This window comes from Abramis brama (genome assembly GCF_963993115.1).
Source record: "Abramis brama genome assembly, chromosome: 3".
NCBI lineage: Eukaryota > Metazoa > Chordata > Actinopteri > Cypriniformes > Leuciscidae > Abramis > Abramis brama.
The window spans coordinates 49112819-49184907 of NC_139965.1; the positions used below are offsets into that span (position 1 = coordinate 49112819).

Sequence of the window (72089 nt, forward strand, 5' to 3'; positions counted from 1 at the left end):
TGGAAAAATGATTTTTTTTTTTTTATTCACATTTATTTTTTTCTACAAAATGACAAAACAGTACATTCCATTTTAGAAATATAGGTGTGGAAAATAGTTAGTTTAATTATAATAATTAGGTTATTATAATGCTCTTCACCAAAGACTAGTCAAGTCAAGTCAAGTCATCTTCATTTATATAGCGCTTTTAACAATGTAGATTGTTTCAAAGCAGCTTTACAGAGATAAACGTATAATTTAAGGTAAGATTGTTTTGACTTTATAGCGGTTCTTAAAGTTATTTTCCAGATAAAGTTAGTTTTGATTGACTCGCTTCCGTCGCAATGATCATTTGTTATTAAATTAGGGGCCGCTAAGACGACACCATTCTCTCTACACAAACTTTAAACACGAACCTGTGAGAAACGCTGATGGCGTTCACATGCACATTAAGAATTGGTTCTATTCACCTTATTCCGGAAGTAGCACTGGGTGGCGCCATCCGCGTAATCTCACTTCCTGGTTTAGCTACTTAGCGCTTTGTTTGCCCTGGTCCAATCTGTTATCTGTCTTGATATAAGTAGATAGACTATAATATTATAGCCAAATGCGTTGGCCTATGGTTATTAACAACTGCTGCAACGTACTAAAGTACATTTCACTTGAAGCTTTTGAAACAATGCCACAATCAAATTATTTAATAGATGTGTCTTTCTAATAGCTATTACTTAGTTATGAAGATGTGCACAAACACTACTACATGTAAAGTTTGAAACATTATTACACCACAGTTTGTTTGCTTAATCACCAGATACATTTGCAGTGTATAGCCAACAGATGAGAAAAAAAATAGCCACGAACTGGTGTAGAAAGAAAGTAGAGCCTCAACTAGATGAACAAGAGGGTAACGTTAGCTTAGCTAACTGCTAGCTGCAATTTCTTATGGTTTGATCTCTAACACAAGTAATGGCTGTAAAATAAATCCAGCGACTGAATTCTAGAGGACCATAGCTTTCAAACAAGGTATAGCATGCGTATGTGTCCTGTAGTGAGACCATTACAACATTAGATGTTTGTGGCTAATGTAGGCTAAACACTACACATCGGCCGGGCTGCGATCAGACAGGCAGACGGGTCATATAAACACCTAAAAGTCGTTTAAAAATTACCCCGAGAAACAGTGCATTGCTGTGCTGTTGGTACACACGTACATAGCACATTTGGCACAAATTAGCTCATCTTTTTTGACATTTTATCAGTGAGACTTCTCTGCAGTTCTCCTCGAAATTGAATGAGGGTCCGCTAAACCGGAAGGTGGTTTACAACGGAAGTACTGGACAGAAGTAAAAGTGGGCGGGGCGGAATAAGGTGAATAGTTATGTGCGTTTGAATATATGTGCACAGGTTTGTAATTCCCTACAGACCAAGCCTAAACAAAGTACTGGTGTTTCCTTATAATTTTTGATACAGAATTTTATTTTATTTTATCAATTCGGGGTAGGTACACGAATTGAGTTTTTCCGACGACGCTTTATCTGTAGAGTGGTAAAGGGATCCTCCATAGGGAGAGACTAGTTGGCACTTCAGCACTGCGTTGACATCGGGTTCAGGCGAAGGTCCTTCGTCAGATCTGGATACGGCCTGGATGCGGCAGGCTGCGGGAAGACCTCGGGATAAACAAAGACACTAAAATTAGCGTAGATGCCATTCTTCTTATGATGTAACGAGTACATCAGGATTTATGGGAAGTGTTCCCGGTTCCAGCTGACCTAATCTATGCAGCCTAACATTGAATTATAGAAGTCTATAATGTATTATGTGAATGCTAGGTCAAAGAGATGTGTCTTTAATCTAGCTTTGAACTGACAGAGTGTGTCTGCTTCCCGGACAATGGTAGGAATATTGTTCCAAAGTTTTGGTGCTAAATAGGAAAAGGATCTACCGCCAGCAGTCGATTTTGATATTCTAGGTATTATCAACTGGCCGGAATTTTGAGATTGCAATAGACGTGAAGGACTATAATGCGTTAAGAGCTCACTCAAGTACTGTGGAGCTAAACCATTTAGTGCTTTGTAAGTAATCAGCAATATTTTAAAATTGATGCGATGTTTAATAGGGAGCCAATGCAGTTTTGACAGAAATGGGCTAATATGGTCATACTTCCTGGTTCTGGTAAGATCTCGAGCTGCTGCGTTTTGAACTAGCTGTAGTTTGTTTATTAAGCGTGCAGGGCAACCACCCAGTAGAGCATTACAATAATCTAGCCTTGAGGTCATGAACGCATGAACTAATTGTTCCGCATTTGTCAATGAGAGCATATGGCGTAATTTAGATATATTTTTAAGATGGAAAAATGCGGTTTTACAGATACTAGACACGTGACTTTCAAATGAAAGATTGGTATCAAAGAGCACACCCAGGTTCCTAACCGACGACGAAGACTTAACAGAGCAGCCATCAAGTGTTAGACAGTATTCTAGATTATTACGTGAGGAAGTTTTTTGTCCAATAATTAGAATCTCTGTTTTTTCAGAATTTAGAAGTAGGAAATTACGAGTCATCCATTTTTTTATATCAGCTATGCATTCCGTTAATTTTGTGAATTTGTAAGTTTCATTAGGTTTTGAAGAAATATAGAGCTGAGTATCGTCGGCATAACAGTGAAAGCTAATTCCATGTTTCCTAATGATATCTCCTAATGGTAGCATGTACAGAGTGAACACCAGCGGTCCTAGTACTGAGCCTTGAGGTACGCCATACTGAACTTGTGATCGATAAGACACCTATAGACTATAGATATAGAAAGACAGCTCACTCCTATTACTTGTGAGTGGGAGAAACTGCAAGGCGCATATGGAAGAAATAATGACAAATGTTTTTGAAACAAAAAAGCTTGTTGAATTGCACTAATTGAAAAAAATAGGCATTGCATTAACTGTGCTTGCATTTTAATGCATTGTATTTTTAGGGCTTGCATTTGTATGGGCTGAAATTCAACATGGTAGAATATTTAAGCTGTGGATATTTCAATTCAAAACATTTCACACATATTTTCATTATTAAAAATTCAATAATTCATATCTTTATCAATAAAATGTTCAATAATTAATGTCTTTATCAGCTTATACATATATAGATACTACTGGCCCTGATAAACATCACACATGCTGACCGCTTGCTCCATTTCGGTAAATCCGTTTACATGAATTAATGACTCTCTCACCTGTTGCTCTGGTCTTCGCCAACAGCCGATTGCACCTCCTGCTGGTGAGGTCAACTAACAGCTATGGAGATTATTAATCGGTTATCCACTGCTATTCCTGAATTTCACACTGAATTTGTGGAAGCGAATTTGTAAGGTGAAATAAATGGACTGAAAATTGCCTGTCGAATATTATAGGTTGTATTTTAAACAGAATGAACATTTTGGAAGTGAAATCTGAAAGGTGAATATGGATTTTAGAATTTTTAAAAATGGAAATGTGTGTGAAATGTTTTGAACTGAAATATTCACAACTTAAATATTCAACCATGTTGAATTTCAGCCCATAAAAATGCAAGCTCTAAAAATACAATGCATTAAAATGCAAGCACGGTTAATGCAATGCCTATTTTTTTCAATTGACCCTTCTCAGGAGTTTGATTGACAGGCAGTCTGACCAATCATAATCCGCCATCCGCGTCCGACAAATCAGTCAGGAGAGTTAGTAGATTAACGTTGGAGGATTTGAACTTGAAAAACGGAGTGCACTGACGTCTTTCTGCGGTTAAAACAACATTCCTTCTTATGTTCATTAATGTTTTTTTTTTGAGGCTATAAATTAACTAGAAGGAAGAGATGATCAGTTCACAAGATGCTTTAACTGAGGCGCCACAGCGATCTGTCATGACGCATTAAAGAGCCTCAAAAAATTATTTAAAAAAAATGACCAAATTTGAAAGTTGAGACTTTGTTTCATATCAAAAGTAACCCAAAAGTAGTGTCAGTGTCCTCTTTGCTCTGCCATGTATTTTTCACTGCGTGAGAACATGGTATGGTGTGAGAGCGGCATTGTTTGTCGGACATAGCAACAGTAACTAAAGGGGGCGGGTCTTTGCGAACGGTCAATTAGTGCAATTCAACATGTTTTTTTGTTTCAAAAACATTTGTCATTATTTTACTTCCATACACGCAATATTGTAGAATACACTATCCTTCTAAGTAAAAGAGCCAATCGCTGATTGGTAAAGTCATTGCGTCACTGCCGTTAGAAAACTCTTGCTTAGGACTGCACATGCTGGTCTAGCCTGAAAAATAAACTTTTTTAATACTATTTGAGCATAAGAAACAAAATTTACTGGATAGTTCATATCAGATTTTGTTGCTGATTTTATTCCCCTATTCAAATAGATAGGACTTGGATGCCCGAAATAGCCTCTCAGTGGCGTCGCAAATATGACCGCCGAGTGAACAGACTTTCCTTGAAAGGGGCTTTGTCTTCACTCTAAGAAAAAAAAAAAATAACAACTTTCTTTTAAGACCTGTTCCATTAAAGGTTCTTTGGGAAACCAAAAAATGGTTCTTCTATTGCATCACTGAGAAAACCCACTTTTGCAACCTTTATGTTTCAGTAATAATTCATATAGAGAAAAGTGAACATTTAGAACAGTATGCGTGTTTCGCACTTTAAAGGATAATATAAGTGAATAAGAACTCAACACCATTGCTTTGCTGTTAATGAAGCACATTGCAATTAACTCCGTCTACTCGAGCCTGCAAACTGTGACGATACACACTTGTACATGTTCAAAATAACCTTAAGTCTCATTTAAGGCAACATGCAGAAACATATATCTACAAATAATAACATAAAATGGTTCTCAAAATTGATCAGTTAAAACAAACACAACCCTTGGAGATCAAGAAAACTGTAATATAGGCTAAGTTATCCAGCATACAAAATAAGCTTCATAGCCTATCTATCTCGGTTGAATAAAAACTTTGGACTTATATTTCCTCATTTACTTTGATCATCTGTTTTTTTGCTGTATACCCTCACCACTTTGTGTGTGTGTGATATAATGAATGATGTAAAATGTACTGTAACATGAAGTGTACATTATAGGTCTTGACGATAAAAAGAATACTGAAGTACCTAATTGAATTCTCTTTCGAGTCTTCTTAAACTTGAATGGACAGTACACAGGAAATTCGTGGAATGTTCATCACACGGATCCCGGAAACGAATAAAAACGCTATATTATGCATGCCAGAGAAATAATTTGGCGATGTTACTTTGCAAAGAAATACTATGCGCCCGCGCTCCTACGTATTCAAGCATGCATGCCTATAGACTAAACACGTAATACGCATGTGCATGCCGTCACCGTTTTCACAGATTCACGTTTTTGAAGTTTACACGGAGATGATAACAGTATTGTTTTCAAAACTCATTTTCAAAAACTTGCACTTTGAAACTTATTTCAAAATTTCAGGGAATTCACCTGAGCTGTTCTGGTTGTTGCTTGGATCCTTTTCCACTCCTCCATAATGACATCACAGAGCTGCTGGATGTTAGACACATCTCGTTCGGTCCTGTTTCTGAAGGGAGGGCATCATGTTCTGCTTCAGAATGTCGCAGTACATGTTGGAATCCATGTTTTCCTCAATGAAGCTCAGCTCCCGGTTCCAGTAATTCATGCTCTTGGACAGGTTGCTTTCAGCAAACTGTTTGCGGGCTTTCTTGTGAGCAAGCTTCAGAAGAGGCTTCCTTCTGGGACAACGGCCATGCAAACCGACTTTTTGCAGTGTGCGGCGTATGGTCTGAGTACTAACAAGCTGACCTTCCGCTTCTGCAACCTCTAAAGCAATGCTGGCAGCACTCATGCGTCTGTTTTTTTAAGCCAGCTTCTGCACCTGACGCACAACATGAGGACTCAACTTCTTTGATTGACCCTTGTGAGGCCTGTTCAGAGTGGAACCTGTCTTTGAAAACCTCTGTATGACCCTGGCCTGTACTGTAACTCAGTTTCAGGGTGTTACCAATCTTCTTATAGCCTAGGCCATCTTTGTGGACAGCAACAATTATAATTCTCGAATCATTAGAGAGTTCTTTGCCATGAGGTGCCATGTTGAACATCCAGTGGTCAGTATGAGATAATACTCAAAGCACAAATTTTAACTGCTCTAATCCAAGATACACAAATTTGTATGGTCCTGTCAAGCAGACAAAAACATTAACATGATGAATAGGACATGTGGCTTTGCATGGTTAAACGACGTACGGCTATTATCACTTAGGGTGTACTCACTTTTGTTGCCAGCTATTTTGACAATAATGGCTGTATGTTGAGTTATTTTCAGAGGACAGTAAATATACAGTACTGTGCAAAAGTCTTAGGCATGTTAACAACAGCCAGGATGATCTGATCTCACCATCATCGAGTCCGTCTGTGATTACATGAAGAAACAGAAAAAACTTAGACTAAACTAAATCCAGAAGAACTGCGGGAACGTCTCCAAGATGCTTGAAGAAACCTTCCTGCAAAGCTACAGTACTGTGAAAAGTACTGGCACTTGTGTTAAAATGCTGTAAAGAATGCTTTCAAAAATAAAATCACAAACTGAATTTATTTATGATTTAACTTTTTTTTTAAAACGGCTTTTGTCCAGGTACACTTGCGCATAGTTTTTCAAGTAGCTTTGCAGGATGGTTTCTTCAAGCAACTTGGAGACGTTCCCGCAGTTCTTCTGGATTTAGTCTGTCTCAGTTTTTTTCTGTTTCTTCATGTAATCACAGACGGACTCGATGATGGTGAGATCAGATCATACCGTCTGTTGTCAGACTCCTTGTGCATACAGAAATCTCACTGGATTATTACAATTAATGGCAAAAAGAATGTTTGGAAATGTAAACTGATATTTCCTACTGACACAGTACAGCAAAATATATAAATAACTGACTTAAAACCATTTTTAAGGGGGGGGGGGATATTAACATGCCTAAGACTTTTGCACAGTACTGTATACTGCTATACAAGCAGCACATTGACTACTCTAAAATATATTCAAGTTTAATTTCTATAGTATTGTCCCTTGAGAAGATATACTAAAATGTTAGATGCTTTTGTTAGATGCTGTAGGTCTATGCAATTAAATGTGAATATTATAAAATAAAAGATAAATTTTGAAACATTTAAAAACAAGCTGGGTTTGCTGCACCGTCAGCAGCCACGCACCAATAAAAGGTCAGTAAAAAAGTTGACAGAACAAAACAGCCTGATCTCTGTCCTGCAAAACCTATTTATGAGCAAACATGAAACATTTCTTTGCACGTGTCTAGCTGATTTATTTGGTGAGATGGACCCTGTGCGACAGAAGCACAAAGCCCAGCATAACACATGATGGACTGCTTCACAGGCCCTTCATTAATTTCCCACCCTGCGTCTCCGGCCCTCATTTTGCTTTAGGCTTTGTTTTGTTCTTGGAGCCAATAGAAAAGGCGAAGAATAATTGATGCCCCGAGACTCCAGACAAGACAATAGGTCACAACAACAGCCACCGTTAGATCAAGCAGCCTAAGAAAAACTGGCCGAATATAATTCGGCCTTGTCGATCTCTGCGGACAAGAAGTGTTTCAGTAGCCCTTCTGAATGCAGCTCCCACCTGCTGCTGCTCAGAAAATACACACTTCACAGCCAGCAAAACACGTCCTGAGACGGCGGGCGTCGCGCTTTCATGTGAAACACGCCGTTTCCTTTTATGTGAAACTCAAGCTGTTTTATTCAAAATCTTTTGCATCGTGGCATTATTTCCATGACCATTAAGCACAAATCATCCATCAGATGTTCATTACTGTAATGCATCCAGATATTTCACTAAGAAATTTCACTGTAAACCTGAATAAGTTGGCAAAACTCAAAATAATGTAGGTAATCAGTTCCATCACAATTTTTAAGTTAAGAAATTCAAAGTTTAAGCGAACAGAACTTGCATATTTTTATTTTGTACTCATTTATTTTAATTGCTCTTAACTTGAAATATTGGTAACACTTTATAATAACGTTCAGTTGTAAGCCATTAATAAGTGGTTAGTTAATGATGAACTAATCATTTACAGAACATTCATAAATGATTAGCAAGTGATATACTAACATTTTATGTATGTTTTGTAAATTCCATTACAAGTCATTTACAAGTGATTAATAAATGATTAACTAATTATATATGAAACATGACTATGCGTTCATAAATGATTAATAAGTGATATGTTAATTATTGTATGTTTTGTAGATTCAGTTAAAAGTCATTTACAATTGATTAGTAAATGATTAACTAATCATTTACAAAACATGAATATGTGTTTCATAAATGTTTAATAAATAATGTTTTTTTTTTTTTGTATGTATGTAGCAATTAGAGGGTGCAGAAAGTGTTGTAAATGCCTTGAATACACGTACAGATCATTTGTAACAGGTAAGTATCATTTGTAACAGGTAAGTGTAACAGATTAGGGGATGTAGAAAGTGTTGTAAATGATTTATAACACTTTCTGCATCCTCTAATCTAAAGTGTAACTATTCATCACTTGTAAATGTGTTACATATACATTCGTAGATAACATTCGTAGATCTTATGCCTTTTTGATTCTTGAAGTGGTAATCTACAAATTAAGTGTAAGACATTTACAAGTGATGAATAGTTTACACTTTAGATTAGGGGATGCAGAAAGTGTTGTAAATGATTTATTCATGCGTTTACACATCTATAACAGGTGTTGAACACTGTAGTGTGTACTGCAGTGTAAGTGCTGACTGGTGAGGGTATAGACAGCTGTCTTCTCTGAAATACATGGAGTCTTTAACCACTGTGCACCTGATGTGAGCAAAACATACAAAAAAATTTAACATCATTTATTAAACCTTTATGAAACGCATAGTCATGTTTTGTAAATGATAAGTTAATCATTAACTAATCAATTGTAAATGACATAACTGAATCTACAAAACATACATGAAATAATGAACATAACACTTATTAATCATTTATGAATGCATAGTCATGTTTCATAAATGATTAGTAAATGACTTAACACAATTTACAAAACATACATAAAATGTTAGTATATCACTTGCTAATCATTTATGAATGTTTTGTAAATGATTAGTTCATCATTAACTAACCACTTATTAATGACTTACAACTGAACGTTATTATAAAGTGTTACCAAAATGTTTGAGCAAGCTAATTCATACATGTAATCTCAACCTAAATATTTTTTGTAGTGGAAAATTGGCTAGAGGCGCGGCAGCGGACGTGAGCTGAATTGTAGCGTTGCCAAGTCAAGACTAACCAATTCATGATTTAATTCATGCCAAATTCGGAAATGATCACTTTATATATATATGTAGGGTTGTTTATATAGGGTCCATCATCTCGCCAAATAAATGAGCGAGACACGTGCAAAGAAATGTTTCATGTTTGCTCATAAATAGGTTTTGCAGGACAGAGATCAGACTGTTTTGTTCTTTTTTTTTTTTTAAAGGCACCGGGCCAAATCATTTGCCAGGCCACTGGGAATTCTTCCGGTGCTCCCGTTGGCCAGTCCAGGCCTGTTCCTTATATTGTTGCTGTGGTCTGTTTTAATCTGTTAGTAAAAGTAAACACAAACACATTTAAAAGTAACCAAATTTAATTATTCAATTTCTCATTCATACATGCATACATATGTACACACACTCTAATGGCTAATATTCATATTATGTTACAGGCCAATGTGTATAAAACATCCAGACAGATGAATATTGTATCTTGACATTTCAAGTGATTCCTCACAATTGTAGGTTATTAAATCCATTTCAATCTGTTTGCAGAAAAGCAGGTGAGTAAAATGGGAAATGTTTGTTTCAGTTCGGGAAGATACTGAGTCCAGCGGTCGCTACCGTTCCAGTCCTGACAGAAACAAAACAAATGAAAAAACATCAATACTAGCACTGTGGCAGCATCTATGATAGAAACATTAAATACAACACGAAACACACTCGACTTCCATGCATTACAGAGCAAAAACAGTGGAGACTTAAAGGTGCTGTATGTAACTTTTTCACTCTACTAAAGCATAAAATACCATAATATGTTTGCAGATATTTAGGAAATATGCTGAGTTCACATTCTCGTTTCTCTGAAAAACACTTCTACAGCCAGTTATTTTACTTTGAAATGTGCATTCTGTCTTGGAATGTCTGATTTTGTTTTGGTCTGTGTGATCTCGCCCTAGCATGGAAATCCAGACCTAAATCTGAAAGATTAATGGTCTGGCATCGACTAATGAAAATCGGCCAGCTTGAGGGGCGGCACCAAGTATGCATTTGAAAATCTCACTGCACGCAATTGGATAACACTACGACCAATCACAAGTTGTGATTGGTCGTAGTGTTATCCAATTGCGTGCAGTGAGATTTTCAAATGCATACTTGGTGCCGCCCCTCAAGCTGGCCGATGTGTTTCTGGAACTGGAATCCTGGGGTATACTATTGGGTGAACTGGCAGTGGGCGAGATTACCCTGGAAATCCAGAGTTCTCGCGAGAGCACAAGTTGAATTTGCTTAGCGAGTTTACTCTGGCGTCAAGTAATGCTCATTAAATATGCCCTTGTATCCTAGCTGCACCAATCACATCGGGTTATCTGATATAGGCGGGCCAGAGGCGAGCTAAACAGATGACGACAGCGCTGTGACGTCTAAGTCATTTGTAAACATTGCAAGATGGCTATGGATGAACAACAGTTGTTTGAAATGGCTTTGGCCACTACAATGAACAAGTTAGACTTGGCTTTTTATCTAAAAGAGGAACAGAAGACGGCGCTCGAATCGTTCCTTTGCAAGAAGGGCGTTTTTGCTGTTTTTCCCGACCGGATATGGCAAGAGTTAGCTCCGGATATGGCAATATGCTTAGCTAACAGTTAGCTCCGCTGGTAGCTAAGCATATAAACCCCATATGCTTAGCTACCAGTGGAGCTAACTGGTAGATTAGACTCTTGTCATTTCCTGTTGTAATGTTTACACTAACATTGCACAACATACACCTGAGGAAAACCGTTGGTATGGTTCAAACGCAGATGCGAGGGAGAGCGAACGGAGCCGAATCAGTCGGTGCTGAAGACCGAAACAAACATCATTCCCAAGAGAAGAATCAACGTCACAATTTTCAAGATGGTCATGAAGTGTATTGAGAACAGAAACTATACTTGCTACTACAATTTAAAACATTGAATTGGACCAACAATTATTCAGTGACAGGGAAGTCTTAAAAAAAAAAAAATCCTTTTGCTAATGTTTGATTAGAGCCCTGGGTGAGATGGGTAGGTGTTAGTGGCCGGTGGACTGGAGCCTTAACCCCCTGGGGTCGCCGGTATCGCCGGCGATACCAGCTCGCGTTTTTCCTTATCAGTGCAATAGAGACTCTAAATACAAAGTTGACTTTGATCTTCCATACACGTTTCATACATCAATTGGTCCTGTTAAGGGTGTATTATTTTTGTGTATAGTCACAATAAAAACAAAGTGTTGTGCTTTTTGCCAAATAAAGAAAAATAAACATGATGCGAGTTCTGCTTTCTCTCTGTCAGTGTAGTCCATTCTGAAACGCGTCCGGAAATGAACTGTAACTCAGCGAATTCTCAGTCAAACAGGCATACAGACACACAGGCATGAAGCTTGAATTCTCTTCTTTTAAATGAAGTAATTTTTATATAAAAAAAATATTCACAGTTTATGTAATATGTATGAAAAAAGAGAGATGTCAGTCGTTCTCATCTCAGCTCATTAAGTTTTAATGTGACTCTGCCCACGGAGAGTGCGCGCTATTCAAACGCAAATGATCTGAGAGCAATCCATGCAAACCTGTGAAACGCCCACATCAGCTGGATAACACACACAGCGAGTTCACTTTCAGACTCATGTACTTTACGACGCTGTGAGGAATAATACTATCTTGATAATAATCCTGAAAAATTTACCTCAGAAGTGCTGGAAGTTTCATTTCGAGGAGCAAAGGGATCCGGCTGAGGAATAGGTCAGTTCTATATCTGCTTTGTTCTAATTGCAAGTGTCTGTACACGCAAAAGACTGTTTTAGGAATCGCGTTTCTGAGTGTGAATGAATGAACGCACAGATGCGCGCTGTTGTGTAGCTACTACAGCTGGCAAAAATACTGTTTATGAATAGCGTTTCTGAGTGTGAATGAATGAACGCACAGATGCGCGCTGTTGTGTAGCTACTACAGCTGGCAAAAATACTGTTTAAAAATGAATCGCGTTTCTTTGTGTGAATGAATGAACAGCTTTTACCAAACTCTATTGCTATACTGAGATGAGTAAAAATCGGATAGATTATAAAGTTTTTACTGTAAAATACTACCACATCAAATAAGCTTATAATGTTGCCAATTTCTGCTCATATGAATTGAATTACGTATGATAAAATGTATACTTTAGTTTTACAAAGAAAGATTACACTGGAAATATTGTTACAATTTTAATTGTTGTTGTAATTGTATAACCTTTTTAATAAAATAGCAAAAAATAAATAAATAAATAAATATATACATACATACATACATACAAGGATAGATGTAAACAAAATCTTAAAAGGTCAATATAAGCCTTCTCTTTAAATAATTTTATTATGCTTTATTAGTGACACATTTAGGTAGAGAATATATTCCAAATCTGAAAATACAGTATGAGAACAATTAACTGCACAATTACTAGAAATGTTTACCTTGGATATTATATAATTTGCAAGCACAATTTGTGGAAAAAACAACAACAACTGTGAACCAATTATTTATATATATATATCGTCGCTGCCCGATGAAACTCACGTATGTCCAAAACGGTTACTTTTCAGGAAGTGAAAAAAACACAGTAATTTCAAAAGCAGTTCAACATAGCATTGTCATACTTGGTACGGCATCTTTAAATGTAACCATATTCTTGCCAGTGTAATGATATAATCCACATTTGACCAAAATCGAGTTTAAATGGACATACGTGCATATTTTACAGTAACGGTGGTCGATACGCGTTCTTCCGATCATTAATTAGAATGGCCAAGTCGCGTTTCATACTGACAAGTGAATAGGCTACGCTCAGTTTATTAAATAGCCTACGTCTCAGTTTATTAAATGTCTCTTGCAAACTATGAAGGGACAATGAATCAATACACTCATTGCTGACCCCAGGGCCGGCGCGTCCATATAGGCGAACTAGGCAATTGCCTAGAGCGGCACTTTTGTAAGGGCAGCAAAATGTGTGCCAACCGGGAATGAACAATTCACAAAATAGGCTAGGCTCTATGATCATATAATCATACATAATCAGAGAGTAGCCTTTTTATTTTCGTTTTGAATTATTTCGTTTAAAGACTTTTCAAGCTTTGTGTATTTGATGTCTTTCTCATGTCTGTGTGAGGCATACACTGAGTTTCGTTAAGTTAGGATGAGATGTGCTCCAGTTAACGTGCAATGCAAGTGACTGCGCGGTTGCCTCCATGATTATATTGTCTGCTATATATTTGCTTCTTATTTATTAAATCCACTCCAGGCAATTGGTTGATGAAAAATTGATTAAAATTAAGATACAATTTATACAAAACGAAATTCACTTTAAAGAAAGGTTTTCTACAAAACAAAACTTAATGAAGTGGTCAAAATCATGTCTGACCCGTCTCAAATTGTGCATCCTATTACTCGTGCTGTTCACTTTTCATACTTTCAACAGTATAGTAGACCTACAGACTCTATTTGTACAAATTGTTGCACATTCATTTAATTCTGCATTTTGCACACACAAGTTGAAAGGCTTCAAATCAAGTTCACAGATAATTGTGCGTGCATTTATTAATCATTATGATACTAAAATCATAACAAAGTAGGCTATGCTATGTACAAAAAAATACAGCCATTTCTGTTTTTTTTTCTTTTAAACAAAAAAACAAGCTGCACCCTTTTTTTTACATTTCATCTTTCATTCCGAAATAGAATAATGAATGAACGAAAAAGTACACGGACACGACATGTAGGCTATTAGCCTTTTTACCCGTTATCAATCTAAATTAATCTCGTTTTTAATTTAACTTAATTTCGTTTTTCTTTATTTAAATTTCGTTTTTCTTTATTTAAATTTCGGGTTTTCCTTTATTTAATTTTCGTTTTTTCTTTATTTAAATGTCATTTTTCTTTATTTAAATTTCGTTTTTTCTTTATTTAAATTTCATTTTTTCTTTTTTTAAATTTAGTTTTTTTCTTTATTTAAATTTTGTTTTTCTTTATTTAAAATTCGTTATTCTTTATTTAAATCTACCCTTTATTGTGTCAGTAATTTATTAGTCAGAAAAATATTAGACTACCTTAAAAGTATTGCTTAAGTTAACAGACCCGTGCGTTAACATCTCCACAATAAACAGTGACAATTACTTCGTCTTGACCATTTACCGGTAAATAACAGTTGTGAATATATTGCGAATATATAATAAACTTGAACAGTTGTCAAAAACAAACGTTTGCTGATACTTTACCTCACAGAGTTATTCGGCTATCCAATGCTGAGCTACCAGAGACGCTTAGACCGGCGAGATGCCTCCACAGGGCGGGAGATACGCGGCGTGATTGACAGCTTTGACACCAAATGGATATACGTGAAAATCAGATGACATGATTTCACAACTTTTCATTGGTCATTTAGATATGTGAAGCATACTGTATACGGAAATGAACCTGGAATTCTATCCGTCGAAAAATCTCAAAATTGGCAAAATGGACATAGCCTACGTGTTTTCATCGGACAGCGACGATATATATATATATTGTCCTTGCATTCTTTCTTGTGGCTCAGTCACACACCTGAATGAAAGGCTCATTAAGTATGCAGCCTCATTATGCGGGGACCCATTGTCTCCTCAGGTGTGAATCACGCCCACCCGCATATTGCCTTTCCAAACAAAAAGTGTCTTACAAAACTTAGATCAATGTATTGTTTTATGTGAATGATTAGGCAGGATGATTTTCACATAATTTTGAAGAAAAAACTCTAGGCGACAAAATGCATTATTCAGAAGTCTTGTGGACACATATTTAGTATGTGTTTTGTGGCCTTATTTAAGACATTTTCATTTTTAGTTTTTTCAATAACCATGCATAAACATTATTTTCTCAAAAATACAAACATGTACATACATGTTGCTCACATATTATGGTAGCCCTGTTTGTGCTAAATAGAGTGTAATTACACCTTTGCCATTAAAATGTTTATAAGCAACTGAAAAAAGCACAAATGTAAGAGCATGTCAGAACATCTCAAGGACCCCAAAAACACCTTAGACCCCAGAGGGTTAAGTCGGCTTGACTGGAGTTGTAGCTGTAGTCAAGCTGAAAGTTTGACCGGGTGTATCTTGGGAGCCAAGCCGAGTTGGGGCTCCATACTCTGGGCTTAAGGGGGCCTCCTAGTGGGCCCCCCACACCGGGAGTCTGGAGCCTTAAAGTGTAAGTTGCAGGTTAACTACCACAGCCAATTAATGTGTAAATTAAAGTGCTCTATATGTATACATTTAATTATTTCTGTCTTAAAAAGCGTTAAAATAACATTTATTGGGGTTTCTTCAAAGGTAGCGTGTTTTTTCAGTAACTGGTGATGACGTCATAAGAGGAACTCGCAACCCATACTCTGCTAGATTCCTACTGTATTATGGCTATTTGGAGAACGACTGAGGATGTGGGAAACCATCAAATTCTTTATGGACCTCAGCCCTACAATTTTTAACCGGTCAGGCGTGAGAGAGGGGAGGAAATTGCCAGGACCCATGGCACTCAAAGAGTTATTAATGCTTGGTGTGAGGAGAATGAGTGGAGGGTTGGCCAGGTGTCCTGGTGAGTAGCTACGTTAGAGCTAGTCTAGGCTAGCCTGGTGCAAACTTAACCCGGATAATATAAGGGAACAAGCCAGTCTTTTCAAAAGTTTGCCGTCATGTAGAATAGCAAGGAGGGACAACGACTGAAGACATTATTTACTTACATGGTGTCAGTCCAAATCAGAGCTGTAGAGATGCACACACTGCACAGGCACCAATTGCTAGTCTCATCGACGCCTCAAACGTCATGTAATACCCTTCCTCAATCCACGCTTTATCAGTTTCTCACGATTTAATTAGCGATGTTTATTGTCAGAAAAGAAAAAGAGAGATCGATGTCCCCATCACTGTGTTTGTGTGGGCTATGCCACCCAGTTGAATCAGCAGTGGAGAGTATGTGCTGCCGTGAGGTGAACGTGGAACAGCTCGACCTGCGACCGGCTGATCTGACGTGCCTGAACCCGGTGCCTGAACCCGTTTGTTTTGCGAATAGCTTATTCTCATTTCAGGCAGAATCACGGTCCCCTTGAAGTCAGCACACACGAGTATGTTTACAGTTGAGTTATTTTATCCATAATTTTTTTAATCAAATAAAACATACAACCAACTTTTCTGTAGTTATGTAAGGCATCTATAGCTATGACTATGCCGGTTACTAGTGAGTTCCTCTTATGACGTCACGCCCCATCTAGTGGAAGGGAGCGGGAGCGGTTAAAACCACTGTTAAAAGTGCCAACTTTTTATATTATATTTAGCATTTTGGTATAAAAAACAATGGTGGGCGGTTCTTATCTTTACAGATGTGGCCTTTAAAAATGCGCGTCTCAGAGAGAAGAATGCCGCGAGCACTTCCGAAATTTTGCGGGATCGTGCAGAAGGGGGATTAGGTGTTGGACGCAGGAAATACTAAAACCTGTAGATGGCAGTCTTGTTTCATGTGGCCATACTGAGTTGACGAAGTATGACGAAGACAATGTTTTCTTTTGCCAGTTACATAAACAGTCACATATTCTTCATAAAAATCTGACTCAAACGCGCATCATTTGTCTTATTTTTTTTTTCTGTGTACTTACAGTAGAAGAGATGTGATGTATGATAACTGAGTCTTATAACACAATAATTTGCAAAGACCTTTGAAGAGACCGAGAGCATTTGCGCAATATCATTATCTTTAGTTCCTTTTTGCATCTTAACGTTTTAAATAGCTTTAACATGGTTGTAATGCGCTTTTCTGCATTACTGTACAGTACTTTTTATATTATCATGTTTCCCTATAGGCGTCGATTTCGGTGGGGACGGTGGGTACGCACCCACCAGATTTCGTCACGAGTCATTTTGTACCCACCACTTTTAACTTCCGTCCATATTAATTTGACTTTTGGTTCGATTTTTTTGACCGTTTTCAGTGGTTATGAGGAGCAATATGAGAGAGAAATTTGGTAATCATTGTCTGACCCAACAAAAAAACAAAACATTATATAATATTCATTTTATTTTATTTTTCGTGTTCGCATTTATGAGGGAAAAATCAACATGTCAGTTTACGGTTATGGACGTGAGCGCTCTGAAAGCGGCACTAAAATACTGCTTTAAAACTTTCACAGAGACCTCAAACAGAACAGCTGCCTTTCTTTAAATTGAATTTCGTTTTGTATTAATTATATCTTAATTTTAATCAATGTTTCATAAACCAATTGCCTGGATTTAAGAAGTAAATATAGCAGACAATCACGACATTGGAGGCGCTGGCGAGTGAACTGGATATGAGAGAATAAATTGGTAATCATTGTCTGACACAACAAAAAAACATTATAATATTCATTTTATTTTAATTTTCGTGTTTGCATTTATGAGGGAAAAAACAACATGTCAGTTTACGGTTATGGACGTGAGCGCACTGAAAGCGGCACTAAAAGACTGCTTTAAAACTTTCACAGAGACCTCAAACAGAACAGCTGCCTTTAAATTGAATTCCGTTTTGTATTGATTATATCTTAATTTTAATCAATGTTTCGTGAACCAATTGCCTGGATTTAAGAAGTAAATATAGCAGACAATCACAACATTGGAGGCGCCGGCGAGTGAACTGGAGTTCGTCTCATAAATGAACCGAAACTCGGCGTATAATGCACATTCACATTCACAGCGTATTTAGACACATTTTAGACGCATTCATAATCATTACTTTTACCGGTTCTTTGTGGCAAGCTTTATGCGTGCGGTCGTGCGCTTGAGTGCTATATTACGTAAACGCTCATTATCCTGTAGGCTATATAACTAGGCTAATTAAATTAATATAAAGGGGCGATTTGTCCACGAATTACTTAAATGAACAACTAGCCTACTAGTCGACTAGGAAAAAAAATGTTAGTCGGAAGCAGCCCTTATTCCACATATTTTCGAACCAGGCAACAGGACATCTGTTGAGCGAGGGACCCTGCGGAATGAACGAGCGGAGCGGAATATTCAGAAATGCGCTCTCCACTCACGAGCTCTGATCGGAACAAACCCGAACCTCACTGTCTGCTGAACTTGCAGAATCATCAAAATATATTATTTTCTAAAGAAGAATTTTAAAACTTTATTGGTGGTAGTTGAGAAGAATTCCTCTTTCCATATCTAAATCATTTTGAGCGCAATATAAATGTATCATATTGTTATTCTTATTATATAAGAATAATACGGTTTTTTTTTTTTACAACATTTTTAACATATAAAGAATATAAGTTTAGCGTGTTGTGTGTATTTCCTAATTATAAGTTTTTGGTGAAATTGCAACAAAACTAAGTGCATAAAAACATAAAAAACGTCATTACTTTTTAAATTCTTATTCACTCTTTGTTTAGCGATGTTTATAAATATACTATTTTTTTTTGCATTTTGTTGACAAACTGTCCTACACTGAGGCCACATCCACACGAAGCCAGAGCTTTCCCTATCCGATATTTTTTTTCCCCGTTAAAAAAAAAAAAAAATCCGTAAACATGGCGTCGTCTCAAGAAATATCTGCGTACACACGAAACCACTGAAACCGACTCAAAACGATGTAGCCTAGTAGCCTATACCAGACCAGGCGCTGTAATTCTGCCACAGACATACAGTACACTAAAAACGGAGAAGACTTAAAGCATGCGCATAAACCTTGCGCGCTGTATACAACAATAATATTAGGCACAGTAGCTTCTTTTTTTCTTTTCTTTTTTTTATCAAGAACTTTGTTGAACAATATGAACAACCATAAATGGTCTGGTACAAAATATGAGTCACGATATTCGATAGTTAACGGACGCATAAAGCTTGCCACAAAGAACCGGCAAAAGTAATCATGTGTCAAATATAGCAAGGAGACATTTTAATCGTTTATTAATAAACTAGTGTTCTATGTGTCAGTCAAAGATGTTGACAATGCTGACTCGTCATCTTCGCAGATATTGTGAACGTGCCTGTAGAGAGAAATGCACACTGCATACGGACTACATAAGAGAGTTGTCTGTTTCTTTTCGTTTTGAATTGTTTTGTTTAAAAGTGGACATTTCAAGCTTTCTAGATACATTTCTAAGTTTCGATTCATTTATGAGACAAGCTCAGTTCACGAGCAATGCATGTTATATCGCGCCGGTGCCTCCATTTCCTGATTAAATCGTCTTAAATGCGTCTCCGTGTGGACAGAAACTAACGTAATCTTCCTGATTTAATCACGTAAAACACAAGTCTAAACACAAGCACCACTCTTCTGAACCACAAACCTCCAAGAGTTTGTAAACCAATTGTTTGTAAAACATATTTAATACTTTACTTACAAATTAAAATAATTTTTTTTTTTTACAGTGTATAAATAAAACGACATGAAGGAAGTTATTTCCAAAATGTAATTAATTGCACAGTCTTTGTTTTAGCTGCTTGTTTTAGCTGCTACCATGACACAGAGTCAAGAAATTACAACCACCCACCCCCCAGGTCTGCCGATTCAACCCCCAATGCTAATCGATCTCCTCTCAGGGAATCAAAAGAAAACCGTTTTTTCCTGTTTTCACCAGCGCGTGGGCGGGGTTTTAATCCCTTGTTTAAATGCTATTTAAGCAAATCTACTATAGCCTACGCTTTAAGTTATTTCAAATTAATGTTTATAACTTTTCAAAAAAAGCTTTATTTTCAATTTACAATGTCATATAAACTTGAACTTAAATTTACATCAAGAACTCGTTTGAGGAAAAACATGTGCTCGCATTTAAAACAGTACAAACTCACATCATATATAAATCATAAATAAAAAAAATAAAAAAAATAAATAAATAATAATTACAGGGGCTGACAAAACAACATAGTGCTTCAAGCGCGTTTACGAACATAGGACTGTAAACTCAAGGAGCAAGAGACTCTGACATTGTTTCATATAACTCATTTATGGACTGGTTTTCTTCCGATAACACCTTTAGAGATGCTATATAATTTTTAATTTCATTCTTAAAACAGTTTATGTTGGGCTTGCTGTTATTCCACTTATTTTTGTGTATATGATACTTCCCCATAATGAAAATAATGTTCACCATTTTAGATACCTTTTTTGACAGACCATCCCAACACTATCAACACTATCTCACGACCAATTCGTACGAATTCGTAAGAATGATAAAAAGATGGCTAATTCGTACGAATTCGTACGACCTCACTCGTACGAATTTGTACGATTTGTCTAAACCCACGTGATGGGTAGGTTTAGGGGCGGGGTCAGGGGTAGGTCATTCGTATGAATTCATACGAATTGGGCAATTCGTAAAATATGTACGCTTTTGCAAAAATATCTAATCTAAATATCTAAAACTAATTCGTACGAGTGAGGTCGTATTAATTCGTACGAATTAGCCACATCACTTGAAATTTGTTAAACAAAGAGTTGTTGATCCCAATATTTAACCACCGATAAACATCCTTCCAAAACCCCATTGTGACTGAACAAGAGAAAAAAAGGTGTTCAATTGTTTCGTGTTCTGTCATACAAAAAACATGAACAGAACCTTTGAAATTGAACCTTTTCCTTAGGGTTTCAGCAGCAGGATAAATATTACTTATTAATTTAAACTGAATTTCTTTTACCTTGGGTGAACAGGAAGAGGCTTATGCTTTGTATTAAGTAATGAGCGTATAGCCGCACTCAAGCGCACGGCCGCACGCATAAAGCTTGCCACAAAGATCCGGTAAAAGTAATGATTATGAATGCGTCTAAATGTGTCTAAATACGCTGTGAATGTGTATTATACGCCGAGTTTCGGTTCATTTATGAGACGAACTCCAGTTCACTCGCCGGCGCCTCCAATGTCGTGATTGTCTGCTATAGGCCTATATTTATTTACTTCTTAAATCCAGGCAATTGGTTCACGAAACATTGATTAAAATTAAGATATAATTAATACAAAACGAAATTCAATTTAAAGAAAGGCAGCTGTTCTGTTTAAGGTGAAAGTTTTAAAGCAGTCTTTTAGTGCCGCTTTCAGAGCGCTCACGTCCATAACCGTAAACTGACACGTTGTTTTTTCTCTCATAAATGCGAACACGAAAATTAAAATAAAATTAATATTATAATGTTTTTTTGTTGTGTCAGACAATGATTACCAATTTTTTCTCTCATATTGCTCCTCATAACCACTGAAAACGGTCAACGGAAGTTAAAAGTGGTGGGTACAAAATGACTCATGACGAAATCTGGTGGGTACACGTACACTGTCTGTATGTATCTCTTTAGAATATTGCTACTTTTAGAAAAAAATGACAATTATGAATCAAATTATTATGAACAAATAATGAAACTGTGTCAAAATTCGACAACAAAAAGAATGATCGAAAAGCGATATAACGCACATCTCAGGTTAAATTAATTATATAAAAAACAGGGAACATTTTGTAAAAGCAAAACTGATCAAAATGCGTAATTAAAATAATTGTATTATGTGTTACCAAATATTTAATACCACTTCCCCATAATGTTATAATTATTTTTTTAAACAACATCTGTCAAACTGTCAATCAGATACCTCTTATCTGGTCATTTTTATTTTATTTTAGAAGTCATAACTGTTGATCACCCTTTGTATGGAATTTGTGAATATGAATATTTAGAAGATTTACAAACTGTGGGCAAGACCTCAAACCAACCCCGGACATTCTGAGACTAACGTGGAAAAATCTTTATGCTTAATGCATTAAGACAGTTCAATTAAAATATTTATTAATAATGTAATGGCAAATCAGATGCGCCCAAAATATAAATTACCTCACAAGAAATATCTGCCCAAGAACAATCACACAATAAATATCTGCACGAATTAAGAATCTGGGTAAGTCGCATTATTTAAGCCTTTCATTATGTTAGGATGATTTTGTGTAGCCTATATATATATATAAAAAAAAAATACTGCTGGGTTTTTACAGGCAGAGTCACGTGTATTATGCTCACACTAAATTCTCTGTTGCACTTATATAAATGCGCATTGCATGCACAATCATCTTAATAGTTGTACAAAAAAGTTATGCGCTGGCAAGAACGTCACTATGCTGTTTTAATAAAAGCAATGTTAAATATTCTGCATGCACTCATCTCCTGGAAACCACAGCAATGACAAACCATATAAAAATTCGTAAACGTTGTCCAATACCCCTTCTTGTCTTAAGACAATTTTGACGAACCTTTTGCATTTACAAATATTTTCAAATGTCTGTATAATACAGTAGCCTACTGTAAATATTTGTGTCTATTACTATTTATAATTTATATTTTATCGTGGATGTTTTCTCACAATCATGACGTAATGTGAAGTAAACTAAAAAATCTAATGTAAAATTGTTTTTTATGCGCCACCTGGTGGATATTCTGTGAAGCGAAACACATTGAGGGATTTTTTAAGTAGGCCCCCCCCCCCCGAAAGCACTTGCAGAATTCTGCGAGACTATGCGAGACGAATTGCCGAATGCCGCGGGAGAAAACGCGCGTTTCTAAAGGCCACATCTGTATGTTTAATAAACACATTACATTATCTTCGTGAAAAATTTAACCTGCAATTTACACTTTAAGCCGGCTTGGCTCCCGAGTTATGCCTGGTCAAAAGTGGAAGCAGAGTTGGGGCTCCAGACTCAGGGGTTTGGGGGGGTCTCCTAGTGGGCCCCCCACACCGGGAGTCTGGAGCCTTAGGTCGTCTTGACTCTGAAGTTATGCCCGATCAAAGTTCCACAGGAAGTGACCATATCTTGGGAAGAAAGCCGAGTTAGGGCTCAATAACCCGGCATTGGGGGCTCAATAACCCGGCATTGGGGGCCCACTGGGTGACCACTTCCGTTCTGGCGGGCTGGGTTTGTTTCGCTAGCTAGCTCCGTTGTGCCGACAAAGCACTGATATCGCAGTCACAAAGAGGATATAACGTTAAACAATTACAACATGAAGAAAAGTGGTTTGGGAACGACGTGTGCGGTAGTTGGTTGCAAAAACTCGAGAAAGCACCTGAACGAGTGGTTAGACAGAGAGTGCTACGACCACAAACCAGCTACGAAGAGGCAATGTCCATGCGCTCCATTGTTTACACTTTTTCGCAAGCCTGATACCGACTCGGAATCAAGGACCTGGCTGAAGGCATTGAATTTTAAGAAACCACCCCGCAACGTTTTTGTTTGTTCCTATCACTTTGTTGACCAAAAACCAACTAAGGATAATCCTTTCCCAGAGTTGTGGTTGGGATACAATCGCCCTCCCCAGCCAAAGAGGCGTCAACACACCCAGCGGACCACTGCCTCCCCCCAGATAAAGAAACGCAGACTTGAATCTGAGGGTAAGTTCAGCATCTTTAGCTATGAAGCTGACAATACTGTTAATTATGAAGAAGTTGTCATACACTAACATTGCTACTGGTATTTTGCTAAGGCAGTTGATTGTTTTGGAGATGGGACAAACAATGCCCACGATAGCTACATCATTAATTGTGTGTGTGTGTCTGTGTGTGTGTGCCTGCGTGTTCCTTAGTCTACATCATAAATACAATGCAAGGTGGCAGGCTGTTGTGATGATGATGATTGTGTGTGTGTGTGCGTGTGCGTGTAATGTTGTAGTACAAATTTTGCCATTGTGATGTTTGTAGTGAGAGGACTCTATGCCTGCATTAATTTTGCTCCATCCATGTTTTCTCTTCCCCTTTTTAGATGCTCCTGAAACCTGTCAGCCTGTCTGTGAGGCCGAGCCTGCTACACCAAAATTTCGAGATGCCCAGACCCAATGGGAGGATCCATCACATACTGACCACATGTACTGTTCAACAACACAGTCTGTTAAAGTAGACAAGGCCACACAGTGCGAGGCAGAAATGGGTCCTACTGTGACTAGCACTACGGTCATTGATGATGTTAGGTCCCGGCTGTATACAGGGGTGCGTATGGTTAAATTTTTCACCCTGGTGAGGGTGTTGTTGCCTTTCAGTAAGCCATCAATTACCCTTCTTGTTGTTGACCAAATCCTGATGACTTTGATAAAACTATACCTAATATTAGGAGATATTGCTCACCGCTTCAGTGTGTCTACATCCATGGCAAGCATTGTGATTAGTCACTGGATTGACGTGATGGGTGAACAGTTCAAAGTCCTGATCCCCTGGCTTCCAAGAGAGACCATTCGTGCCACCATGCCCTTGTCGTTTCAGAGGAACTACCCTCGAACCACCTGCATCATTGACTGTGCCGAAAGTGCCATGCAGAGAGCCACAAACCACGACTCAAGGAGTGACACTTTCAGCCAGTACAAATCACGCAAAACTGTGAAATATCTCGTCGCTGTGGCCCCTAATGGGCAAATCATGTTTATATCTGATGCCTATGCTGGCAGAAGCAGCGATAAGTTTATCACCATGGACAGTGGGTTCCTAGACTATCTGAGGGCTGGTGATGAGGTCATGGCGGACCGTGGGTTCACCATTCAAGACTTGCTTGATGAGAGAAGGGTCAGTTTGAACATCCCTGCATTCACCTACAGGCGCAATCAGTTGACCAATGAGGTAGCCAATGTCCGCATACACGTGGAAAGAGCAATCCAGAGACTGAAGGTCTTTAAGATTTTATCCCAGACCGTTCCCATCAGCATGGCACCGAAACTGGACAACATCTTTACTAGGGATGTCCCGATACCACTTTTTGCAGAACGAGTCCGATACCGATACTTTGATTTTTGGTACTCGCCGATACCGATACCGTAACCGATACCTGAATTTTCACTGCATTTGTAATTTTTAAATGTATTAGTAGATAAACCAAAATAATATAAATCATATTAGTTGGCTTAATTTGTTCATCAAATTCAAATGTTCAAATGTTTGTCAAAACCAGTGAAATATCAATTATTTAATCCAATCTTGATACTACAACAAAAACTACCATCCTAATTAATGTGAATTTAAAACAAGTAAGCAGTCAATGACAAAATAAGAACAAACAATCGAATTACAAATAGGACAAATAAATACAATAGAACAAAGAAAGGCTACAAATGAAATAAACAGTGTTTTTAGAGTTTTTAGGGTAGATCTAACAGGTACAGAAATTTGAATAAAGTAATCAAATGTGAAAAAAGCATATTCATTACTGTATAAATTATATATAGATAGATATTTTTGTAAAGTTGAAAAGGGTAGCCAATTTAGTCAAGAGCAGTGAGTATTTCTTTGTCCTTTGTTTGATTAACATTAAAACACAGAAGCAGGATTATCAAACTGCTGCCCCTTTAAGACCGAACGCACGGACCGCATTTGAACATGGCTACGTTCATTTGAGATATAACCGACTTTGTTTACTATAGGATACTCGCCAAGACGGGCGTTTTTACCTAATTTTGTGTGAATTCGTCCATACAAGCGCAAGATGTTAAAGACAATTTAATTCAGTATTCGCACGCTGAGACGCTGGTTTGCGGGGCGCGCGCTTCGGATGTTTGCGTTCATGGAACTTCTTGACCTGCACATGTCCTGTAATAATGTAGGGAACCACTCGTTATACTTAAATCAGGTAACAGTTCATGTTTTACTTTACTTACATATACGATTTAGTTTTTCATCCAAATAACATGTGCTGAGTGAACGATCAGCAATCAAGAGCATTCAACAGAAGTGCGCTCGCTCGCTCTCTCTCTCTCGTCAGTTAACGTTAATAAGCTACATGCCTCGTTTTATTTTCTTTGCCATTGACATCCGACTGAACAAACTTTCCACTGATGAGCCGTTGCGCACTTAATCCACTGCGCGTTTTTCCTCTTATCAGCTCGCGCACCACAGCTATGTTACTATACACACGCACCTTTTACGAACCCTGTGAAATGAGCCCAAACCGCCGACATTATACTTTCCTATGCCTCAGTTCACCTCCACAAAGCACTTGCGGCAGCCAGTTTCGTTTTGCAAAATGTACGTGGTATCGGCAAATTTTTATGAGTGCGAGTACGAGTATATGAGGACAGTATCGGCCCGATCCCCGATGCCAGTATCGGTATCGGGACATCCCTAATCTTAACCATATGTGCTAGCCTAGTTAACCTGAAGAGTCCACTGATCATGCCTCATGAGGTTTAGAATCTTGCCTTGCGTCCCTGTCTACCAACACCCAGCCATGTTGTTCATTAAATACAGATAAACACAACAAATACTGCATGCATCGTATTTTTTTATATTATATATGAATATTTTCATAGTAATGTAATTGTGTGGGCTGCTTTTGTATTTTACTTTTTAATACCTGTTAGGATTAAACACGCAATCTTTCATTGAAGCCATTTGTTTAGTTTCCTCAAAACAATTAATTCATCCAGTGTTATTTATGTACAGTATGAGCTTACTATGAATGATGAACTGTGTTAAAAGAAATTGTAGCACTCTAAGGAACATAAGGCCTATCATTCATGATCGTAGTTCAGTGCAATAATTAAACGAAATGAAATGAAATAACATCAAACTTTATTTTCACTCAAACAGTACAGGCACACTGATATATTACTAGGGTTGGGTATCGTTTGAATTTGAACGATTCCGATTCCGATTCCAATTCCTTGTTTCGATTCCGGTTCTTAACGATTCTCGATTCCGATTCTTTTAAGAGGTAGGGTCAAAAAAGTTTAGATCAATTTTAATTCTATGAATTTTTTACTTTTTATGAACTTTACTATGAATTTCTCACAGGGCTGTTTTCAACTACAGTACAATATAAATATCAAATCTATTTTAAACAATTTTTTTAGGATATTTTAAATGAGCTAGCTAACCAACGGTCTTTCTGAAGGAAATAGTCTGACCTAAATGGGCTATCAGGTAAAATAGGCTAAATAAGGTTGTTTACACTCATGTGTAAATGTGTTTTCATCATTTATTTATTTATTTATTTTACGTTCGCCGGCATCGCGCGCAGTTTTCAAACGAACGAGCAGAGGACGAGAGAATATGGTTGTAACTTGCAAGATACCGAAGAATAAGAAAACATCATATAAGTACGTTTTTAAAGTTTAACGTCAGGGTTGTTTGCTCTGAATACATTTTATGAGGCACTGTGAGTTAATAGGGGAACGTGAGTAAAATTAATCCGATCGCTCAAACCACTTCAGGAGGTGGCCTGGGCCGCATTCCAGACGAAACTGGACAAGTGTAAATGCATCTGGTTGTTGAAACCACATATGTAAATTGTCCTCCTCCCAAAAATGCAAAAAAAATAAATAAATAAACGTGTGAGAGCGTGTTATAGGCTATGTAATGTAATAGCCAGATGTCACGATACTGGAACACGCGCGCGTCACCGCAGATGAGAAGCTGAGCATCTGTTCATTAAGCCAACGTGCAAACTATCGCAAAGTAAAGTGAAAGTAAGTCGCAGACGCTTAACACATAATCATCATCATTAAAAGTAAAGAAAGAAATGATCTTACCAGGGCTGTTGTCACTCTCTCTTATTGCGGTCTTTGATTTTGAAATTAGCTGATGATCAATAAAATGCAGCTCATATCTGTTGCTTTCAGTGACGTGCACAATCTGCATATAGCGCGGGAATTGAAGATCGGATTTAAATCCGTTTCGCAAAAACACATTTATGTGACCAGGTGTAAATGGAATCGTTTTGATTAATCAGATAGCTATCCAATCTGAGAAAACGCATGAAGTGACCAGGTGTAAACAGCCCCTAACAGCGGTTTCTTCTTCCGGTCGGCAGACTGGGAATCGAAACTAGGAATCGAAATTTAAACTTTTGAACGATTCCGGGAAAATCGCAAAGCTAGTCCCGGTTCCAATCGATACTCGATACTCGATACCCAAGCCTATATATTACACAGCATAAAGAGATAATGTAATGTAGTTTATTTTAGTTTTAAAATGCTGAGATATTTACTGCAGAACTGTAACCTTCCCTCAACAAAATCATCAACAATTTTTGGGAGCATGTGGGCAAAGTAGAATGTGCGCAGCCTTGTGATATGCCCCTGGACAAAGACTTGGTCGTAGGGTACTTCGATTTCTAGGTGCTCAGTTTTGTTCCAGATCACCAACTTGGAGTGCTGAAGCCCTGTGCAGTGCATCCCAATTTGTACCTGCATGTAGTAGCCTTTTGGACCATTGCAGCCTTTCTTTGTTGCCAAAAATTCTGCAAGTGACTTGTTTCCCATCACAGGTGATTTGATCTCCAACAGATTGTCTTTGTTTATCACTCCATCGGGAGATGCTGCAAGCCACGGTTCCTTTTCGCACACCACTAAGCCTTTGGTTTCAATGCTGTTGCCCAGAGTTTCCAAATAGTCCCTTGCAAGTTCCTCCCCCTCCGCTCCTTGACGGGTTGCGGCATTGCCACGGAAGGATGGGTGTAAGTGTTCTGACAAAAACTTGTCAGGCACCGTGGTTGAGCGAATGGGCACCTTTCTAGCCGTGCTCGCTGTGACGCGCACTCTCCGCACATCATGCCAGACCTGTTCTTTGCTCTGTGCTTTTGTAACCTTCTCAATCTCCTCAAGCTGGGCTGTGGACATGTTAATGTATTCATCATAGAAGGTTCTGCATTTTACACAAGCCAGTGGTGTGTGGTGCTCATCATGGGTTAGGAGATGGAGGTGTGGACATGGTGTTGGCTCAGTGATGGAGGAGGTATTAGCATTAAAGCAGAGCTGCAGGAGGCTATTCCCAGGGCAATTGAAAAGTTCTGCCATTGGTGAGGCAAGTGCATTCTTCCTCCACTCTTCATGAGTCCTAAAGAGTGTCACCTCCTGTGCCGGTTCTGGAGTGGTAGAGGATGGCTGTGAAGTTGGTGGCAGCTGGTAGAGATCCTTCCTGTTGTGTCGTTTGAAGTGCACATACTTCATCTTCCTCTGACCAGCATTTCTTTTAGACCCAGCATTCCACTGGTTCTGTCCGTCTGTGCAGGCACGCCCGGTTTTCCCGTCTCACAGCATTTTCTACCTAGAGAGATATAGTAAAAACAGTGCATAGATATTATAATGGGTTCACTGCACACGTCATATGATGTAATACATTGCACACATAGCCTACAATGAATATACAGAACATTGGGCTTGCAGAAATGCACTTTATGAAGAAAATGCGTTATTATTATTATCATCATGGCTAGGGATGGGAATTGATAAGATTTTATCAATATCAATGCCACTGACGATTCTGCTTATCGATCCGATTCTTTAACGATTCTCTTATCGATTCTTGATAGCACTGTGGAAAAATGTAGTCATATGCTTTTCAAAAAAACAAGTGGTTTTATTTATTTTAAAGCTTAAGCTTGAGTAAGCAAACTGTACTTTTTATGTAATAAATAGAACTTTATTGTAAAGTGTTACTGATTAGTTATGCACTGATTCAGACGTCTCTTGAGTTCACTGTTGGATCAGTTGTTTTAACCATTCATTAAAATGAATCGGTTCAAATGAGTCATTAGTTCGCGAATTGGACGTGTCATGCGCGTTGTGTGATTATCCCAGCAGTTAGGACATGGACACCCAAGATTTCTGTCAACACAGAAAACATTTCATCACTGGATAGTTTTTTTCGTTTAATTAAAGTGTTGTTTTATGTCAGCTGAATGTCCGGAACGATTTTCAGAGAAGATAAGGCAACTTATTAAGACGGTGAAGTCTTGTTTACACTTTCGCCAGCTCCGAAGACAGAGTGTGCGCGCGCGCGACCGGGTCTCTCTCTCTGCTCGATTCCCATCCCTAATCATGGCACACACACACTTTGCACTCTAGCAAAGTAGCCAATGATGTAGTTCGGATACCAACAATAAAAAAGACATAGGCCTAGGCTACAATGGTCAAATAATATAGTTACCTTCCACAGGATCGCAGCTGAGTGGGAACAAGATCTCCCTGGTCCAGCAACACACGTACATCCCGCAGTTTTGACTTCTCCAGCTTCAGTTACCAGCACCCAAGCATTATGCCACGCATTGTTCAAACACTGGCTAGGCTCTACATTTGCTTTCAGATAAACAAAACGATCATGTTTGTATGACATGACACAACCGACTTTGTTGCTGTGCAGAATTGATATGCCTTGGAGGCTTTCAGATTGTCCATTGCTTTTCCATCTATTGCCATGGATTGCACGAAGTAGGAGCAAATCTTGCTGTACGTTATGCTGGGCCACGTCGTCATGTTATCCTCCCAGTTCTGCACTGAATTTGGGTGGGGGAGAGTAACACCATCTCCAGTCAAAGTAGTAGAACCGTGTTCCCAAGCTAGCATCGTAATCGCTGTGTTTACACCGGCAGACGCTGCGCAAACCACTTCCGGCGGAAATGAAGTGCATTTGTGTAGAGTAATGGCGCCGCCCAGGATTTGGCGCGTTAAATTGTGTATAGTTTGCATGCATTTTGTGGCGCTGTACCATTTAAGCCCATCTTAAAAAAAAGTTAATTTATGAAAATAATCTTCTCTACAAAACAATTTATGATGTATTTATTTGTAAATTAATGTAAAATGAATCACAAAACATTTATTGTTTGCAGTTCACATGCTTAATTATTTGGCAGTCTAGCCTTTCTGTAAGGCTAATGGTTTGACATAGAGATTAGCTTTGAACGCAAGCTAATAAAACTCATCTTTCCATTTAAAGGAAAATTATATAAAATGATGAAGTACTATTTGTTCATACACAAAAAACAATACATTTACCTCTTATTTGACATAATATCAATGTAGTTACCAAAGAAATGGCTGAAAATTGCAGAAATGTGTTGATTTCTAAAGGGTCCCGAAACACCAAAGTTTTGGGGTGACTTTGTATGAGGTCCCTTGAGATGGGTGGGGCTAACTAAACATTGCCAAATGTGACTGGTATGCAATAAAAAATGCCAGGTAAGTAACAAATCACTGGATTGGTTAAAATAATAAGCAGCATAAAATATTATTTTCTCTTTTTTTAATTTGACTTCAGAGTTGAAAGTGGGCTTAATGGGTACACTTAACCCTATTTGATTAAAAACCTTGTAGCTTACAGTAAGGCTGTCTTTAAAGGTTTATGTTATTGTTAAAAATCATTTTCCCTACGGGGAAACTGCATGGAGTTTTTACTTCTGGAACCTGACTGATGCACTCTAAACCACAGTCATCAAGGCCTTCATTTGACATTTACACTGTTTTTTTATATTCACTCCTGATAGTAAAATAGGCCACTTTAACTCTTTATAAAGGCTCTGTCATACAAAGAAAAAAATACAGGACACTTGTGCTGATGGACTTAATATGAGTGAATATGAATAGTCAGCAGGTCTGAACTAGTGTTGCATGATATACGGGTACTAGAAAGGTATCACAATACTCTGCTTTTAAAAACAGTATGATTCCTCATTTTACTAGTACCGGTACTTTACGAAAGACAACGTTTAAATATAACAGCGTATATAAATACAACGTGTCACCAACATCGCCTCAGATGGGTGCTTGTCAGCATGTGTACTTCTGCTCTTCATGGAACAACTCGCTGAAACACAGCAACTAGGGCTGGGACGATACACCCATCTCCCGATTCGATACCATCACGATACTTGGGTGCCGATACGATACGTATTGCAATATATACAACCCCAAATCAGAAAAAGTTGGGACACTGTACAAATTGTGAGTAAAAAAGGAATGGAATAATTTACAAATCTCATAAACTTAGATAACATATCAAATGTTGAAAGTGAGACATTTTGAAATGTCATGCCAAATATTGGCTCATTTTGGATTTCATGAGAGCTACACATTCCAAAAAAGTTGGGACAGGTAGCAATAAGAGGCTGGAAAAGTTAAATGTACATATAAGGAACATCGGGAGGACCAATTTGCAACTTATTAGGTCAATTGGCAACATGATTGGGTATAAAAAGAGCCTCTCAGAGTGGCAGTGTCTCTCAGAAGTCAAGATGGGCAGAGGATCACCAATTCCCCCAATGCTGTGGCGAAAAATAGTGGAGCAATATCAGAAAGGAGTTTCTCAGAGAAAAATTGCAAAGAGTTTGAAGTTATCATCATCTACAGTGCATAATATCATCCAAAGATTCAGAGAATCTGGAACAATCTCTGTGCGTAAGGGTCAAGGCCGGAAAACCATACTGGATGCCTGTGATCTTCGGGTCCTTAGACGGCACTGCATCACATACAGGAATGCTACTGTAATGGAAATCACAACATGGGCTCAGGAATACTTCCAGAAAACATTGTCGGTGAACACAATCCACCGTGCCATTCGCCGTTGCCGGCTAAAACTCTATGGGTCAAAAAAGAAGCCATATCTAAACAGGATCCAGAAGCGCAGGCATTTTCTCTGGGCCAAGGCTCATTTAAAATGGACTGTAGCAAAGTGGAAAATTGTTCTGTGGTCAGACGAATCAAAATTTGAAGTTCTTTTTGGAAAACTGGGACACCATGTCATCCGGACTAAAGAGGACAAGGACAACCGAAGTTGTTATCAGCGCTCAGTTCAGAAGCCTGCATCTCTGATGGTATGGGGTTGCATGAGTGCGTGTGGCATGGGCAGCTTACACATCTGGAAAGGCACCATCAATGCTGAAAGGTATATCCAAGTTCTAGAACAACATATGCTCCCATCCAGACGTCGTCTCTTTCAGGGAAGACCTTGCATTTTCCAACATGACAATGCCAGACCACATACTGCATCAATTACAATATGATGGCTGCGTAGGAGGAGGATCCGGGTACTGAAATGGCCAGCCTGCAGTCCAGATCACCCATAGAAACATTTGGTGCATCATAAAGAGGAAGATGCGGCAAAGAAGACCTAAGACAGTTGAGCAACTAGAAGCCTGTATTAGACAAGAATGGGACAACATTCCTATTCCTAAACTTGAGCAACTTGTCTCCTCAGTCCCCAGAAGTTTGCAGACTGTTATAAAAAGAAGAGGGGATGCCACACAGTGGTAAACATGGCCTTGTCCCAACTTTTTTGAGATGTGTTGATGCCATGAAATTTAAAATCAACTTATTTTTCCCTTAAAATGATACATTTTCTCAGTTTAAACATTTGATATGTCATCTATGTTGTATTCTGAATAAAATATTGAAATTTGAAACTTCCACATCATTGCATTCTGTTTTTATTCACAATTTGTACAGTGTCCCAACTTTTTCTGATTTGGGGTTGTATATATATATATATATATATATATATATATATATATATATATATATATATATATATATATATATATATATATATTTTATTTTTTTTTTTTTTTTATTATTATTTTTTTTTTTTTAAAGAATTGTGATTCTACAAGTAGCCACTTAGTGGCGAAACAATGTAATCAATAAATGCATTTTTTTAAGCACCAAGTTTCTATCAAAAGCTGATTTTGATCGCTATCATAGACATCAGTGTTCATATCTGAACATTTATCCAAGTACTTCTATGATCATTTTAACAATTGCATCACATAAATAATGATATTATGAGGTTGAAAAGACTGTTTGTGAAGCTGTTTCATGACAACTCTCTCCGGGTCAGCGGCAGCGCCAATACAGCTTTGAATGTTGCGATATGATTTTGTCAAGTTTAATAGACAGACGAATTGAAAAAAGATTGCGTGGGTGTTTGAATCGAGATCAGTCTTTTAAAGATGAATCGTGCAGCTCTATTGTCTTATATCTCTCTTAGCATACGAGTAGCGCAAGGGCTTTTCAGTGCTTTCAGCCTCACGTCTCTTCCACGCGTCCACTTGGGATATTACGTCACTCAACACTCATAGATAATGACATTTCAACCTCTGTTGGAACGAAAGTGGCTAACTTCTGTCAACCTCATCTACAAGCAAGGACAAAAATAAAGCAATTGAATTTGAATTAATATAAATTCTGGAATAAAAATAATAGATTTTTGAATCGTAAAAAAAAAAAAAATTGCGATAGCTAGGTGAATCGATTTTTTTCTCCTAGCCCTAACGGCAACTAAACCCAGTGAATTCATAACGATTTAATAAAATAGTGTTCTCATGTTATGTAATATCCCAATCATAGTTATTATTTCTCGTGCATTGCTGTTTGAGCTGCGCGCTGAATGAACACCGGTAAACTGGAGCACTTTGCTAGCGCGTTATTTAACTTGAAGAAACACATCCTATATGAGATTAATCAGATATATACAAAATAAACATAATATTACAAATTATATCTGCACAAAATGACGCGAATGCACAAGTGAACTTGAACTAAGTTACGTGACATTCAGAATTATTAATGCTGTGGAGCAACGCGATGAAACACGGCAACTAAACCCAAATAATTCACAATGTTTTATTACAATATTGTTCTCTTTATAATGTTATGTAATATGACAGTCCCAATCATAATCATTATTAGTTGTGCATTGCCGTTTGAGCTGCGCGTGCTGAAGATGATCACTGCACACTTTACTTTCTTCTTCCTCCAAACACGGCGAGTGGAGTTTAGACCAAAAAGCTCTATTTTTGTCTCATCAGACCACATGACCTTCTCCTACTCCTCCTCTGGACCATCCAGATGGTCATTGGCAAACTTCAGATGGGCCTGGACATGCGCTGGCTTGAGCAGGGGGACCTTGCGTGTGCTGCAGGATTTTAATACATGACGGCGTAGTGTGTTACTAATGGTTTTCTTTGAGACTGTGGTCCCAGCTCTCTTCAGGTCATTGACCAGGTCCTGCGGTGTAGTTCTGGGCTGATCCCTCACCTTCCTCATGATCATTGATGACCCACGAGGTGAGATCTTGCATGGTGCCCCAGACCGAGGGAGATTGACCGTCATCTTGAACTTCTTCCATTGTCTAATTGCCTTCTCACCAAGTTGCTTGCCTATTGTCCTGTAGCCCATCCCAGCCTTGTGCAGGTCTACAATTTTATCCCTGATGTCCTTACACAGCTCTCTGGTCTTGGCCATTGTGTAGAGGTTGGAGTCTGTTTGATTGAGTGTGTGGACAGGTGTCTTTTATACAGGTAACGAGTTCAAACAGGTGCAGTTAATACAGGTAATGAGTGGAGAACAGGAGGGCTTCTTAAAGAAAAACTAACAGGTCTGTGAGAGCCGGAATTCTTACTGGTTGGTAGGTGATCAAATACTTATGTCATGCAATAAAATGCAAATTAATTATTTAAAAATCATACAATGTGATTTTCTGGATTTTTGTTTTAGATTCCGTCTCTCACAGTTGAAGTGTACCTATGATAAAAATTACAGACCTCTACATGCTTTGTAAGTAGGAAAACCTGCAAAATCGGCAGTGTATCAAATACTTGTTCTCCCCACTGTATACAGTAGATAGACCTACACAAAATAAACACAATATAACAACTTACATTTGCACAAAATAAAAAGGCTGCGAATGCACATGCAAATTTATAGTCATGATGAAGGTGTAAAAGGGTCTCAAACATAACTCCGGCATGCTCGCTTTAAATGTTTTGCGGTTGAGCAGCACGCACACGCATGAACCTGCTTTTCGATTAATCATTAACATCCCTACTCATGACAGTAAAATAGCAGGGCATTCTAAGTCAATCTACTGCAGTATTTCCTGTCTCAATCAGTAGAAAATGTGGTTAACACCCAGTCATGCTTGAAAAAAAAAAAATACCATCACCGGAATAATTTAGAAAAATACCGTGATATGGATTTTTGGTCATACGCCCAGCACTAGTATTTTCCTAACACAAACGCATGGCTTCGCTTCAGAAGGCCTTTATTAACCCCTCGGAGACGTGTGGAGCACTTTTATGATGGACAGACACACTTTTATGGACTTCAAAACAGAAAAGGCCATTCACTGCCATTACAAAGCTTGGAAGAGCCAGGACATTTTTTAATATAACTCCGATTGAATCCGTCTGAAAGAAGAATGTCATACACCTAGGGTGGCTTCGCGGTGAGTAAATCATGGGCTAATTTTCATCTTGGGGTGAGCTATTCCTTTAAGTGAATGTAAACAGTTGGGAGAAAATCTGTGATCTGTGTCAATAGGACCCGTGCATTAAAGTGACAGTAACCTAATAAACTGTTCCCGCTACTGTCTGTATCTATAATGTTAATCAAACAACAAAAGAAAAAGAGAAAAATCACTTGCTTTTCTTTTGATTTAATCATTTTAGCTGATGCTTTGAATGTCACTGTTAAATAGACCTATGGTACCTGAAAAACTTAAAGCACTGTTGATTTAATTTGCGTCTTTGCTTACTGTATTTGTCCTATTGTTTGTTACGTGCATCTTTGATCTTATTATTAATAACAAAGATAAAATAAAATAACTTAAATGACTATATCATGACATATATGATCCTGAAATGAAATTGCTCACATTGTGAAAAAATATTTTTGTTGTATTTCCCACCCTTAGCTCATGCCCTCAAATAAAAGTCAAATGAGAAAATGTGAAATATTTTGTGATAAGTGAACTTTTTGACAGGGCAATTGAGGTCAATAATAACAATTTAATTTGGCTTTATCCTTTTAGCTTTTAGCTAAATTGCCAATGTAGCAAAGATCTATAGGCATAACGGTAGGCTCGGCTGTATCATAGACTAGTAGTTGCTCAGCATTGGGCTGTGTGGTAACACTGGCATGAGATTTGTTCTTCTTTTTTTTTGGAAGAAATGCTCAAGTGGAGGAAATGCTCAAAAACAGAGCAGACACATGCTGAATAAGTGAGAAATTTCTGTTATTTATTTATTTATTTTTATTAGTAAATGTGGGTCATATTATTCAATTACTTTTCCTGTTTTAGTTTTTTGTTGTGGTATCGGTTCAGTAGTAGTTTTGAGATATTTTATTTAGGTATCATATCGAAGTCATAATTGGTACCATGACAACCAGGGGCGGCCTTAAGCATCTGGGGGCCCGTTTCAATAACTAATATGGGGCCCTGCCCACATAAAATGTAAACATGAGCAGAAAAAGCAAGGATTCTTGTTGGTTTGCATCATATTATTTTATTACACGCACTTTCAGCTTCATGAACAGGCACCACTGGCATATGTACGTTTCATTTCCTATTCAAATTATTTCCCTGCTCAAAAAAAAAACAACGTTTTAACCTTACGGAAAAAAGGCAAAGTATAAACACATAAACTACCGGTATTTATTTACTTCAGATCACCGTTCGCGGGGGCGGTAAACGTCGCCTTGGTAACCGCGGCGCGACTCAAGTTCGACCAATCAGAGACGTCAGTGTTTTGCTTAAAATTATGGGTAGTGTAGTATTTCTCCAGAAGATCGCAAATAACAAGGTTGATTTTTATACTTTGTGGCTTTTATAGGAGCAGAAACTTTCGTTTCACAACCTCGTAGCTCGTGGTCAATCTAACTTGGATGGTTTAGGGGTCTCCAACCTTTTTTAGCTACTTTTTAAAAATGAAAGTGGCCGAGAGCTATATGCAATAATTAAATCTCTTAAATAATGTCTCATAACTCTCATATTAACAACTATGCTAACTGTTTTAGACCTAAACGAGTTATTGTAGGCCTATATATGTCACCCTTAATTGACATTAAAAAAAATATTATACTGTAAAAACACATAATTATTGTTGATTTTATAGTGCATCATAACTAGAGATGAAATGGTATGAAAATGTAATTTCATGATTGTAGTGACCAAAATGAGCATGGTTATCACATAATCCTGTTCAAAAAGTAGGCTACTAATACTATACACAATAAAATCAATTCACCAAGTTTTATGTCGAAAACCAGCAAATAACAAATAAACTTACCATCAATATGCACTTTTTGTTTACATAAACATTAAAATAGTAACATTAAAAATGATGGCCAAATTTGAAAGGAGTGTCTTGCAACATGTTATCTACTAACATGTACAAGTTCAAATAAAGTTTTGAAAAAAAGTTTTTATAAAAAGATAAACCTTGCATATTTCAGCCTTTAAATAATTTTTATAAAAAGAATGATTCAAAAAAGACAAAATACTGACATTTACAATGCACATTAGCTTATCTTTTATTATTAATAGTAAAATTCGGTCCGATTTTCCCGTGGCGTCTGTCGTTGCTATTGAGAATGAGGACATACTCATAGGTAGCTTGCGGTCACGTGACGAATTGAGCCCGTCCACCATTTTGGGAGGATACGCTATCGGTTGCCAGGGGCAACAGTGCAAGAGCAATACAGAGACGGAGCAGGAAAGACGGCTCGAGGAATTATAATAGAAATTACGAGAAAATTAAGAAGAAATGGAGATGAAGGCGGCAAAAGAAAAGGGTCCTTACAGGGAGAAACTTACTACCAATGCCAAACAAATTTTTTTATTTTTTTTTACTTTTAAAATTTAAAATACGAAAAAACTGTAACACATGGTTGCTACGGTTTCCACGACAATCGTGTGAGACACTGGAGCAGTTTTTTTACACATCAGTGTTTTCCAGGCATTCTAAAATAGTGCGACAACCTCCTCTACTACCAATACAAACAATGAACGGCGCTGGCGGGTATCCTCCCAAAATGGCGGAAAGGGGAGGATGACGCGGTCTCTGAGGGCGGGGCGCTGTGTCGTGACGACATCTCCTTTCTCAATAGCCTACCATGCGCTCTCCACAACGACAGAGAAGTTTTAATAGCTAATGGATTTCCACTACCGATAAACGCTTGCTGTAGCTCTGCTAGAAGATTTATTTACGGAGAATAAAAAAACACCCGTAGTTTGAGTGCACCCCCATCCTTCATATTGACTCGTTGCGCCTGGAAAAAATGAGCGCGTCGCTTCAATTATTTGAAATAACGAACTTGAGCGCGCAAAAGACGCGATATGTGAACGGCCCTTGGCGAGCTACCTCCAATCAGGCCACGAGCTACTCTCGCGAGTGACGTGTTGGAGACCACTTTAGACATTATGTCTGAAAATAAATATCCTAGGGAGAAAATGAATGGGATTTTCCTGTTCTGTTGGGGGCCCCCTTGGAGGGCGGGGCCCGTTTCAATTGAAACGGGTGAAACATAGGTAAGGCCGCCTCTGATGACAACACTAGTCTAAACTAACTTTAGTATAAAATGACTCACTGCAGTATAAGATTACCACTCACACAAAAGTGATGTTTGAAATCAACCGTACTGACCATTTTAGCTGTGTTTCAGGCTCTCCTGGTGAACTGGACCAGAGGTGAACAGGTTTACAGCTGTATAACAGAGAAATACAGTATAAAACCACATCTACAAATCACATAACCATATATAATCTCAACCATAAAATTGTCACACACAGCTTAATGTATTTAAGCTTTGAACTAGATTTCAACAGCAACATTACAGTGTAAAAATATCGATGATGAAGAAAACGAAATAAATGATATACTCATTTCATAGTTTAATGCTTGAAATGTAATTGTCATGTAAACAATGTATTTTGATTTGGGCATGATTATGGGCTGGACATTATTGATATTAACTTTTAAATGGATTTAAACTTAATACATCAGTAAAATATATTATAAAGCTTTACATTATTTCAGCTTTGTATACGTCAGTGTGTAAACAGTGTGTAAATATAGCAATTATGCCTTCAATGATGCGGTTCATATGAAATTGTGTAACGTTACATCAGCAAAGGTTTTTGTGCATTTACTGTATGATATTACATACAGATGTAAATATTCATATATATATATATATATCTATATATATATATATATATATATATATATAATACCATACTGCTGGTGAGTCTTGTGTTATGATCACGTGACTGTTAACTTTAGGTTTGTAGAAAAAACAAAATTGCGATATGAATCTCATCACTCACCACTTAGGGAATGACGAAGTACATGATTAAGAAAAACATTACATCAAACACCAGAAACATCCAGAAATCAAACCAATAGGAATGTTTCGGCAGAGACGGCAGAACGCCACTTGTGTCCTCCATTATCATACACACTTCCCTTCTTTTCCGGCTTCATTCATCGTGTCACACACATTTCCTTCTGGCGCTTTTCACAATAAAAGTCCGCGAAAACCCTCACAATTGCAAGGGAGAGATCAGTGCTGCTGCTTTTATTACAAATTATGAAGCAGAATATTTATTCAGAATTTAATTACGATTACACATTCTTTCTGAATGGAATTCGTGTAAGAGAACATTCACATAAATGCCAACTCTCACGCATTCACAGACACTTTTCTCACGCTCTCACGCCACACATCCATTTTCTCACGCACAGAAAAATCGCGAAGCAAAGAGGACACGGAGACCGACAGACTATTCAGAGCAGGTTACTTATGATATATAAAAAAATCTTAGCTCTCATATTCTGTCAATTTTATTACGAAATTCAAACAATAAATACCGTTTTGGCGTTTGTAAATGTGATATGACAGATCCCTAGCGGCACGTGAACCGATCATCTCTAGCTAGTAAATAAACACGAATGAACAATGTTGAAAGAGACAGTACAACTTACCAAAATGTATATTCCTCATACATAATATCGATCAATCAGTGTTTTTCAACCGCGGAAAGGGATCAATAAAACAGCTGGAGAACAATTATGTCACAACATTTATCTCAGACAAGCCATTTAATGACCATAGCTATAGCAGTTGGCTGAGTAAGAGCTATAGAGAGTATTTTGCTAAATATGTGTACTATATTACATATTTATATTTTTACTATATCATTAAATAAAGTTGTTATTATAATAAAAAACGCATTATATTTTATTTGAGTTATTTTTAACCTTAAATAATAATACCAGCTGATATAGGGCTCTCTGTATGTTTACAGCATTAGAGATTTTTTTTTTCTTGAGAAAAAATAACGCCTATCTTGTGTACCTAATATTTATCCAAATGAGTCAATATTAAATCAAATCACAAGAATTGAATTGAAATCGTGAAATTTGTGTCAAGCAATAATAAAAAAAAAAACATAGCTTACCAGATATTGTACCATGTAAACATTGTAACATGTTGTCACTAAACCTAATAAAATTCAGTTTAGTTACTACAATGTTTTGACAATCACAATACATTTATTGTGAAGCAAGATTTTTTTTTTCTTTTCTTTTTTTCACATCATTAAAGGAACACTATGTAGCTTTTCAACCTTCATAATATATTTCCAAGACCCTTGTGATGGTACATCGACTTACAATAGATTGAATGACACGTCTGCCATAGCCTGACGGGGTCTGTATCGCTTTTACTGGCACTACATAACTTCGGGGTTCCGGTAGTAACCTGAGCACAAAAAGAACTACAAAATTCGACTGCTTTATGGCATACGTCACTTCCCCCACCACGTGAGAGGCCAACCAGCGTTTGTTTTCGGCTTTCGTGCGTATGTTTTTGTCATGGGGGCTGTTTACACCTGGCCACTTCATGCGTTTTCTCAGATCGGATAGCTATCTGATCGTGAAAAGACCAGGTGTAAATGCCCTCCGAAATGCATTCAAGACGGATTTGAATCCGATCGCTCAAACCACTTCAGGAGGAGGTCTGAGATGCATTCCAGACGAAACTGGACAAGTGTGCATCTGGTTGTTGAAACCACATATGTAAATTGTACTCCTCCCAAAAATGTTAAAAAAATAAATAAAAAAACGTGTGAGAGCGTGTTATAGTCTATATGTTATTGCCAGATATGACGACGCTACTGGAACACGCATTACCGCAGCTGAGCATCGATTCATCAAGCCAACGTGCAAACTATCGCAAATCAAAGTGAAAGTAAGTCGCAGACGCTTATCACACAATCATCATCATTAAAAGTAAAGAAACAAAATGATCTTACCAGGGCTGTTACTGCTCTCTCTTATTGCTGTCTTTGATTTTGAAATTTTAGCTGATGATCAATAAAATGCAGCTCATATCTGTTGCTTTCAGTGACGTGCACTCCATTAAATCTGCATATAGCGCGAGAATTGAAGATCGGATTTAAATTGTAAGTATTTAACCCTCTGGGGACCAAGCTGTTTTTGGGGTCCTTGAGATGTTCTGACATGCCTTGACATTTGTGCTTTTTTCAGTTATTTATAAACATGTTAATGGCAAAGGTGTAAATTCACTCTATATAGCACAAACAGGGCTACCATAATATGCGAGCAACGTGTATGTAGATGTTTGTATTTTTAAGAGAATAATGTTTATGCGTGGTTATTGGAAAAAATTAAAATGAAAGTTGCTGAATTAAGACCACAAAACACATATTAAATATGTGTCCACAAGACTTTTGACTAATGGATGTTGTCCCTTTGAGTTCTAGCTTCAAAATGATGTAAAAATAGTCTTGCTTTATCGTTCACAAAAAAAAAAATACATTGATTTAAATGGTGTAAAACAGGTTTTGCTTGGAAAGCCAATATGCGAGGGGGAGGAGTAGTTTACACCTTAGATTACAATGTCCCACCCACTCTGCATAATTAGCCATTCATCAGGTGTGACACTGACTGAGCCACAATGCAAGGACAAAAGATGTATTTAGAAGAAGACTTATATTGACCATTTAAGATTTCGCTTACATCTCTCTTGTAAATATGTTTTGCTATTTTATTAAAAATGTTACAATTACAACAATAATTACAATTTCAACAATATTTCAAGTGTACTCTTTCTTTGTAAAAAAAAAGAAAAAAAGATTATAGGCCTACATTTTATCATATGTATTCATTAGTTTGAATATAGCCAACATTGGAACATCTAACATCTTAGTCTATGAATTTATTTTTGACAAAAATAGTATTTTTTTTGCAGTTTAATACGTTGCTTATACAAATACATTTTATTTCAACATATTCCAGTCGATTTTTACTCATCTCAGTAGGCTATAGCAAAGCAGTTTATTCTTTCACACACAGACGCGCGATTCATATTTAGGCTAAACAGTCTTTACAAATATGTCCCCTTCATTCATCTCACAGAAAGGCGAGTCATATTATAGAAATGTGATTCATCTTTTTGCGGTTTACATAGGCCTACACTAACGTTATTCCATAACGTTATTCCACACGTGAGAAAAGAAAACAGCCTACCTCACTCCTCAGCGGAATCTGCTCCTCATTTCAGGAGATATTGCTCCTCATCAGCACTGTTCTGAGGAATCTTTTCTCCATAAGGTAGGCTATAATGTCTCACTCGCGAGGAGTTGCGACGCGCTTTGTTTACAGCTGATGTGGGCGTTTCACAGCTCTGAAATAGTTCTCAGAATTTGCGTTTGAATAGCACGCGCTCTCCGGGGAGTGGTCACATTACTGTGAATTAGCTCGTAATGAGCTCGACAGGAGTCGCTCTCTTTTTATACAGATTACAGAAGCTGAGAATATTTGTTTTTTATATAAATGACTTCATTTAAAAGATGCGATCTCAAGCTTTATGCCCGTGGGTCTGTTTGCCTGTTTGACTGAATTTTCGCGGAGTTATAGATCATTTTCGAACGCGTTTCAAATGGGAGTTTACTGACAGAGGGAAGGCAGAAATCGCATCATGTTAATTCTTTATTTGTCAAAAAGCAAAACACTTTATTTTTATTGTGAGTATACAGAAAAAAAATAGAAACTGAACAGGATCGATTGATGTATTACACAAAAATGAAAGATCAAAATTAACAGAGCATTTAGTGTTTATTTTCATTGCTAAAAAAAAAAAACGAGCAAAACGCGCGGGCGCGTTTGTGGTCCCCAGAGGGTTAAAATAATTAGTATTTACGACAGTGCAAGTATTCCACAGCGACTCTAGGGGTCGCTGTTTGACAAAAACACAATTTCTCCACAGTGTGCCTTTAACTATTAAATACATCAGTAGCAGTTTATAGTTCTTGCAGGTTAATAGTGCCTAAATGCACTATGAAATTGAAAGTTACTGGTGCTATGAATGCAGCACTTAACCCATTTGTGCCCAAATTTTTCTGAATGGTTTCATGCAGTCATGTTAATAGTGTCCTATGTTGTTACGATCAATCATGTTTGTGTATTCATCATGATCTGTGTTTTTCATCAGATTCTGATTGGCTTCAGATCCTGTCAGTCATCTGGGATCCGTTTGCGTCTCCATGACGCTCCGCCAGAAGTTGGCTATAAAAGGTGATGTCAGCTGTCTTTGAGGAGGGGGCTTTGTTTGGGCTTTGTTTGCACAATTTGTTATTTTTGTTACCCTCATTTGCTGTTAATTTGTTTTTGTTTTGTTTCCTAACCTTTGTGTTTAGTTTGTTGATTTTTTTTTTGAACGTGGCATCTTCCCGTGCCCTTGTGCTCTTATTTCGGGGTTGGAGAGCACTCTCTTACTATTTATCACTGTTTACATTGTACTTCCTGTCGATATATTTAGTGACAAAGTAAATGTTATGTTCCTTTAATATCCTTAGACAAATTAAATCTATTGGGTCGTAACATATGTGAACATGTTCTGCATTTATTTTCCCCAGGTTTTTTCTTTCTTTCTTGAAAATTGTATTTGAATGTGTGGAAACTAGTTGCCGGTGGGTAAATATGTTGTATGCACCCCCTCAATGTCAAATATGAATAGGAGGAGAACATTTGGCATCTATCTCAAAATAACTGCTTTCAACAGATCAATCTTTATTCATAAACAAATTTATTATGTATAAAATTCGAAGAACATTTGATGCAAACCCAAAAAAAACTGCATCTAGCTTATAATCTCTTGAATATGAAAACACAACAAATCTATTTGTCTTAAAGTGTAAATTGCAGGTTACATTTTTCACGAAGATAATGCAATGTGCTTATTAAACATAAAGATAAGAACCGCCCACCATTGTTTTGTATGTTTTTTATACCAAAATGCTGAATATAATATGAAAAGTTGGTACTTTTTACAGTGGTTTTAAGCACTCCCCCTCCCTTCCACTAGGCTGGGCGTGACGTCATAAGAGGGACTCCAAGCCTAGAGTTACCGTTAGTCTAACGGCAAGTAGGCTAGCAGTTATATTGGAGACCTAACTAGCAAAAATGGTTAACACTTCACTGCTTTAGACTATGAGAGTAAGCTATTCGCAAAACAAACGGGTTCAGGCAGCATGCGTCAAAACCAGGATGCTGCGTGAGGCACGTCAGATCTGCCGGTCGCGGGTCGAGCTGCTTCACTAAACTCCAAAACGCGTTCACCTCACGGCAGCACATACTCTCCACTGCTGATTCCATTGGGTGGCATAGCCCACACAAACACCTGTCAAACACAGCGATAGGGACATCGATCTCTCTTTTTCTTTCTGACAATGAGCATCGCTAAATAGTTGCGTTTTAGCACAGGCAATATCGCGTTCTGTCAGCAGATGCCGGCAAAGCGCCATTGTGCCTGTGCAGTGTGTGCATCTCTACAGCTCTGATTAAGACTACTGACACCATGTAAGTAAATAATGTCTTCAGTCGTTGTCCTTCCTTGCTATTCTACATGACGGCAAGATTTTGAAAAGACTTGTTCCCTAATGTTATCCGGGTTAACACCAGGCTAGCAGAGTATGGGTTGCTACTCCCTCTTATGACGTCATCACCCAGTTACTGTAAAAAACATGCTACCTTTGAAGAAACCCCAATAAATGTTATTTTAACGCATTTTAAGACAGAAATGTTTAAATATATACATATTGAGCACTTTAATTTACACATTAATTGGTTGTGGTGGTTAACCTGCAATTTACACTTTTTACCATTGTGCGCTGTTCAGGGTCTTTTTGACCCACATTTCTAACTTTAATTCATGGGGATAACATGGATAATTTGACATGGTTTAGTGTAAGATTTTTGCCCATCTTTTGGAAAATGCCGTTTTGAAAGTAACCAATTATCACTTTAACCAGTAGATGGCTGCAGAGCTCCACTATTTGCTATTTGCCTTTTGACTGAAAGACATCTTTTCACAAGTTTTTCCAGTTGTATTCCTATATCTACATATTATGAAATCATAATTATAACAATAAAAGTTACTTTTTTGTCAAAGTTTAGGCACTTTTTGTACTGAAAAAAAAATCTCAATAATGTTATATTATGATTAGAATCAAATAAATTGTGTCATTGGACAAAATTCATCCTCTAAATCAGAAACAACAGTTTGTAGAATTATATGAAAAACAGATGTTTGAAATAAATGATAAACTCTAAAAACTCCAACTTTTCTCTTTGTAACATCCTGATCAGGTTTGATTCTAATCATAATGTAACATTCTGTCAGGTCCATTAAGTCAAGAACATACATGACAATAAAAAATGATTTAGGAATTTTTTATTGAATAAATTGCAATTCAAGTTGATAATTCTGAATTACATTTGGCGGTATGGCTCTGTTCAGGGAGTCCTCTGACCTCTCATGAGCACCATGAAATAGCAGAGAGTAGAGGGCAGCAGCAGCATTAGGGAACGCTCACACAGTTTAGGACTGGGAGAGCTGAACTATTCCCCCCAAACAAACCACACCTGGCAATCCTCTTGTGATAAACAAGAGGATGGAATTTAGACAATTAAAATGCTTAGGAATCTATGAATAAATTACGAATTAGTTAGCAATATCCAAAGTCGCTTTGGACAAAAGCATCTGCTAAATGATTAAATGTAAATGTAAATGTAGCAATATGGTTAGTCTCCTGACCATTCATGAGCACCATGAATTTAGCAGAGAGTCAGGGGACATCAGCAGCATTAGGGGACACTCACATGAATAGGACTAAGAGAGCTGAACTGTTCCCCCCAAACAGACCATAACAGCAACCTCCTGTGATAAAATAAAATGAGACATTTTTGAGTGTGCGTGCGACAGTAGGCTGCGGGCGGCAAAATTATTTACGACAGCGGTAATGACAATTCCGCTTCCAACCTGTAGGGCGACCGAAGAGGAAAAGTTCCCACCACAAAGTTCCTTTGTCGCTTTAAGGGTTAAAACCGGAGCGGCTGTAGTTGCTGCACTGATGCGTAGAGAATGAGCTGTATACGATCCAGAGGCAGTCCACAGAATTGGCAGAGGAGGCGTAGGTGAGAAGCAAATCAGGCTCTAGACATTGGTTTCCCCGTCTGCGTGACAAACAGCGGCTCCTGCGGACCAACACTAGGACGGCACCCTGCAGAGAAGCTAGCATCAAGCAGTTAGGAGCGAACTGAATCTGCTTAAAAAGGGCGCCCTGTTATTAGCGTAGCCATTAGCAGCGAGGGGAGTTGAACAGCTGATGCGCTGTTGCAAAACAGCTGTTGCATCTCAGCTGATGAGACAGATAGCGTTAGCAGCGTCTTGATTACCTGGCTTGCCAGAACTGACGCTTACGCTCAATTTATTGAAAAACAGATTTTTTTCAGTACAAAAACTGCTAAACTTAGACAAAAAGTAACTTTTATTGTTATAATTGTGATTTCATAATATGTAGATATGTAAAAACTTTTAGTCTTTTAGTTATAAACTGTTAGTACTTTTAGAGCTCTGCAGCCATCTACTGGTTAAAGTGATAATTGTTTTACTTTTAAAACGGCATTTTACAAAATATGGGCAAAAATATTAAAAAACACTAAACCATGTCAAATTATCCATGTTATCCCCATGAATGAAATGTAGAAATGTTGGTATTTTATAAGGTGAATTTTACATTAAAACTGTTTGTTTTTTTTAAAAATAAAAATCTATTTAAAAAAATATGTTATCATATTAAATGTATTTATATACATTTTGTGGAGTAAACAAATAACAAAATGGCAAATAACAAAAAAATAAAAGTACATACAGACAATTTATGATCAGTAGAGATGTAATTTAAATGGTTAAATTATGTTTATGCACTAAACAAGACCGATAACCTTGATTGATTAACCTATTAACACAGTATACCCCATTTTCCCGTGATATATGAACTTATATATGAGCATTTGCCCACCGGCAACTATAGTTGCCCCTTGGACTTTTGACTAAGTATACAAAAAACTATAGACCTCTTGTAAGATTTGTTTTGTTTGGATGATTCTAGAGACCTTCATGATTATATGTCAACAAAAAATACTTATTAGTAACATGAAAATGACCTTTCTTTGGGAGGGTTTGCCTTCGCCATGCTTCCTGGAAGTAGGGGTAGGAAGTTGACAGGAAGGAAGTGAATACCTATTTTTTTTTTTTTTCTTGAAATCCTTTATTTGGTTGTTTGCTTGCATGTCATTGAGAAATAAAACATGGACAACATCTAGAAAAATACTTACAAAAGGAAAATGACAACTATACACTGCGGCAACTATAGTTGCCGGTGGGCTTAAATTTAAGTGAACATTAGCAAGTGCAACTGTGTAAATATATAGCTTTACAATTAATTTCAGTGGAGCTTATGTACATGTTTATTGCACTTAAATGAATATAATTTAAATGCAGTGTAGCTCTATGAAATATTAATAATCAATAATAACTTGTTATAACTGATTATGAATATTTGGATCAGTTAATATAATTAACTTAATGTTGTAAATTAATATTACAATCAATTAACCTGTTTGTCCTGTGAACACTCAGTGTTAATTGTTTATTAATTCTAAAAAATGTACATTTCTGGGGCATGGAAAATGTCTTTCTTACTTTACAGTACTACTAAGAGCCAGTAGTCAAGATCTATGATTAGAGACTCCAGATATGAGCTTGAGACACGGACAACTTTACGTGTGACATGAACAAGACTTTATTAACTAGACTAAACACGTAAACTACTCTAACATACACATACACACAGTTTACCAAGGGATAGAGAGCTGAAGCAGAATACAGGAAAGCAAGAAGTTATAGCATTGTTTGAAATTCAGCAGATCAACAGCCTTGAGCAAACCATCAGTTTAGTTCTGACACGCCCTTCTTTAAAAGGGGTAAGGATACTTAATGTATCAAATAATGAGACTAAGTTTGATACTTGCATGTCTCGCCCATTTGAATTAAACTGTCCTGATGCAATTTGTTGAGGCTCCAGATGATCTTTGTTGATGTGGTCTTGATGAGAGAGAACCAGTGGTAGTCAGAGGATCTTTGGTGAATGGAAAGAAAAGGCCACAGCCTGGCACAAGCTTGGGGGTCCTTAGAAACTTCTAGTTCAGCATCATCTTCACATCAGGATTCCAGAAGAGATTAAGAGAGTAAGAGACAGCGTTGATCTTGTGATCAGTGATTTTTAAAGCGTGAAGATGTCACACCCTCTGGAGGTGTGTGAGCCAATAAGATGATTTCCCTTTGGAGGGAAATTGTACAACCCATTGTGTTCTAGCAGGGCATTTGAATAAGTAATTTCATTAGGTGTTTAAGAAAAGAATCTTCAAGATTCTTATAATACTAATGCGTCACAAAGTTAGCAAAATGTAATGTAAATTAACAAATGGGGGACGAAGATTGTAGTTTATAGAGACCAAACATGCCACACATATGATTTTGGTAAACCATAGTATGCAAAGTCTGAAACATTTACCCCAATAGAGTTTACAAGAATACATAGGCCAAACCACATAAAATGAAAATCATGAGATGGGAAAATTAGATACAGTACATGTTTATACATTTCTCAAGTGGTTATATATAGAATATATAGGATTAACAGGGTTTATGTCTCCTTCTCAGCAAGAATTAAGTGAGAGTCACAGCTCTCTGGAAATTCCTTTTGGGGTCGTAAAACTCTCATCAGTCTCAATGTGTCCTGTAACAGGACACCGGGTTCTGCCAGTGTGTTAGCTTCATTTGTGATGTTAGTTTTGGGAGAAGGTTCATAGACCTTTGTTGGGAGAGTGGGTTTGCTGGATTATTCATCAAATATAATGAATAATTTGTGTGTGTCTGATTGGTCCAGATGCTACAGCAGTATAGAGGGCGGTGCATTTTACACCTAGGCCTTGAGTGGTGTCCTATCGGAATTAATCCACCTCTTAATCATTATGACGCCACGGCTATAGAAACCATCAATATTATACTTTTTTTTTTACCATCAATATTATACAGAAACACATTATAACAGGGTGTTGCATCACAGACAGGTATCTCATTCAGCGAGAATGAATGCCATTAGCCTACTAAAACACAATTCAACAAGTCTCCTTTTACTGCAGCCACATCTGCGCCACACACGATTACTAGGAGAAGCATCAATATTAACCTAAAAATACAAAAATACAGTCCACCCTGCGTTTTCCATGCATTTTTGTAGTAGGCTACCTTTGAGTTCTCCGACCAAGGACACTCAGGGGAATACGAATACCGGGGATTTGAAATTAAGCCAAATTGTGTGTTTTTGTGCACATTCTGCAGAGAAGAAAACGCAAAAGCATAAATGGTTCTTAAAAAAGCTTACGACAAAAGTATGACATAAATTTATTTCAGTCTTTGGTTCAAAGATAATACAAAGTATTTTTCATTAAAAATTATTTAAACCCACATTATTTTTTTTATTTTTTAAATCGCACTTTTAATAGTATGAATGTTTGAAAAAAAAAAAATCTAAAAAGAAAATCATATTCAGCAAGGAAAAAACAGGGACAATAAAAGCATTACTCACCAAAACTACTGATTATTTTTACACAAAATCCATCCTAATTTCTTTCCCCAAGAAGACTTACATTACTCTGTTGTAAAGGTTATCTGTGTGTTTCAGTTCAAACAATCCTGCCATGGAGGCTAATGCTGAAAGTCGAGTCTGTCCAGTCGTATTTCTGGCATAGGCCTAAGTTTTAACCCTCTGGGGTCTGAGCTGTTTTCTGGGCCCTGGAGGTGTTCTGACATGCTCTGACATTTGTGGTTATTTCTGTTACTTGTGACATTTTCATGGCTAAAGTCTAATTACACTGTATTCAGCAAAAACTCTGCTACAATAATATATCAGCAGCATGACTGCTCATTCAGATAAGACAATATATTGATTTAAAATTTTTACGACGTGTTTTGTGTGAGAAAGCTTTATGCAGGAGGTCATTAATATGTATTGTTTTCACACCTGAGAAAGACAAAGACCCTCCCCTAACGGCCCTATTAGGAGCTATCAGGCCCTGTCATTCTGAGCAACCTTGCACAATGAATGAGGAGATTTAAAAAAGAATGGCTTTTAAATTGTTTGGATTTATTTACAACACAACATAATCCAAAGATACACAACAAATGACAAAAAAGCACTTATTGAAAACAATGATCCAAAGACAGAGACCTTTGTGCCATTCCTAAAAACATTGTACATACCTTTCATTTCCAAGGTGTTTGATTTTCACTTTACCATGTTCATGTACAGAGACTCATGTGAATGTTGAAGTCAGTAGGACTCAGTGGCATCTGGGCCCTGAAAAAAAAAAAAAAAGTGAACATACTGATATCAAGAGAAAGGCCTGCACGATTTTGGGAATAAATTTTAGATTTTTCTGGTTAAAATTGCTTTTTAAAATTCACAGAATACACACACACACACACACACACACACACACACACACAAATGTTTCCAACAATATATAATATAATGAACACCAGGTTTGTTGTGCCTTGTAGGCATAGGCTATGCGCAGTGCTGGATAAAATAATAATAACAATAACCTATAGATAGCAGCCTATAAATCTTCCAAAAGATTTCAGTAACAACTAAGCTAGAGAAAAATATATTGATTATCATGTTACTTCAAATGTTTCCATTCGTTATGATGATATGAAATGAGATAATAGTAAAAACATGAAGCCATTTGGTGCGTTTTGCTTTTCAAACGCGATCGCGATCCAAAATATGATACATTCAAACGCGATCGCGATCCAAAATATGATACATTCAAATGCGATCGCGCTCAAATATAAAACATTATGGTTACCATATACATATCTACATTTGAGCAGATATCCACAAACACAGTAACAGTAAACACGGGTCTAAATATTGTAATATTCACCATATATCTAGCAACAGTTCAACTGCAATGTGAAATTTATGCAACAATAACAAACTAATATGTAAGAATTTCTTACCTTACATCTTTCTTGTCTTCAAATCGCGTTCTTCTTCTTCTGAGGTAAATCCAATGTAAGCTCAGGCGCGTCTTTCAAACTCGACGAAAAGCAGAGACTTGTGAAGTGTTTTGGTGTTTTGTTTTTGAGGTAATGAGCACGATCGCGTTCCATGTGGAGATTTGCATGTGAATCTCTTTTGCGCTCGTGGGCGTGGTCAAATTAAAAATAATTAGGAAGCGTTTGAGAAGCTGGACATCTTGTTGGTTTTATACAAATTACTTAAACAGAGAATATTTGTTTTCAGTTTGAATCCGATCATTTAAAAGTACACACTTAAATGTTTATAAAGGTATATGGCTCATAAATGTGTGACAAGTATTCGCTGAGTTTTGTTTCAGTTTATAGACGTGCTCAAGAAAAAAAAGTCCACCGCGACGGAGAGGCAGAACGCACACCCTGTTTATTTTCTTTATTTTACAAAAGCACAATGTTTTGATTTGATTGTAAGTGGACACATACAAAAGTAGAAATATCACAGATTCTTTTTTTATATTTCTTTTTTCTGTATGACCATAAATGACGGAGTAATTTAAGTTTATAGTGCTACAATGTGGAGGAAATCCAGCAAAATGCGCCGGCGCGTTTGCCGACCTCAGAGGGTTAATTCGCTTTAGGGCTGAGAATGTCCGCTCAACAGAAGCAGTGGACACTGGAACAGTCAGTTCTGTTTTTACCCGGGACAGATCGAATAGAGTTCCGTGACTCTGCGTTAAGCTGGATAAGGTTGATTGCAGGATTTTTTTTTAACTGCTGGGGGATGAGGAGGTAGAGAAACATTAAATTGTGGGTTGAAAAACTATTATATCTACATGAAGATATTTTTATGCAGTTCGCTACAGATGTGTTTTACTAGCTCTGACTAGTAATAGTACGTGCTCTGACCATCCAATCAAAGGGCGTGAAAATGCAGACGTTATTGTACACCTGCTAGATGGCCCAGGTGTAGTCAAATCGAAATCTGATTGGCTGATTAAATCTGACTGATTATCTGATTGGTTAAAGCAACAGTTTCATTGCCATTTATTTTTAAGAGACAGGTGCGCACACTATTGATTCTGAAGCCCTCAAGGCAGATTTATTTGACCCTGGCAATACATGATGGCTGAAATATGATTGGATAAAAGCTCTAACATAAACATACACAATGGAAGCAGCGCAACCAAGAAAAAAGCTATGAAATTAAGAGAATGGACTATTGGGAATAATTTAATACTCCTTCATGGAAAAAAATATATTAAGGCGCAAGTCAGTGATTCTGATCCAAGAGAAGGCCTTACTGGCCCTGACGGCCCACCACTGTTTAAATGAATGTATGTTGTCTTTAACGAACAAAATTGACACTTACATGCTTTTAGAGTTTAAATAAACCTAAACAGCACTTGAGTGAACTTTATTAACTAAATTTATCCTTGCACTATTATCATTAATTTAAGGGTTATTAAAGTTAATGCACTCGGCCATAAGCATTACAGCTGCCATATACTTTGCTCACTACATAGTAAGCATAAACACACACACACACACACACACACACACACACGGTTTCGCTATCTTTGTAGGGATTCTCCATAGGCATAATTATTTTTATACTGTACAAACTGTATATTCCATCCCCTTACACTAACCCTACCCCTAAACCTACCCATCACAGAAAACCTTCTGCATTTTCAAAAAAACATCATTTAGTATGTTTATGAATCCATTTCCCTCGTGGTGACTGCTGGCTGGTCCCCACAATGTAGGTGATCTCTGGTTTTACTATCCGGGGGGATTTGGTCCCCACAACGTAATATATAAACTTGTACACACACACACACACACACACACACACACACACACACACACACACACACAGTGCATGAAATACCACAGAAACCATGTGAGAGCAGCTAATATGTCTACAGATGGCTAAGCACCTATTAAATTGTGAATGGTTGGAACTCAGATGTATTTTAAAGGCCGTTTGTTTTAAACAGCAACCCGATGTAATGGTAGTGCGTAAATTCACAGATCCACGTTGGCTTCGGCCCTGAGGGATGGATCCAAACGCCTCAGTAAACAAATGTTTCCTCACGGCGGGAACATCACAAACAGCCAGTACAAAAACAAGCTATGAATTCTTTAACGCCGAAGTGACAGATTGCACTAATATGTGTGATACCCTTTGATGTTTGAAAGCATAAACAAAGAGCTTTTATTCTGTTTATGCCATTATTTCTCAAAAATAGAAACAAAATAAAGAGATTTTATGGATGCCACCGTCCCACTATGCCTTTCATTTTAGCTTCTGAATTGCGTTTTTAATAGTTTTTATTCCCTGATCATAATCTCATTACTCGTGTGACTGAAATATAACACAACCCCATCAAAACAAAATCATGAAATGAACTGCTGTTGTTGTGCTTGAGGACTTTCGAAGGGATAATGTACAATCATCCGAGCTTTAGCCAATAGCATGATCCCGATCCCAGGACAATCGGCTGATTACCAAATAAACAATAAACAAATGGACATGGGATGTTGATTTAAGAGTAAATGATTTCATTTCATGTGAGACAGAGGAGAGTGTGGAGAAAACAAGCACAGCTATATGGGAAATTACTTGCGTGTGTGAAAAAAATCATGATGAAAGGGCACACAATTGTATAACAGTTAAAGGAGAACTCCGGTCAATTTTAACATTGAGCTCATTTTTTTGTAAATTTGGAGTGCTGTCAGTACAGAGAACAACGACAAAAATCGGTGTTGCCTACACTGTGTTATCCTCTTTTTAAAATTTGCACCCTGTTGACTTCAATGGGGCAAGTTTTAAACCTGCTTTTAGCCTCTTAACATCCTTGATGTGTCATTACAAGTGCACAGCCATGTTAGATGATTCCTTCCGGGTGAATCTGACTGCAGTAGATGTGAAAGATATGAATAAAAGTGATGTTAATTCATAGATCACGCGCGTGAACTCGACAATCGACTACTGTGGACTTCGACCGAAAACAGGATGTAAATACAGGTATGTGCGCTGGCTGAATTAACATCACTTTTATTCATATCTTTCACATCTACTGCAGTCAGATTCACCTGTGTTCACTCTGAAGGAATCATCTAACATGGCTGTGCACTTGTAATGACACATCAAGGATGTTAAGAGGCTAAAAGCAGGTTTAAAACTTGCCCCATTGAAGTCATCAGGGTGCAAATTTTAAAAAGAGGATAACACGGTGTAGGCAACACCGATTTTTGTCGTCGTTCTCTGTACTGACAGCACTCCAAATTTACAAAAAAATGAGCTCAATGTTAAAATTGACCGGAGTTCTCCTTTAACTGTTATACAATTGTGTGCCCTTTCATCATGATTTTTTTCACACACGCAAGTAATTTACCATATAGCTGTGCTTGTTTTCTCCACACTCTCCTCTGTCTCACGCGGAGTTCTCCTTTAATAAAAAACAAACAAAAAACAGATATAATACAGATGAACAAATGGTAAAGCTTGAGTTGCTGAATATTCAATCCCTTATTTCAAAAACACTTATTGTTAATGATATGATTACAGATTATAACCTAGATGTGCTGTGCTTTGACAGAAACCTGGCTAAAACCAGATTACATTACTTTAAATGAGTCTACCCCCCAAGATTATTGTTATAAACATGAGCCTCATCTGAAAGGCAAAGGGGGAGATGCTTCTGCATTTTATAGTAATATCTTCAGTATTACTGAGATGTCTGGTTTCAGATATTATATATTATTATATTATATAATAATTAGATATTATTATATTATATAGAATTCTTTATATTCAAAGTGTTGGTGCTTGATGTAACACTATTGTAAATGATAAATCCCGTTTGACATTTGTGCTGGCTACTGTATACAGGCAACCAGGGCACCATACAGACTTTATCAAAGAATTTGCTGATTTTCTATCAGAGTTAGTACTGGCTGCAGATAAAGTCCTAATTGTTGGAGATTTTAATATCCATGTAGATAATGAAAGAGACATATTGGGATTGGCATTTAGAGACATTCTAAACTCTATTGGAGTTAAACAACGTGTCAGGACCCACTCATTGTCGTAACTATATTTTAGATCTAATATTGTCACATGGAATCAATGTTGATGCCGCTGAAATTCTGCAGCAGAGCAATGACATCTCAGATCATTATCTAGTCTTGTGTATATTTCATTTAGCCAAGGCTGCAAAGCCGACTCCCTGTTAAAGATTGCTTTATAAATAATCTTCCTGATCAGTTTCATCTCCTCAGTATCCCAGGTAGCTTAGAAGAACATGATGTTGCAACCGGGAGGGCCTATAACAATAATAATAGCATAATAAAATAGCATAATATAAAACTACATTTTGCGTATATAAAATGTAGAAGTGCTGGTACTGCGTACCGGTGAGTACCGCCCCACTTCGAGCACTGAGCAAAACACACAGCGCAGGACAGGGCAGCGGAGCTCACCAGGATCATCTGACATGAACGGAACATCTGGATCCGCTGTGTCTGATGATAGCAGCCGCCTCTTTTTCCTTGATGTGGACTCTGACTCTGAATCACTCTCTGATGAGGAGGAAATGTTTACGTGCACCCAGGAAATCGTCGCTGTCACTTTCCACCTCCGATTGTTCCCCTGCATCCGAATCATCACTCTTCAAGTTCCGAAGCATCTCCAGGGCCATGATTCCAGTCATGTTCCTCTTCATTCGCTCATTCATTTTAGACATTTTAGCCTAGCAATATGTATAGCCTATAGATAACATAGTCAGGTATTATTAGCCTATTTCTGATCAACAAATTTAATCTAATATACTTTTTGTTTGTAGAAATTAGCATATATGCAAACACTCAGGACCGCTACTGACCTTTCTGCTGACAGTGAGAGAGACAAAGGTCAACCGCGGGAAATGTAACAAAAGAATACCGCGAAGTTCAGTGTGGTCAATATGACCGTCTATGGCCGAAATAGGTAAATATGTTAATTTGTTTTTTTGCCTTATGTGTAATTTATATGAAAAACATTAAAATACAGACACTTTTAGGAAAAGTCAGGTACCAGCAGGATTTTATTTTTTCAACAAAGTTATTGCAGATATAAAATTCAAAACGGTCAAAATGACCATCATGGCACTTCTAGTGTTAAGAGCTCGCTCAAGTACTGGAGAGCTAAACCATTTAGTGCTTTGTAAGTGATCAGCAAAATTTAAAAATGTATACAATGTTTAATAGGGAGCCAATGCAGTGTTGACAGAACCGGGCTAATATGGTCATACTTCCTGGTTCTGGTAAGAACTCGAGCAGAAGAAGAAAAGCGTATATTTCATGGCCACCGGAAAATAATTATTTCTTCGCCTGTACAGCGCTTAGAGCATGTAACAAGATCAAGATTGTAAAATAGACTTTGTTGCAAGCAGAGAATCAGTACCAAATACATATTGTGCACAAGTTTTATTAACTAAATCACAAACATAACTAAACTAAACAAATGTACATACATACATGCATAGGTAAAATGGTGAGTGATATGGAACCGGAAGCAGGAAATGGAACTATGGAAAAGATCCATTTAACTATGAAAAGAACCATCAGCTTATAATTTTCAGAGCACCTCATTAAATTGATACTTGCATGGTCGGTGCAGTGGACACAATTCTTGAAGTTGTTGGTTCCGTGAGTGTCAAATGTTAAAGTTGTGATCGTTTTCTTCTCCGTTGGATGAAGAAGATATGATGAACTTGAGTGGTTTGTTTGACTCTGTTCTGGTTGAAGGTTTTCTCTCTCTCCATGAGCACATGGCTGACCACATGCAGATTGTGACCTGGAGTGAGGAGAACCAAGGAGTGAGGAAGTCGAAGATGGTTGCCCATTCAGTGATGGTAAAGTTGCAGTTTTCTTCCGAGTTGGTTTGAATACAGTCAGTGAAGGCATAGCAGGCTGTGGTCACGGCCTGCCAGGAGGGTCACTGTAAATTTGTCTCTAATAAAGCCTGAGAAAGGCCCCACCTCTCCGGGTTTGCTTGACCAATGAGAAGGGTGGAATTTCCAAGTGGGAAAATTCCTCTGTGGTTGATTTATGAATCTTTGTTTTAAGCGTGCTCATTTGCATGTGCAGCTGGATTGGTTTCTGATGAAGAAACTAAGAAAGATTCTTGTATTACTAATATGTTGCGCAGCTATCGACATATCATGTACACAATCATTTTGATTGTCAAAGTACCAGTTTATAGAGACCAAACATGGTATAGGTGAGGTTACATTTACCGTTGGTTCTATCATAAAATACACAGTATCAAAAAAAATAATAGAATTAAAAAACATTACACAAGACAGTAAATCATTCACAAAATGTTCTGGAATGCATGCTCATTTACAGATCAGTTAATTGATAAATTAATGCAGGAGAGTCTGTTCTAATGTCTGTAGGTCTTTCCCTGACCACATGACATTTTTCACAGCAATAAAGACATCTTATCTGATCGTCGCCCCGGCAACTGAAACCTTTCCTGCTCTCTTGTCTCTTTTTTTTGGGGGGGAGGGGGATGTTTGTTTAAATGTAACAAATAGTTATGTGTCTGATTGTCTCAGTCGTTACATAATGTTACAATAATCTAGCTGTTACAGAGGTGGCTCCCGTACCGCCTCCTCCGCACCACCGGAGGGATCCGTCTCCAGAATATTAACCATTTCCTACCGAACTCAAATTCCCATCATGCCTCTCACCTGGGACTGATTGCGCAACACACCTGCACCTCATTTACACACACACATAAAAGCCACTTCCACATACCACTTCTCTGCGAAGTCTTGATTTGCCCTGGCCATCATTTCTGAGCGTTATTTCCCGTGTTTGCTTTGTATTTCTGACCTTGGACTGTTTACCTCGTTTTCTGACTGTTATCTGCCTGCCCCGACCCGGACTGTTTACTGGACCTTGCTTATTGCTGCCTGCCTTGACCTCTGCCTGTGACTCTGATCTTCTCTGCGTTTCCTCCATTGCCCTGTCTGCTGTTGATTACCCTGCCTGTCTGACTATTCTAATAAAAGCTGCAAATGGATCCCTCTGAGTCCGGTGCTTCATTACAGAAGACTTTGCCAACAACCGATCCAGCAGCAGTCATGCAGCTGACAACGGAACTATCAGCCCAAGCCTCACAACTGGCGTTACATCACCATCAGCTGAACCATCTGACGTCTCTCACCGAGGAGCTTGTTAAAGGTTGTGGCCGTGAGTACTCCAGTCAATCCTTGGCTTGCCTTCCCTGAAAAATTTGACGGCACCCCAACGAAATGCAAAGGTTTCCTGCTTCAATGCACCCTCTTCGTTGATCAACAACCATCACTCTACTCCACTGATTCAAGCCGAATAGCGTTTGTCTGTTCACTACTCACGGGAAGAGCGTTAGAGTGGGCTACCGCTGTCTGGAGGCCAGATGGGTCGTCATTTTCCTCCTTCTGGGCTTTCTTTCAACAGTTACGCAATGTTTTCGAACATCCCACTGAAAGAGGAAGTGCTGGCGAACAACTGCTAAATCTTTCCCAGGGGATAAGAACAACGGCCGAATATGCACTCACCTTTCGCATGCTCGCCATTCAAACCAACTGGGTGGAGGACACACTGAAGACCCTCTTCAGGAAAGGACTAACTGTCGAACTTCAATCTGAGTTAGCCTGCCGGGATGAAGGTAAAAACCTGAACAAGTACATTGACCTTGCCATTCAAGTCGACAATCTAATCCGTTCCCGACATTCTACTCCGCTACTCTCAGGAAACCACCACCGCACATGAACCCATGCAAATAGGATTCACTCACCTCACGCCTGAAGAACGCGAACGCAGGATGCAGAACCATCTATGTCTGTATTGCGGTCAGTCTGGACACATGAAGTTTTCCTGCCCAGTCCGCCCTTCATCCAACTCTCAATCGGTGAGTTTGAATGCTAAATCCCACACATTGGTATCTAGTTTCACTCTACCAGTTCGTCTGCTTATTCAGGGTGAAGTTATCTCTACCACTGCCCTAATAGACTCAGGAGCAGCTGGGAACTTCATATCTCACAAATCGCTGTGCAGTGTAAACTAAAATTGAATCCCTGTAATTCCTCCCTGACAGTGGAGGCGCTAGATGGCCGACCCCTCGGAGAGGGAAAAATTCACCATGTCACAGAAGAAGTCAAGATGCACATTGCATCCCTGCAATCTACCGTGGGTTGAATGACAACACAGTCAAGTTCAGGTATCCATTACCTCTTGTTCCAGCCGCCCTAGAACAGCTCCGCCAAGCCAAGTATTACACCAAACTGGATCTACGCAACGCTTATAATCTGATTCGTATCCGTGAGGGTGATGAGTGGAAAACTGCATTCTCAACCACTAGTGGGCACTATGAGTACTTGGTTATGCCTTTCGGCCTAGCTAACAGTTCTTCCGTGTTCCAGTCATTCATGAACGACATCTTTCGGGATATGCTGGATAGATGGGTAATCGTGTACATCGACAATATCCTGATCTACTAGAACTCTATGGAGGAGCACATCCATCAGGTCAGATTGGTCTTGAAACGTCTTATGCAATACCAACTCTAGGCCAAAGCTGAAAAATGCGAGTTTCATCAAACAAGCACATCATTTCTGGGATATATCATCAGCCAGGAGGGGGTAGCCATGGATAAGAAGGTGGTCAAGGGGGTCTTGGATTGGCCATTACCCCAAACTATCAAGGAACTACAACGGTTTCTGGGGTTCGCAAACTTCTACAGGCGGTTTATAAGAAATTTCAGTATCACGGCCGCTCCCTTAACCGCTATGACTAAACATCGCACTGCCCGTCTGAACTGGTCAACCTTTCATCATTCTCACTGACCACAAGAACCTCGAGTATCTACGATCAGCCAAACGTCTGAATCCCTGTCAAGCCAGGTGGGCACTGTTCTTCACTAGATTTAATTTCACCGTGACATATCAACCCGGCACCAAGAACATCAAGGCCGATGCTCTCTCTCGTCAATCAGAAGAGACAATTCAAACTCCCACTCATGATAACATCATTCACGAAAACCTGCTTGTAGCTCCAGTGCGATGGGATATCATCACCGAGATCCAACAAGCCAACCTCCAAGTAACGCCTCCAGCCGAATGCCCAGCGAATCTCCTCTTTGTCCTGGATCCTCTACGTCCTCGGCTCCTCGATCAGGTACACTCTACACCCAGTTCTGGTCATCCCGGGATCACTGCTACCACCCACTTACTCCAAAACCGCTTCTGGTGGCCAGTTATCACCCCCAGTCCAACGGGCAAACTGAACATCTGAACCAGAACGTCATCCGTTTCCTCCGTTCCTACTGTCAACAACAACAAGCAGAGTGGAGTAGATATCTGTTTTGGGCCGAATACGCCCAAAACTCGCTGGTCAAACCCGCCACTGGTATAACCCCCTTTAAATGTATTCTGGGCTTTCAACCTCCTCTATTCCCCTGGTCCGGTGAGCCCACAGAACTACCATCCATCACTGAATGGTTGCACAAGAGCGAGGAGGTTTGGGATCAGGCTCACACCCACTTACTTCATGCCGTCAGACGACAAGGACAACAGGCCAACCGTCACTGCCGTTCGGCTCCTGAGTTCCACGCCGACCAATGGGTTTGGCTTTCCACCAGAGACCTAAGACTCCGACTTCCATGCCGCAAACTCAAGGTCCGTACCTGGGTCCGTTCCAAATTGTTAAACAAGTTTCCCCTGTATCATTTTGATTAGACCTACCCGCTAATTATCGCATTTCTCCTACCTTTCATTCAGTGACGGATCTCGTTTCTCGTCTCGTTTTGGTACCTAGGGATAGGAGATGTCCGAAATTCAGTGGTAAGTCAGGCATAGGTATCGATGAGTGGGTAGAAGAGGCTCAAGCCTGTATGCGTGCTCGATACCTTACCCCAGCCGATCAGGCGTTATTTTTGGTCGATCATCTAGAGGGGGAAGCAAGGGAGGAGATTCGGTATCGCTCAGAGCAAGAACGTGGCGATCCCGATAAGATTATTGGCGTGCTACGCAAATTATATGGGTGTTCGACATCATACATAGCCTTACAGGAGGCTTTCTTTTCCAGGAGGCAGCAGGAAGGAGAAACTTTACTGGAGTTTTCTCTTGTTTTGCTGAGCCTCTTGGAAAGAGTTAAGCAGCGGTCTCCAAATGTATTGTTAAATGCGGATGTTTTGCTCCGAGACCAGTTTGTAGAGTGTGTAGCCGATAATTCCTTGCGTCGTGAACTTAAGCAGCTGGTGCGCCGACAAGCTACTATTAGTTTTCTGGATGTCCGTGGGGAGGCTATTCGGTGGGAACTTGAAGGGATGCCAGGTGCAGTAAGGACTCCTAGTCAGTCTGTTCCGTTGATTTATGGTACCCAGTGTGGTACCCATGTGCAGGGGGAACCGCATGCGGAAGTCAGTAGTCTCTCCCAAAGCTCCGAAATGAAAGAGTTAAGAGAGATGCTAAGGTCGCAACAAGAACAGATAACCCAGCTTGTTCAAACTGTGGCTCATTTACGCCGCCCCGAAATGCGTGGTCATTCGCCTCATCGGGCATCTCTGATATGTCAAAGGTGTCAAGAGACCTGGCCATTTTGCCAGGGAGTGTGATGGGGTGCGGGTTTCCCATCACACTCAACCTTCCATTGCTTCAGGTTCATCGGTATTTCGGAATAGCCAGCCTCCTCCTTCTGGTCCGTCGGGAAACTAATTCCCCCCGAGCCACGGAGTCAAGGCTCGGGTGGGGAATTTATCGGCTCAGAATTAAGTGGTCCTGTGTCAAGATCTCATCTAATGTCGTCATGCCCTTATCTCGTTGTTTCAGTTGGTGGTGTTTCAGTGCCGTGTCTAATAAATACGGGGTCTATGGTATCTACCATCACAGAAAGTTGTTTCCTGCAGCACTTTGAGTCATGGGGTCGAGAGAAGTTGCAATCTTGCCAATGGCTGCAGCTTCGAGTGGCCAGTGGCCTTTCAATTCCTTATATTGGGTATATGGAGTTGGATATTGTACTATGCGGGTGATTGGTCCCAGGGTGCGGGGTTCTTGTTGTCCAAGATCCTCCTGATAGGTTACGTGACCAAGCACCGGGTGTTTTGGGGATGAATGTCCTAAGCCGGTGTTATCAGGGGCTCTTCGGACAGCATGGCCCTGCCCTCTTTGATTTGCCTGAGGTGTCTGAAGCCCCTTGTTTCTTGTCACAAGCATTGCAGGAGTGCCAGGCCGCTGCCACCACCTCGCTTGGGGAAGATAGTGGAGGTAGGGTGAGATTGCGGGGCCGCCAGTCATGTTGTATACCAGGGGGTACTATGAAGTTTGTTCCAGCCACCTGTTCAGGCCAGTATGCTGACCAAGTAGTATTTTTCGAGCCTCCTGAGTCTGGGCTTCCTGCTGGGCTGTTGGCCCCTTCATCCTTAGTACAGGTGGTGAGAGGGACAGTGTATGTGCCAATGGTGAATGTTGGGGTTATTGCTGTAATGCTTTACCCTCATTCTGTTATAGGTACCTTGATTGGTGGTTACGTTGTGAGCTGGCCGGCGGGGATCATGGAGGTGCCATCGATGGTGGCTACTGTTAACTCGCAAGGTGTTGAGGATGGCTTGGGGATACAGGAGCGGATAGAGGCAGTGGATTTATCCAGTTTGCCCGTTGTGGAGCAAGGGCAAGTAAGGGCATTGCTCCACCGTTTTAGTTCTGTGTTTTCTAGTCATGACAGGGATCTAGGCTGCACTGATCTGATCTCACACGAGATACCTCTCGAAGATGATACCCCGGTCCGTCCACGCCATCGCCGGGTTCCCAGCGGAGTACAAGGTAGTCAAGTCCCATATTAATCAGCTGTTGGAGGCGCGGGTTATAAGGGAAAGCTGTAGTCCTTATGCATCACCTATTGTACTGGTCAAAAAGAAGGACGGTAGTCTCCGCATGTGCGTGGACTACCATCAGTTGAATGCAAAGACCGGGAAAGACGCTTTCCCTTTGCCCCGTATTGAGGAGACCCTGGATTCTCTGGCAGGGGCCTGTTGGTTCTCCACGCTGGACTTGGCCAGTGGGTACAATCAGGTCCCTGTCATGGAACGGGATCGTCCAAAGACTGCCTTTTGTACTCCGTTTGGATTGTTCGAGTGGAGCCGTATGCCCTCCGGCCTCTGTAACGCCCCGAGTACTTTCCAACGTTTAATGGAGAGGTTGTTTGGGGATCAGCAGTATCAATCGTTGCTTCTGTATCTGGATGACGTGGTGGTGTTTTCCTCCTCCGTCGCCCAGCATGTAGAACGTCTGGAAGTGGTGCTGAGTCATTTGGAACGCAAGGGGCTGAAGGTCAAGTTGTCAAAGTGTGCGTTCTTTCAGCGAGAGGTGAAGTATCTAGGGCATGTAATATCAGCCACAGGGGTTTCTACTGACCCCGGTAAAATTGAGGCTGTGGCAAAGTGGCAGAGGCCAGGAACTGTGACCGAGCTGCGTTCGTTCTTAGGTTTTGCCAGTTACTATCGCCGGTTTGTGGAGGGTTTTTCCAAGTTGGCAGCCCCTCTACATAGGTTGGTGGCGGAGTGTACTAGGGTGGGGCCTGGGAAGCGAGCGAAGCAAGGGTTGGGCGAGGCGTGGACGGAGCAGAGTCAGGCGAGTTTTGAGGGGTTAAAGCGTAAGCTTATTACAACCCCAGTGCTAGCTTACGCTGATTTTTCTCTCCCCTTTATCCTTGAGGTTTTACCTCAGGAACAGGAGGGGAGGGTATGACCAGTGGCTTATGCCAGCCATAGCCTTAGGCCCACTGAGCGCAATATGAGCAATTATAGCTCTATGAAGTTGGAGTTTCTTGTGCTCAAGTGGGCCATGGTTGAAAAATTTCGAGAATACCTGCTGGGTAATCGGTGCATGGTGTTTACTGACAACAACCCCCTCAGTCACCTTACTTCTGCTAAGTTGGGGGCAACGGAACAGCATTGGGCCACTCAGTTGGCCTCGTTTGACTTTGAGGTTAGGTATCGTTCCGGTCGCAGTAACCAAAACGCTGATGCACTTTCTAGGCAAAACCTGACGTGGAGTGTGGAGGGGGAACAGCTGACAGTGGGGAGTTGTATCCCGGCACTAGTAAGAACAGCCACGAAGGTAGAGCTAACGGCACCTGCTTGCCTTTCCGCTATCACGGTTTTGCCAGGTTATGTGGCTACGGATTTGCGTGTGTTGCAAGTGGTGTTTAGGTGCTGGGGCCAAGAGGCACCACTGGCTGGAGAAGAGCAGCAACAGCACTCTAGACCAAGTAGGATCATGTTGCGCCAGAAAGACCGGCTAGTGAAGCGGGATGGGGTACTGTACCGTAGGGTGTTCCGCCCTGATGGAGGTGAGGAAAATTTACAGCTGGTCTTACCAGCCGCTTTGAGGGCTGAGGTCCTCACACAGCTCCATCAGCAACATGGGCATCAGGGCGTGGCCAGGCCCATAGTGAAAATGGTATGGTTTATACCACTGCTCCAAGAGATGACCTCGGGGGACTACAAGCAGTGTTTCCGTCTTGTTTAGACCTTGGGATTAAAAGCTTTTCCTCACTGTCGGGTCGACAATGCAAAAGGTGGGGGAAGAATGTAGTGTGTGGGTGACGTAGATATCACCCATTGGTTATGTCAAATTAGGAAGCGCGTATTTAAATGGGCTGTGCCAGTTGGGTGACGCGATCGGTTGTAACACCCGCCCTATTCTGTGTCGTCATTCCGGCTTGACGTGCTGCAGGGGAAAAGGTATGTGTAAGTGTTTGCGTTTGATCTGTTTGCTTGTGATATGACTATTAAATATTCTTTGTTGGTGCTGGTATAGACTGGAAGGTAGCATGCAAATCAGTTGGACCACTTGATACAGGAGCAGATAGGTTGGGGTTGGCTGGTTGTTTATTCAGGTGAGTGGCGTTCACGTGGGTTCGGGGTTGGTGTACGTGCGCTTATAGTGTGTATCATTGCAGCGTTCTGTGGCGTTGGCCGTTTAGTGGCGTCTGTGCACCAGCTGCAGTTCACCTATGTAAGGAAAATCATCATCCTCGGTATGTATTGAGTATTTCTTCAACTAGGATTGATTTGACCATATTCTGACTCTTGATATCTTTGTGTTGGATAGGCTGGGCATGACGTGCTGCAATATTTGGCAGTAGCGCGAGCGGCCCGGTCGGCGCTGTTGTCTCGCTCGGATTTTATGATTTTGTTTTCTTCTCTTTTTTTTGTTTCCAGTCAACCTGGTTTGTGTTTGTTTGTCTAAAAGTGCAGTGGTGAATTTAATTGTTGTCTAGTTTCTTTCTTTTTTTTCCACTGATTCTTAGTTTTGTTGTTATTTGATGTGTTTGTGATTTAAGTTGATTTATTGAATATTTTGACTCAATTTGCTTCTTTTTTGTTGTGTGATTAGTGACTAAAAGGAGTTATTCTCCTGTGTTTGCAGATTAAGTATTGTGATTTATTATTTTCCTTTTTGTTTGATTTTGTTAATATTATTGGGGATGCTGGGTTTTGGGGCGCGGAAGTCCAGCTGACTGTCCCATCTTGACCCAATTTATTCTTGTCTCGTATTACTTTGCCAGTGGTGTGAAGTTGTTTATTGTATTGTATTTATTTATTTTTGTATTTCCATGCAGGAGCTGAGGGCCACTTACGCAGGTGTCCTGGGGCTGTGGTAGTGGGGTCTCCCATTCACTTGAGAGTGCTGTATTTCACCTGTGTGGTGTAGTGGGGTGTGAGTATTGAGTGAGCTTTTGTTTGCTGTCCTTGTAGGTCACTTCCAGCCGGGGGTGCCCAAAGTAGTAGTATGTCCTTCAGCCCTGTATGGTCGTGTTGATGAATGTGTTTGGAATTTATGTGTTATTTTGATTGTTTTTCTTTTGGTGATTTACCGTTGCTGTTTATTGACATGTCAACTCTTTGATTCATTTTTTTTGTCAATTCTTGTGTGTACATTTGGAATTGAGTATTTTGTATAATGCTCCGTTGAGGGGTGGTTTTATAGTGTGTCTGAAGTTTGTTGAATAAAGTGTCTCTTTGTAGAACCCATGACTCTGCCCAGTTACTCGCTGACAACGAACCTGTGTGCTTTGAGTAGATAAAAGCTGGTGGCTTGTAATGAATTCTTAGGGTGCAAGTCCCTAGGTGGCGTAGTCAACAACCAAAAATTATATTAAGAATTATTTCCTTAGATTAGGCTGACTCCCGTCTTGCCGGTAACCGTTCGACCACACATACTTGACATGCTTTTAGTAATGTGCAGTCCCTGTACTCCAGTTTAGCAGCGGGTAATTTGAATGCGGTGTACTTTTGCTTGTGAAAGGAAAATAGAGCAGGGCATTGTCCATTTTAGGTAAGCGCTTTCTTGTATGTTACAAACGGGGAATTCTAGCGGGTTATGCGTAACTATTAGTAACATTTAGTAACGTTTTGTGATATTAAACTGTGCTTTAATTTAATTAGTTTTATTTATCTATCTTTGAGCTGAGGTCCCATGTTTGAATGATCTTTTGTGGTGTTGGTGCTTCAACGTTTGCCGTGTGACACTTTTTGAAGTGTTCGGTTGTGATCTGAGTGCACGGTGATGTGTTTGGAAGTGTGCTTTTGGATAATTAGCTCTGGTGATCACTCCTGTGGGGAATGTCAGCCCTGTAAGTTGGTGTAGTTTGTTTTGATGTTTTTCTTTTTGTGAATGTTTGCATATTATTCTCTATGTAAAGTATGTATTTGTTTCTTTATTATTTGATTTGAAACTGTTTCAGCCACGCACCTCGAACAGTGAGTGTATTTTGTTGATTTTACGTCTTCACGTTTCTGTGAACTGTAAAGTTTAGTCTTTATGTAAAGGTCTTTTTGTGTATGGTTTTCTTTTTGTATTGTTGTTGGAGAGAGCTGTGAGATGTTACAGTATCACTGAGGACACTTTAAAGTGATTTATTCCTCCTTTTTAAATTAACTGTTGTACCAATAAAATCTTTGTATTTTTATACATTACCCACGTTTCCTGCCTGCCATTCATAAGAGATTTGAACCTGTGTGACCTAATAACACTAGATGTTATTAATATTTTCTTGGGTGAAATTCCCAAGGTGGCGTAGTCGCATTTTCTACAAGTAAAAGAACTTGGGCTTGTGCTATAACCCTGTACCGCTCCGTCACATAAGGATGCAATCATTCATGTGGAGCATCTTTAACATTCCTCTCGTTCTCATTGATCAGCAATAGCAGTAATTTACAGCATATCAATGTGTCATTGTTAACATTCAAATCATTTCTCCAGACCTCTGTACGGTTCATCCACCATCACAGCTTCTAGACAGACACAGATTGTGCTATAATCGAGCATTTGATTGTGTGTGCATCCAGTGCCATGTTTCTGACCCTGATGTCACGAGTTATGAGTGCTCTGTGAAGCATTAGATTTCTACACTAATTGTTTTGTCAATGATGGCCGCGTCTGTATGTGTCTTTTAAAAAGAAAGAAACTATCTTTCTCTTCAGTGTCAGGAGTTCAGAGTCAAGACCAAACCCTCCAAGACCGAGACCCCTTAAAACCAGCTCAGATTCAAACCAGGGGTCCAACACCCAGGCTGTCCATTTTAATGAAATGCAATAGAAAACATGCTGCATTTTAAACCCTTAACTACAACCCTTTTCTATCTTATCTACAACACTTTTTACAGCCCATAGGTGTAATAAACTTAAAGCATATTCAAATTTAAATAAAAATTAAACGCATTTAATTTGATAAGCTGTTCATATATTCACCATACCATACCATTCATCTCATATCTGTTGCATCACAAAAATGATACTGGTTTAAGTGATCTGCACATTGAGAGACAGTGATTCAAAGGAAGTGATTAACAGCTGGGGCCTGGTGTATAAACGTTGCATATGCAATTTTCCATGCACATGTCAGGATTTATGAAAAAATAAATTAGGCATACAAAAAATAAAATACACTCTAGACCGTGCGTATGCACTCTTTACTTTTGTGAGCGAAGTAATGAAGTAAACAGAATGAATTAAAAGAGTGTCTATTTACACTAAGGCTACGTTCACACTGCAGGCTGAAACGACCCAATTCCGCGCCCCTATGCGACCTGTATCTGATCTTTTCATGACAGTCTGAACGACACAGATCCGATCTTTTCAAATGCGACCCAGGCCACTTGGGTATGTGGTCCCAAATCCGATACATATCCGATCTTTTGAAATGCGACTTCAGTCTGAACGGCCAGGTCGCATGTATCCGACCCGCACGTCATTGATACGCGAAAAACGTCATAATTCTGCGTTGAAGTAGTCGTCGGTTTGAAAACGGACTGCATATTCGTCGAGCTGAGGTAAATCTGCCGAACGGGTCGACCTCGACGAGCCCGTTAATAAAAAAAAATAAAAAAAGCCCACGGCCACCATCATTATATATGACTAACGTTATGTTAACTTATTTGTGCTGATATTAGATAGGTCAGCGGCTGCTGTCTGGCTCTTGTGTAACGGTCGCTGCGCGCGCTCGTGTGTGTGTGTGTGTGTGTGTGAGAATCACAGTTAGCTGAAGTTTAGCTACTTCCGCAAACAACAAGTGACGTCGTTGACCGTTGAGTACTCTTCTGCGCATGCGGGTCACTTCTGGGTAATTTCACGTTCACACAGGAGATCACAAAAGGTCGCATTTAATTGGAAATGTGAACGGCCTTGCAAAAAAATCTATTTTTTTCAAAAAATCGGAATTGAGCATTAAGTCCTGCAGTGTGAACGCAGCCTAAGTGCAAATAGCCTGCCTTGTTGGCAAAAGCTATTTACATGAACTCCACCCACTGACGTCTGGTTTGGCCAGACAAAATCACGGAAGACACATATAAGTGGCAGGAAGTTTTTGACATAAATAATCGACACAAGGTTCGAAACTGCCATTTTGCTGAGTTAGCTCTACTCACTTTTCCCATCATATATCAGATCGGAAAGGTATTTATTTTCAACAAAAATAAGTAAAATATTTGAAAACTGGAAATAAAGTTTATCGGTTAGGGGTAGGTTTAGGGAGGGCTTTATTGCCCCAATAAGGCAGCATCCATTTCATATTTTTAATAAATATAATAATTTACACTCTGTGTTTTTATTGCATACCATTTAATGTACAGCAACACTGAGGTGCAAATACTATGCCACTATTTATAAATATAAATATCATCTAAATACTATTTACACTTATTGCAAAGAAAATACTGCTATCTTTACATTGTGTAAATATAATCAATAGTGTTAATAGCAGATTGTTAAAAAATTCTGCTATTTTCACTTAGTGTAAATATAATATATAGCTATTCAAATTTAGTGAAATAGCAGCTATCGCTATTTGTATTTAGTGTAAATAACATCGCTAAGAAAATATACTATTTTCACTTAGTGTAGAATGTAACAATTATATTCTGTTTAGTTGTTTTCTGTCATGTTTGTATTATTTTTCATTAGTTATCATTGTGTCTGATTATAATCTCTGTCCAGCTGTTCCTGTTTAGTGTCCTCATTTGCTATGCGTATTTATACTCCCTATTCTGTTCAGTCCTGGTCAGTTATTGTTGGTGTTAACAGTGTCATACTCTTCTGCGTTTTCTGTTGAATTAAAGACTTTTGTATTTCTTCACCATCATCTTCATCGTGTGGTTTCTAAGCCACCAACCCGTGACAGAATAACCGACTCTCAAAAACGAGTAGTACAAAATAAATGTCCTCGAAATAAATGTCCAATTACCTTTGATCAGACTTAATTGTATAAGTTAAGTGTATGTTCTGGTTCTCCCCTTACAAACTATGACCCCAGATTGGGAACCACTGCATTAGGGACTGACCAGTAGAAGAATTCTAGGGTTCAGCCTTCTTCTCCAAACTCTAAGCTCTAAGAATCACTGTCACATAAACTATTAAAGCAACTTCTAGCATTTTAAGCAATTTGCAGTATTACTTGAGTTTCACACTGAAAAGCTGAAAAAAGAAAAAATCATGACATGAAGCGCACAAAAGAGGGTTCAAACTGTCTGTCTGTCTCTGTTGTTTATGGAGGGTTAGAGTAATTATCTCCTGCTGGTGTTGTCCTTGTTGCTGCTGGGAGTGTCGCAAAGAAGGAAATTAGGAAAGAATTTGTCACTCCGATATGTTGTGTATGATGACAGAATTGGAAAATGCGAAGAACCCACTGATCCATTCAACTGTCTCTCTCCCTAGTTTAGTGCAATTTATTGACATAATAAACAACATTCCAGCAAACATAAATATGTTCTAAGAATGTTTAGCAAATTTTTTTTTGTTTTTTTTTTACAATCACTAGGATACATTTCTCACTACTTGGGTCACTTTTACAAAACTCTTCACACAGTTATCCTACCCAACTTTGAACTTGGCACAGCAGCACTGAAAAAAACTACTTGTAAGATTTACTTAATAAAATCCTCGTAACAATTTGCACAAGTATATTTTAAGTAAATTTTACTGCCATAATATCAAGTACAACTTACGTGTCATTATCAAGTAAAATCTACTTAGTATTGAACTTAACGCTCATGAAGAAATTAAGTAAAAATTACCTATTTACATTTCATTTAGAAGCTATATTTATTTAAAGTAATTAAGTAAAGTTTATTTATTGTTTTATAATTAGGAAGCTTGCTTTTATGAAATTATGAAGTAAATCTTACCATTTAATGAAGTAAATAAGTAGATTTTATTTAAGTTTTTTTGTTTTCATTTACTTAGTTTTATGAAATTATAATACTC

At 38.8% G+C, this 72089-nt stretch overlaps 1 protein-coding gene and 1 long non-coding RNA gene across 4 annotated transcripts; both read right to left on the minus strand.

The window, feature by feature from the left end:
• Nucleotides 1-9632: 9632 nt before the first annotated feature.
• LOC311079649 lies at nucleotides 9633-40306 on the minus strand. The gene is made up of 3 exons (XR_014605433.1): nucleotides 40143-40306; nucleotides 39460-39519; nucleotides 9633-9910 (listed from the first exon to the last, which is right to left on the minus strand). It is a non-coding gene; the product is annotated as an uncharacterized lncRNA (long non-coding RNA).
• Nucleotides 24049-33496, minus strand: LOC311079648 (uncharacterized protein). Of its 3 annotated transcripts, XM_084109262.1 has the most exons (3): nucleotides 30192-33496; nucleotides 28192-29309; nucleotides 24049-26873 (listed from the first exon to the last, which is right to left on the minus strand). In XM_084109262.1, exon 2 carries the CDS (start codon nucleotides 29210-29212, stop codon nucleotides 28220-28222), a length of 993 nt encoding a protein of 330 aa, XP_083965388.1. In that variant the 5' UTR covers nucleotides 29213-29309; nucleotides 30192-33496; the 3' UTR covers nucleotides 24049-26873; nucleotides 28192-28219. The 3 variants fall into 3 exon arrangements, with proteins under 3 accessions (XP_083965388.1, XP_083965386.1, XP_083965387.1); XM_084109260.1 differs by having other exon boundaries at nucleotides 24049-29309; XM_084109261.1 differs by having other exon boundaries at nucleotides 28192-33496.
• Nucleotides 40307-72089: the final 31783 nt, after the last annotated feature.

Excerpts from the sequence above, each read along its gene's own strand:
- LOC311079648 (XM_084109262.1), bottom strand. The coding sequence starts at position 29,212 with ATGAAGTATGTGCACTTCAAACGACACAACAGGAAGGATCTCTACCAG.